The sequence below is a fragment of the Rissa tridactyla genome, chromosome 1 (assembly GCF_028500815.1).
Source record: "Rissa tridactyla isolate bRisTri1 chromosome 1, bRisTri1.patW.cur.20221130, whole genome shotgun sequence".
Lineage (NCBI taxonomy): Eukaryota > Metazoa > Chordata > Aves > Charadriiformes > Laridae > Rissa > Rissa tridactyla.
This window is the reverse complement of record NC_071466.1, coordinates 185,416,477-185,482,998: the sequence shown is the minus strand read 5'-3', so window position 1 is coordinate 185,482,998 and position 66,522 is coordinate 185,416,477. Positions and strand designations below refer to the sequence as shown.

Genomic DNA, 66,522 nt, shown 5'->3' with positions numbered 1-66,522 from the left:
TAGTGCTTGTTAGTGTAATAGTTCTAGGTGGGAGTTTGGTGCGGGCTTGCTCTCACTTAACTCTTCACGGCTCCAAGTGGTTTGTGACAAATCCCAATTTTTGAAATTTTTGGAAGGTCATTGAGGGGGAGAGCAGCTAGCGAGGGGTGTTTCATATTACACATGATACACAACATGCTACTGTTGTAGGTATTTTTGGAGCAGGTAAATACATAATTTCTATTTTGCGTATTCATTGTAAGTTACTCCAGCGACACCACTGCTCGTTACAACCCGCGGGAAACATCCTGTGCTCCCCAGTGAGCGTCAGCTCAAGGAGCACAGTCACAAAGAATTTCCGCTCGGGCTCGGGCTCCACAGCATCTTCTAGGAGTACGAACAGTACGAACTTCTCAGGGGGGAAAAAACCGTAAGAAAACACGATTATATTATACTAATTTCAGTTTAGGTACGTATTTTAAATAAGAAAATCTTGTATATACAGCTCAAGCTCTTCTTTTGAAGTGTTTCTCAGTATAGTAGGGATGCTAATGGCATCTCTTGCCAAAATAAACCTTACTCCTCAATCAGCAGCCTGACTTTAGAGGTTGTTAAGTTATCAGCACAGTAACAGAGCGCTTTTCCGTGTGGTCTGATCTCCACTGAAAACTATTGCAACAGCCTTGCCTGGAAGGAGAAAAAGCATTAACAATTGTTCACCTTTAAATTGGGCTCTTTTCCCTATTAATTTACGCTTGGCTTTGTTTGATGATACACTTCCCGGTGTTTCTTCTGTAGTGTATGATGGCAGGGCTGGAGCGCGCAGCCGTCAGTGCTAATTACTGCCTGCCTAGCTACGGTTCGGGGCGAAGCACCTCCTAGATGCAAATCTCTGTATTACTACTAAAAATAGTTTGGTTTCAGTTTTTTTTTTCCCAGCTTGGAAGGGGTGGTAGCCCGGAGGGAGAAGCACTCGGAGCATGTGGCGAGGTTTGAGTTGAGTTCACATCACTGCCGAAGGTCTCCTCCGTGGCTTGCAGCAAGTCACGGCGCGTGGAGCTCTCTCATCTGCTGTAACACGGGCATCGTGGTGCTGCCCTGCCCTGCCCTGTGGGAAGATACATCAGCAGTTTGTTGTGACACGATGACGTGCAACAGCTTGGGATACCCGTCATCATCCCGTCGCGCTCTTTCTCCCTCTGCCTTTCCTGCTGGCTGGTTGTTGGGCTGCCAGTCGTTCCTTGCACGGGTGGCTGCGGAGAGCTCTGTGGCTGGTGTCCTTTGCCTCGCTGGGTGACGCCATGCGTGCGCAGACCGCAGAGAGGTGAAGGTTGTGGAGCCGAAAAGTTGCCCCGTGTCCTTCTGCGCGGTTTGGGGGCTGCAGCTCGCCAGGGGTGGGTGGACTTGGGTAGCTGGATGCGTGGGGCGAGGGGGGTTTGAGTTCACATGGGCCGTTTTTGAGTGACGGAGAAATCAAGGCTGGTTGTTGTAAGTTATCACCAGTTTGTTTGTGGTGTTTCCGGCAAGATGGCAATAAGTTCTTAAATTACGGGGACTTCAAACCCATCCTCAGTCGGTTTTATTAGCCTGCTGGTTTTCGCATGGTTGTATCACGACTTACCGTTTCTCACAACGTCGTTGCTGTTTGTGCCGTGGTAAGTTAACTGGAGGGTAATCTGAGCCAATTAAAAAAGCTGATTGCTTTTTACCTCAGGTGAAAGGAAATGCATTGTTAGAGTGACAAAAATCTCATCAAGATGAATCACGTTAAGGTCTGTCTGCTGCTCCTGTGCTGGGTGGCTTCTGGACAGCTGTGGTAAGGTCGCCTTTCAGTACCTTTTAGGTGGATTTGCCGCAAACTGCCTTCTGAGAGGGTTTGCTGGTTTTGTTGTTTTGGGGATTTTCAAGTCCATGTGTCCACAGGTAACTTGCTCTCCTGGCCAAGAGTAAAGTTTTCCGATACCCACATGTCCGCTCGTTCCTTGTCTTTGAGCAGGGCTCTCTGTGTTCATGTTGTTTAGGGTGGAGTTACGGGGTGAATCATAAAGTATGAAACGAGTCCTCCAGGATGGGAGGTTGTACCCTCATCCCAGTTCTGCTGCTGGCCTCGGTGGCCTCCTCACTGGCCCAGGGCCTTAGGAAGGTTCACTGGAGCTCAGTCTCGTTGCCAGCCCCGGGTGAAGGGAGCAGGAAGGGCGGAAGGAGGCCAGTACTTCTTGCTTTTTCTTTTGGAATAAAATCCAAGAAACAGGGAGCCTGCACCATTACAAAAGTTAACGATGTGATTATGTCGTTCCGTAAGGTGTCATCGGGGTAATGCAGAAGTGGGGTGGGCGCTGGCCTGGCTGCGTCTCCCAGTGCTCCTCAGACGGGACGTGACCGTCACAACCCGAGAGCTCTGTCACCGCGGCGCCCCGGTGGGGCTGTCCTCCCTGCGTCACCTGGGGTCGGTGGGGTTTAGAAGGGTCACAGCTTCAAATCTCACTTCTGCCATAAGCCTCTGTGAAGTCTTGGCCAGCTGACCCGCGGCTCACCCCGTAGTAAAATCCCCAGTGCATCAAAAATTTAATCCACTTGCCACAAACGCGTGGAACACAAGGTGCCCGTGCTGCCTGGTTGTGTTTTGTATTCACCCCGGTCACAAGTATGGCTGTGCATTTATCAGAACTTTTAAAATTTAAATAGCGTTGGGATGCCCTGTAGGAACTGCCCTGGGACACCAGGCTGGAGCTGATGGCTTGGCCGGATCTCGTGTCTCCGAGATGTCGTGTTTTCAGGGGGAACATCTTAGAGTTTATCAGTCTGATGTGGTCATTTAACCACCAGCTGCCACGCGGTGGTAATTAACGAGGACTGAGGAAGCTGAGTGTGTGACAGCCTTTGCTCCTAGATGCTCTCTAGTGACAGGGTTCCTTCTGGGTGCCCTGGGGCTTCATGCCCGCAGGCAGCACCGGGGACCCCGGCCATCCGAGGAGGAGCTCCGCTCACCTCCTGGCCGGGGGCAGAGCGAGCCAGCGGTCAGCGACCTGACAAACGTCTGCACCGCAAATACCTGCACGTCAGGCGGAGAGGAAAAAAAGGCAGCAACGTTCCTGTCTCCTGGTAGAGGAGCCCCACATTTTTGTAACAGGCTCGGGAATTTATGGGTAAACTCTGACTTCCAAGAGTTGTTCTTTTCTGCCGTCCCACCTGCCGTTGCACCCGGGCGTCTGGGAAAGCCTGGCTATTTGTGATTGATGCTCCTCATCAAACATTCAGTGGTTGTAGGTTTAGCATCTGCAATGCTTCAGGATTAATTACGCGACAACCTGCTACCAAAATTCCTTGGGTTTGGCTCCTGCCATAATTTTTCTCTGTGCTGGATTCCACTCTGGGTGTGATTGTTCACCGTGTGTGATGAGCATCTCCTGCGTCGCTCCAGTCCCGGGCGTTTGCTGCACAAACAGACAGTGAACACGAAGAGCAGGTTGACAGTTACGGTTGGTGTGTGAGACTCTGGGAGGAGTCGGGAATATTGGGAACGAAACAGTCAAGTTTGAGGCAAGTTCCCCATCCCAGCCCGTGCCCTCTCACAGCTTCAGCTCCTTTTCCGTAAGTAGTTACCGGTGATTTTAGTTTTGTGGGGTTTTTTTGATCTCTAGGTTAGTGATAGTTTTTAATCTCCGTAGACGCTCCGTTATTTTGAAAGCTGCTGCATCTGTTACATACTCTTTAATTACTGATATTGGTTATCAGCTACTTTATTGTCCTTACTCTTGTCTCTACTTTTTTAATAAACTATCAATGAATACGAATATTGTAATACTTAATAATAATAATGAAAAACTTTGCCAGCATAGTTTCTAACTGATAATAACAACTAATTCAAAAGGTGCAAGTCCACCTTTGGAACCAACATATTTGTTTTACGCGCTGATGTGTTACAACGTTTGAGATGGGGCTTCTGGGGGAAAAAAACCCCAAACCCTGTTTTTGGCAGCCCAATTATCTCCACAGCAAAACTGAGTAAAGATTTCAAGGCGCTGCTTGCAGAGGTGGGATCCAGAAAGGCTGTAGCTGCATAAACCGAGCCATGCTGGCACTTGCTCAGCAAAAATTACAACTCTTGACTAATGGGCTACTTCTGCCCCTGCTGTTTGTCCCCACGGGCGGCTCCTCTTCCCGCGCTCGGGGCCGGCTCACACTCAGAGACGTTTGTGTCCTGGTGGTGCCACCACTGCTCAGATCAACACTGAGATGTCCCTCCTCCCTCCAGCGTGCTCCATGCAGTGATGGCCCTCTGAGGACACCAGCAGATGGGTCTCTGGACACGCAAGTCACTGGATTGGCAATGCATGGAACTCCTCACCTGATCACGTGCGGGTATTTGCAGGACACAGCTTTTTTTTTTTTTTTTTTTTTTTTTTTTTTTTTTTCCACAAAAAAAAATATTTTTGCAAAAAATCAACTTTTGTGTGGGGCATGTGGCAAACTGCAGGTGGAGGCCGAGGGGGACGCGTCAGACATAGCGTAAGTCAAGCTGATGTACTGAAAAGCCCTTTGCAACAACAGGTGAAGTGACTTTTTTGGTTTTTAATTTTTTCTTTTTTTTTTTTTTTTTTTTTTTTTTTCCTGTTCAGCTGCTTGAAAAAGGTGTATGACCCAAGCAGACGTATGGAAATGACTGGCTTACAACTCCGGCAGTGAGCTTTTAATTAACCGCAGTTGGTTGGTTTAAATGACTTTCCTCTTCAAGACTTTTTCCTTGGAAAGTGTGTCTTTCAGCAGGTCTGCCCTCAGCCTCCGATGCAGTCAGCTTCACTCTGTCTCCACCTGCTTGAGGTCACGTCACACTCAGCACGACTGACGAAACCCACCCTGGCTCAGTCCCACCCGCCCGGCCTCACCAGACTATTACAGCCGCAGGACGTGCCCCTGGGGGCTTCTTTGTCCTTCTGGAGGCTCGGCCTCAAGGAAGTGACGTGAACGCCCTCTCCAAGGCCCTTGAGATTGGACCTTAATTCCCCCCTTGCTCCTCGAAGTGGCGTGCTCTTTCCTAAGACCACACGCCCCCTCTATTAGGACACCTTCAGTGAACACAGAACTAAGCCACCACCTGAGCAGCACCAGGGTAAGTCTGTCCTTTCCCACCCTGGAGGTCATCACCCAGCCACGCCAACCCGGAACGAGCAAGGCTTCTTTGAATTCCACAGAGCGGCCACCAGCGCCTTTGAAGGACAGCAGGCTCTGGCACAGCTTGTGCCTGCATTACCACCGGCGGGACCTCGTGGCAGTTAATCCTAGAAAGTAAAGTGAGGCCTGGAACAGAGCTCCCAGGGAAGGTAGGCCACCACGCGCTCAATTCCCAATGGGCTATTTCCAGTGAAGCCCACTGTTCTGGTGCGTACTTCTAGTGTGTAGGACGTGGCCTAGTTGGTTTGAGTCCTGCCCTTGTTTGAGTCCTGCCCAGGCAGCAGATGATAAGCCACGTTTTGCGCACCCCAGCACCTACAGTCCTCACCGCAGCACTTGCCCTCAACGGATATTCCAACCCCGCCTGGACGCGTTCCTGTGCAGCCTGCTCTAGGTGACCCTGCTCTGGCAGGGCGTTGGACTAGATGATCTCCAGAGGTCCCTTCCCACCCCTACAATTCTGCGATTCCGCATTTTTGCAGCGGGGCAGGGTGAAGACAGACGCACCGAAAACAAACAAGATGTAAAAGGAGGGGGCAGAGCCCCGACAACACAGAACAAGATGAAATGTGCACACGTACAAAAGAAAGAGCGAGTACATTGCTTCCTGAATTAAACCACTGGAGCCAGAATCACTGAAGACCAAACACGGACTACTGCCAGCTTAGTGAAAAGAATTTATTAGAAACTGTTAAGCACTACACAAAACTAGTTTTTAGAGTATTTTTTTTCAGTAGACAGCACTCCAGCCTTATGCTACAAACACCGTATCGTGGACTTTGGACAGTCACCGTGCTCCTAAGAGCCATCGTTAGGATAAGATGTTGGAGCAGCGCGCACAGTGAGACAGCGGGAGGAGCGCAAGGAAAAGCCTTGTGATTTGCAGAAGCTCCCAGAAGGTAACACAGTTTCGTACTTGTTTTCCTCGAGGCCGCCTGGATGGAAGGAATTACCAACAGCCGCGAGGCGCGAAGGGGCTCCGCGTCCCCGTCACTTCACCTTCAGCGCTAGTGCATGGTGGGACTTTCAGTACAAGGAGTTTCAATAAATAGAAATACAGTTTTCATACTATTTTAACAAAAGCCATGACTCCGTGCCTTCTCGGGCAGTCACACCAACACAGCCCTTACTGCTTTTCAGGAAAAATAGGAGAGTCTACGTATTAAGGCAATGCATTTCTTTTTTAATTCGACATAGAAATTGTAACGAACTGCATATTTTCTGCTAAGTTCTGACGTATTTCATCGTAAAAAATAAAAAGTTACTGATCACGTGCTACTCTATCCGATATTCTTCATTACGTTTTGAAATACAGTGGAGCATCACTATAGTCACTGCCCCAACAACGTGGCAGCAAGTGACAGCTGATCTTCCAGCCAGGAGCTGCAAAACAAGGACTGAATGACCCTTTTCCCAGTTTAAATCCTCCATTGGTCCTTCCCACCCAATTTCCACCTCTCCTCTGAAACAAAAAGAACCAAACCAAACCCCCAAGAAACATTTATCTGTCTCCTGAAAGGAGCTTTATAGCAAGGCTCAACTGTATAGAGTAAAAAGATATAAAAAGTCATTAAAATCCAGGAAGTCAGAGAAGGAAAATGTAATAAAAATAAGTACGCATGGCGTGATAAACCAGGACAGACATAGCAATTTGCTACAACATTTTTTTCAAAAAGTGCTAACCCATTTTAGCTTAAAATAGTTCCAGAGTTCATACAAATTGCCACCACACTGTAAAACTGAGTATTTTGGAAAAATCTAAAACCTGGCTTGGCTGTAGAAAATGTATTATATCTGTTTCTAATATACATAGTATTTTTTCTTTAGGCACACAAAAATAAATATAGACAGTCAAATGCTTCATTAAGTCTGTAGAAAGCTATAGTTAAAACCAAGTGAGCAATTGTTGTGATAAACATCACGGTTTTTTTACACATCTCTCTCTCTAATCACGTGTGTGTACAGGGGCGTATGTCCCTTATTCCATCCTCAGGCTTCTGCAAAAGCTACTTGCGGGGTAAGACACTGTTTTCTGCCAAGAACAGTTAATTTGGGAACTACTGGCTACCAAGAGAGAATTTCTCAGAAAATCTGATTGATACTTCCTGTCAAAAATGGGTTATTTGTGCTTTTGGGCCAGGAGCCCTCAGCCGGAGCAGATGCCAGGCTGAGCCGACAGCGGAGGTTGTTCCACAGGGCAGGGCTGAGATTTTAACAGCCGAGAGTAAGGGAACAACTCTTGCTATCTCACAGTACGGCTCCCTTCTCCACGCAGCTCCGGAAGGATTCTTTCCCTAAGGAATGGGCGGTGATGAGAGTGTTTCAGCAGCTCTCCCCGCTGCTGCCTCAGTGAAAGCGGTTTTACCCCAGCACCTCCAGCGACCCCACACCTGCTGGCGGGACCTCCGGTCACCTCCCTGCATAAAGGCGCTCGGGGACGTAGAAGAGCTGTGGCACCTGACTCGGGATCACGCCCATTCCATGATACCCGTCTGGTGATCCGCGCTACAGGCCCTAGTTAACGAAGAAAAGTATTACGCAGCTACGATTGGCACAACTGGCAGTCTTTGACCAACTGGGAGCCCAGTAACAAATCCCAGCTTTCTTGATTTTACTGGAAGAAGAAACTGGTTTCTGTTTCTGAACGTCCAGTTCTCCCCTCTGAATTCCCTACCGGCTGAGGGCAGGGAGAGACACGAGCTGTGGCTGTCAGCGTGTGCTGCCGGAGGGCTTTCAGCACGTAAAAACTATTCAAGTTCATCCCACTATCTTGAAACAAACGGAAAAAGGTCACAAACAAAACCAAGCAGCATAATTTTTATTTGGTGTTACAACAGACACGCAGCGCCCGCGGGGCTGGGCACTGCATTTTACTGTTTATGATTTTTTCCTTTTTAAAAATCTAAACAGTTCTTCTGTTCAGACAACTCCATGTGCTTTTCCTTTTTTTTTTTTTTTTTTATATACACATTGTGACCCCTGCATTCAGCCTGTCCAGTTAACGCTAGAAATATTTGTCAAGGCAATACATTATTTTATCTTTGCTATAATTAGGGAGAAATCAAAAGAAAAAAATTTTACTTTAATCTGACCGATTACATGTACTGTACATACCTGTTCCAAAACCAATGTACTCAGACAGAAGTTTCTAATTTAATGCACTCTGTTATTCAAGTCAAAATGCTGTACATCTAAGTATCCACACAATCGTACATTCCTAACGATTCTTCTTTACACCTTTATTTTTTTTTTTAGACATCTGTTTTTAAAAAGGAATAAAGAAGTTGCCCTGTAGATCTATATTTCTTTAGAACAAAACATTATATACTACATTGAAAAATAATTTTATCAAAACCAGATTCAAATCACTGTCATGTACAATTTTCAGTTAACGGTTCATGTTGAAATTGCACTTTGCAGGTAGAATAAAATTAAAAACTGAAAACACGTTCTATTTCCTTTCACAGGAGACTGCCTCTTCGGGATTTTTCTTCCGTGAATGTTTGTATTTGTCTACATACGCTTTCACTAGATTCGCCACTTTTGCAGAATTAACTTCTCCGCTCTTGCTATGACAAACCTACAATAGTTTTAAAGGGAAAAAAAAAACGTTTGAAACATTTCTGTTGATTTGCCACTGGCTCACATTATTTCTTTATCTTCCCAACACCCCAGGTTTCTCTGTCTCAGGCAGAATACCTTGGAAACCTCCTAGTACTTCCCAGCCGCTCCTCAAGTATTTCCCAATTCCCATTCAAATCTTTCAAACAAAAAGCAAGTTATGTTCCAAGGAGCTGAGAAAGCTCTCGTGGATGGAGAAACACCAAAGTATTTTTGCTTTTCCTGCTCCCCCTCCCAGCAACTACCAGTTGCTCCCACAAGATTCAGAAACCCACCCCAAGCCCCAGCCCAGCTTCGGTGTTTTGCATTTCAGATAAACACATCAACTTACTTTATCTACAGCTTTCCGCACAATTTCTTTGTATTCTTCCTTAGTGATGTCTTTATTTTGGTAGAAAGGCTTAATAGCTAGTTTGACCTCTTGTGCCGCTTTTTCTTGAATTAACAATTTCTGATGGAAAAAACAAACCTGAGTTTTATTTTTCAGTGCCTGCCTACGTGTCTTTTTATCAATTGCAAATTAAAACTTCACAGATCAAAGTTACTGCAGAAGACTAGGAAAGCAGCCTCCCCCTCCCCTCGCTCACATTTCAGCTCCCGTGCGAGCTGCCTGGGATTTACTAGGAACAGAACGTTGTCCCACGGCAACTTCTTATTCATAATAGTGCTGCTTTAAAGAAAACCACATTAAAAAGCATCAGCTTGCTCATTTATGTCCTACAGCCGCCGTGAAAGTATCACATACACGACGGTATTAAATATATTACACTGAAGGGGTACTATCGTAGTTTGTTATTTTTTAGCATCTCATTTTTTTTTTATTTTATATGTAACATACATATATGTGTATCTGTATAAAACCATGTAGGTATGGACTCTGAACTTTGAACTTGCCTGGTCCTTCTTCGAGCTATCTGCGCTGGCTTCCACTGTTACGCTTGCTTTGTTTTCTCCCAATTTTACAGCTGCATTAGAGCTTTTGATGTGACTTGACGACGTTGCGTTACCCGAGCTTGGTCCCTGAACTGTTCCCACGCCTCCCAGGACTGCTGTTGGAGCAGGCAAGGCTGGAGCACTCATGTTATTACTTACATGAGCAGCATTTGGAATACCCTGTTTTAAAAAGTTATCGGTAGTTAATACATTGTCCTTCAGTACGGCAACGTGCCTTTCTAGAAGTCTCAGCAGCTCTAGAAAGAGCATCGATACTACATGCTTTGGTTCGTTAGCTGGTTTCCACACTGCCCATTATTATGGAAGGTACACGCATTATGTCAGATCAACTCAAAGGAAAAAAAAAAAATTAATATAAAGCTTGAAAAGTAAGGCATCCTCCATGTCACCCCTGTGGTTGCCAGATTCTGGCTCCGATCCCGCTGATAGAGCAAACAAAGCATCCTGCGAACAGGCAGGGAGGGTGTTCGCACAAGGGAAGGAAGCTTACGGCTCCAGAACCTCTCTACGTGCCACAGGAGAGCGTAAGCCCTGCTTTGTAAAGCAGAGTAACATTTTTTTTTTTCAAAATCAGCACCTAAACACACATATAAAATGTTACCTTAAAGCACACTTGCATTCATGCATCATAACGATGTTGCTTTGAAAACATTGATTTTCATGTTTGTTATCAGCTTGAACTTGCGTATGACTTTCAAATGTAAACACGCCTACAAGCCTACTCCAGGCTAGAGGTGAAAGGCCGGCTGAAGCACCAGGATCTGGTCCTCAAGGAAAAGCTGTTTTTTGTACATTCCCCAACATCACCAAAAGACCATGGGCACTGTTGACATTTTGGAACTGAGAAATTAAGTAGCTCTCAGACCTCAGACAGAGGTCATTCCCAGCAAAAGCCAAGACGACATCCTCCCGACATGTTCTGGCAGGCTACCCTAAATGCTGCTTTGTTGCAGGTAATCACCACTACTTTTTTTTCACATCTGCATTTATCCAGACGGAAGATAATGAAACTGGAATTTGAGCTCCTTGGAAAGGACACAGATATCGAGCTGTTATAATCAGTATGCTAACGCCCGCCAGTGCGCCCTCTTCACCTTCCTTTCAAGAGGACGGGCAGGTGGAGCCCCGCAGTATTCACTAACTTGTATTGTGCTACCGCCAAGGGCTCGGTCAATAAAAGCTCAACGCAAAAGCAGCAGCAGCTCCCGAGAGCATTCAGGTTCCCGGACACCATTCCACAAAAGCAGGTCAAAGCAACAAATACAACAGGGGCTTTACTAACAACCAACTGTATTTTAGAGCAATACACAGTCTTTATAGGAAGGTATTTATTGCTGCACTAGATACTGTATTTCGGAGAGGTTTGTCACCTACGTTCTGACTTCTTACATTTTTAGAGATTAAAGCTACTGAATTTCCAATTGCGAAAATATTTTAATTACAGACAGCAGGCATTAATCAGATCAGCAAGCAATCTACCAGCATTTTAGTTCCAAGAGTACCTTACTGTTTTATCTTGCAGAGTATGAAAGTATTTCATCTGGCCCGTAACCCCACCCAGTATTTCCCACAGTACTTAACTCCTTTTGTTAAGTTAATGAATATGAATGGATAACAGCAGCTGAAAGTGAAAGGATGCAGGTAATTTATCAGTTCGCCTCAAATCTTTAGAGATGATGCATGAAAACAGAGGGTTAGAAATCATTGTTCTAGGACATCACTTTTCCAACCTGGAATGCAGGGGAAAGAGTTTTAGGTCAGAGCAGGCAGCCTGCAACAGGAGACAAGCCCAAACCTCAGTCAACCTCCCCAAGGGCCCTTTACGCCTCACAGGTGCAGCGATACATCTCCCCGCAGGGCCGTGCATTCTCCCGGAAGTTGTTCATATTCCGTTCCCTGATATAAAAGCTCTTAATATAAACAGCTGGCTACAGGAGGAGCTCACACACACAAAGGCTGTTTTAAGATACCTTGAGAGGCACACAAAGATGGTGTGATATGCCCCAAGCATGGCAGAGTCTTTTTCAAACTGGAGAAATGAAGTGGGAGTTAGGTCTCAAAAGGGCACGCAAAAACAGGAGAATCAGGCAAGAAAAGAAAGCTTGGAAATTATTAACAAAAAAGCTCAAAAGATTAAGCAGAATAGAAAATGTGTATGTGTGGGGAAGCCACTGAGATACTGACAGCTGGAGAATGGAAGTGTGGAAGCAATGGGTGCCATGCAGTACTTGGTATCTTTCTTCTGCTGATACACCCCATGGGATTAAACTGCAACAGAGAGGTTGGGGCCACTTCCTACATGCTGCTGAAAGGGGACTCAAGCATTCCCTAAAGCTTAAAAATCAGGTTTTGAAGGGGAAAACTTAGTTTTGGAAACGGGGCACTTCTAAGAAGAAAAAGGTAACAGACAACATTCATGGAATTTTTCAGCGTTCCATTACCTGGTGGAACACTTTGTTACCACAAACCCCCAGTTATGGTGTTGTGTATTATGATTTAAAAGGTCTAGCCCCAAAATAATTCATATCCTCATGGATACTTCCAGTTTAAATTTGGTGGGGGGTGGAAGAAGCCAGGCAAGAGAGAAAGAAACTGCGAGCACAAATTTATCAAGACTATGGTATTCCATAGAAGAAACCCTTAAACTGGTATTCCTTTGATACTGCTCTTGCCATGGCTTCTGGTAAAGCGTACCTGCAGTTGTTTTCCATCCTGCTGGGGAGCAATGTAGCTGACTTGTTGAGATGGTGGGGGTGGAGGTGGAGGCGGAGGTAATCCCTGAGACAAATTAGTGTGAGCAGCTACCTGTATGAGAGGCACTCCGGTAGGGAGATGCATGGGCATTGGAGGGTGGATGTTGAATGGATTTCGTTGCATATTCATCATGGGAGGAGGGACACCCACTGGATACGGAAAGATATTCATAGGTTGGTGCTGCGCGTTCACTTGTGGCATTACATTCATCTGTTGCTGCATCATATTCATTGGTAACTGCGAACCGTCACTTTGCTGGCTGCCTTGGTCTTTGAGGTTTGGATCTATCAAAAGAAAAACCAGACAGTACATGAAGTAGAAAATTCATACTTTATAAAGTAGAAGTGGAGCCAGGTGTCTAAACTCTTCATGAAGTATGGAGTATCAAAAAGCTGTCTATCATCTGCATGTTTTAAAGATATTGCACAGCGTTATTACACTCATCACCAGACACATCACAGAGCCAAACGCTAGTTTCTGAGCTTAGAAAGTTCAGGTTACTATGGAAGCCTGCATTTTGAATTTCTATTTTCTCTACTTGTTCCCACAGCACAGCTAATAAATTACGGCATCACAATGAAAGAGTAATTCTCCCCCACAGAGCAGGAAGACAACGTAACCTACCCAGCTTCTGCCATTGCAGGTGGTTAGTCACACGTTAGCACACGTGCAGTGCTCTGCTCTCCTTCGCCTGAGTCACACACGCTCACTGTAGCCGTTTCTGCTAACTATAGAAATACTCTGCTGATTGTTTTGTTTTTTTTTTTCTCCTGAATAATAAATCATCCTCAACCGATTTCAAAGATGTTCATATTTTGGAAAGAGTTGTCCAAAAACCCTGTAACAGTACAACAGGTAAAGCCTAGAAGTAAAAATGACCTCTTGGGGTGGCGATTCTTTAAAAAAATTGCTCTCTCACCTTATCTTCAACAGAAGGCAAAAAGCTGAAGTCTAGATACAAGCAGCAGACCTTCCAAAAGTCAAGGAATTAGTTCTGAGAAACAGCTGATGGGTTATAATTAAAATATCCTTCCCTTAGAATCCCTTCCTTGAGGAACCCGGTCACCTAATTCACACAGATTGGGATTTAAACCCTTGTGCCTCACCCCAAATCACCTTTCTTAAAGATCAAGGGATAACAGAATCACTGGAAGGGACCTATCGAGACCATCTAGTCCAACCCCTCCCCCCGCTCAAGCAGAGTCAGCAAAAGCAGGTTGCCCAAGACCACGTCATGATGCCAACCTAGCCCGATTTATCCAGTTTTGGGAGATCACTGTACTATTCTCAGCTGAATTCACGTTCCAAAAGTGAACATAACAGTGTGACTGGTCCAGAACTACGTGAAATAAAGTCTGCAAATCACAAAATACTTTCAATTAAAGGTTTGATAAATTTTGCCAGCAGCAGACTGAAGATTGACAAAGTTGCCTCAAAACTAAGAAGCCATCGATGCAGTTGTCTCTGAAGAGAGGGAGAAAACCGCTGCATATAGGATGAAAATGGATAAAAATGAAAGACAAAACAATGAGCCAACGAGAAAGTGCAAGCGTGGTTGCCTTCAGAACTGGATTTTACAGTTTTTCAATACAATTCACATCCGTCTTTTACTTCAGAGCACTAATAATCTGTGGATGACTTCTGATTCAGAATCACTCTCATTCACAGTCAACTCACTTTCTACCAAAAAGTTTATTTCCATCAGGGCAGTTAGTTTTTAGATATAAAAGACTCAAAAGTATCAGACTTCTGTTGAGGCTTTAGAGGAATTTTAATGCTGAAGTACAGTAAAAGTACCATTTTTTTTCATTTCTAAATCTCTCTAGATTTTTTTAAGCTTATTTAGAAGCAAGATAAGTGTCAACATAATGATTTGTCATCTCTAGAACCTACTGTGAAGGTCTGCATGGGCAAATGCAGACCTCCTTGAAAAAAAACTACCCCTTTTTAAAAGGTGTGCAGATGCTAAAAGTAACCATGAAAAGGACAAGCCTTCTCTTCAACCACATTGATTTAAGTAGCACACTCTTCAGATGTATAGCCCTTAAATTATGTCCAACTTTAACTTTAAGCAAAACCAAAAAGCCATCAAAAGGCCATCAAAACACAAGCAATCCCCAAATTCCACACCTACAAACCTCAGTATTGCAAAAAGACTATGGATTCACCTCAAATCATTTTGAAGAGCTAATCAAGTCGAGATAAGTCAACGTGACTAGGATTTTACTGGGCTACTGCAGCCGTGACTAAGCTTTTATGTTTCAAAACTATGAATACCTTGTTCAGGTGTCTCCTCTTCTTGTCTCACTCCCCATCCAGACTGTGGGCTTGATGAATTGCGTCCTCTTCTTGAATAGTAATTCTGCACATCAGCAGGTAAAGTCTTTCTTACAGCCCAGCTGGATGCAGATGTCCACCCAGATCTGTCAGCAGGTGTATCGAAAGAATAATCTTGTTCATTCTTACGCTTATAGGGCTGATGTTCTGGGAACCTTGAAGTTTCATTCCCAGAACCGTTTGAGTTCCCTGAGAGAGGTTTTCTATTTTGCCAGTGATTTTCGCTCTGGTCTCCATACATGAAAGCACCTCTTCCACGCCCACCTCGGCCACGCTGACCTCTCCCTCGATTTGGAATCCAACCTGAACCAAAGTTTTTATTCCAAGAGTGTCCTGAATTATCATGCCTGCCGTCTTCCCAATGTGGTTTCTCTCTCTCTCTGTTCCTGACTTCAGGAACAGAGTTTATTCTTTCCATTACCCAGTCTGGACAATCATTCCTCCGCTTGTCGGAAGAACACTGATCCTCACTGTTTTTTTCTGTATTGTCTTTCTCTTTTTTAAGACTTTCATTCTGTTTCTCTTGATCACTTCTTCTGTATCGATCATTTCCTCTGGGACTCCTCCAGCTGTCATTTGCCCATCTCTCTTTCCAGCGAGGTGAATGACCATCCCTCTCATTTCTAGAGAAGGAAGAACCTTTACTTCTCGTCCTAGATCGTGATCTTGACCTAGACCGTGACCGTGACCTAGACCACCTCCTATTTCTTCTTTCTCTGTCACGATCTCTTCTTTGACTATCTCTATCGCTGCTTCGAGATCTAGATTTTTGCCTCGGAGATGAATCCTTAGTTCTTGACCGAGAAGATGATCTCCTGCTTTCCCTGACTGTTTCCCTTTTGGGAGATCGAGATGGTGTTTTTCTCTCATCTTTGAGTGTGTCTCTCTTCGGAGAATGAGATAAGGATCTTCTTCCCTCCCTCCCAGTTTCCTTCTTGGGTGATCGTGAGCTTCTGTCTTTGGTCACCTCCCTTTTAGGGGATGGCGATTGAGATCTCCTGCCCTCTCTCATAGAAGGAGACCAAGTTGTTGATGGAGAGTGAAACCTAGACCTTCTAGTTCGAGTCTTTTTATCTTTTTTGAGTTCTGACTGGCACTCTCTTTCTTGAGGAATACTTTCATCTTTTTCATCAGAAAGTCCTGAAACTGATGTACAGTTTCCCGCATCACACTGCGAGGAGTTCACTTCTCCTTGCTCTGTACTTTCAGCTGGTGGTAACTGCTCAATCTGAGGTTCATTCTGGTCACTGCAAAAGGAGTCACAATCCATTGGTATCATTTCATTGTTATCTTCCCCAAAATGTTTGTGTTCAGCATTTACCTGGGGTGACTCTGAAGTTCTACCCTCTTCACTTTCTGGCATGGCGTTCTCTTTTAAGGATTGTTCTGATGTACTGTCTACAGAAATATTGTGTATTAATGTGTTTGGTTCTTCATCTTGAACAGTTTTTAAGTTTTGAATATTTGTACTTGCACAGTCTACTACTGTTTTTTCTTCACCCTGAGAATCATCTATTTCTGTGGCTTCTGGATGCTCAGGCAATTCGCTTCTGGGGCTCTCTAATGGTAGATCTTTTCCCAAAGGTTCTGTATATTCCAACAACTCATTTTCTGGACTAGCTACGGGTTGATCAATTTTTGTCGGAGTTTCTACATTCTCCATCAATTCACTTTGAGGACTACACAACGTCTGATCTACTTTTTCAAACGTTGCATGGTCACATACTTCATCTCTGGGACTAGCTACTGTTTCCATTTGCTCAGGAGTATTTTCACAGATGTCCTGATTCTTATGATCTACGTTTTTTTCAGTAACACCTTTTACTTCAAATTCCTGACTTTCGCCCCCTGAAGTTAGTAGTGGAGGTTCTTGGACAGAAAAACTTACATCCGCGTTGCCTGAAGCATCTTCATCTTTGTCACATTCTCCTGTAGTTTCCTCAATTTCTGCATGTTCACTACAGCTTTCTAATCCATTCGCAGATTCTGTTTCCGCGTTATTTTTCTGTGGAAGGCTTGTGTTATTGCTCTCATCATCTGACTGCTGGTCTTTGTCTAATGTTAGAACTGCTTCAGACTCAGCAACGTCATCATCTTCCACCGAATCACTGGATGATTTTTCAGAACGTGCAGAACTTCTCAGTTTCTTTTTAACCACAGGTGTTTGTTGTTTTACTATTCTTTTAGACTTTCGTTTTGGAGGAGCCTTCTCTGATTCTGAAGGAGATTTATTCAGAGATGGGCTACTGCCATCAGAGGCACCACACGCAGAACTGCTTGACCGAGGTGAGCTCCGGGATTGACCCAGTGTCTCATTTTTGCTGTTTCGTGCAGATCTTCTTCTAGGGGTAGTGTTAACCAATTTCCTTCTAGTTCCCCTAGTGCCAGATGAACCAGAAGCTTGCTTTTTCTCTTCTCCTTCTTGGGTACATGCAACAGCATATCCTTTGCCTAAAGATTCTAAGAAAACCAGAATACGTTAAAGTTTGATAATAATATCCAAACACAGCTCAGAATATAAAATGACTAGTTTAACAGATATCCTCAAATAAAACAATTTAAGATTTAGTGTGAAATGCTGCCACAGCATTTTTTTTTTCAGTGCAGACTTACTCTTTTAAGAGCAGAACCCAACTAACAAAGTGACATGTTAGACATCTAAACACACATTTTAGAAGCAGTATCGGCATGGCTACATGGACAGTAATGGCATTCACAATGAAACCACTATTGAAATTGCTGTACAAAGATAGTCAGCATTTAAGCTGTTAGAAAGTACGGAATTAAACCACACAACATTGTTAGCACCTAGCAGTTTGTGACACTTTAACATGCAGGCCTGTCGGCAGCGAAGCCTCAATACTACAGAAGCGAAGCTCAATACTACAGAAAGTGACATTTTTAAATGGCCGTCAGTGGATGATCACATGGGAAGCGGTTGATCAGAAGCAGCAATGACAGGATACCTCTCTCCAAAATCTAATTTCAGACAAACTCATTCACCAGTTATAAGACAGACCCTGCACGCTCCATCGCAAACTGGACAAACTCTGCTACGAAGTCCCCAGGGCTCCTGCAGCACCTAACAGACTGAATAAGGACTGCAAGTTTTGGCACATCAGAAAACCCTAAAACTTTAAGAAGAATGACCTTCAGCTGCACACAGAAGCCTGGCAGCTCTTGTGCGGATACTGTAGTAATTTATTTCCTGCTATCCACAATTTGACAGAAGCCTCTGTAGGGAAGCCAAGGGTTATATTCACTGCAAAGGGAACAGACTGTACTCCTGATACCTACAAAAGCTTATGAGGGGCAGCTCAGGGATTAACGATTGGTGATAATTAAGTAAATATACTTGAATTTAATAGTCACTTCAGAACTAAATTAATTTCTTGAGATGTCTGTTAATTTGTTTCTTACTTTGTGTAGACTTTAGAAAGCATCAGGAATTTGGTGTTTAAATTAGTTCTTTTTACAGCTTCATTTTCATAAACAAATAGTAGAACCTTGCTAAGAAAGATTAACTTCTATGGATTTTGCAACGGTTTTATCACATCACACTTAAACTCTTAATTTTAACTCTCTATATAAACGTTATCTCCCATGCTTTTACTGCACTAAAATATTTGTTAAATGTATTCTTAAACAGATTGTAGAGAAATCAGATAGGAGTAAGGGTATAACAGCACAAAATCCTCTTTTTACCACTTACTACTATGTTAGCAGAATCAAAAACGTATCACGGAACCACAGAATGGCAAGGGGTTGGAAGGGACCTTTGGAGAGCATCTAGTCCAACCCCCCTGCCAAAGGAGGTTCACCTGGAGCAGGCTGGACAGGAATGCATCCAGGCGGGTTTCGAGTATCTCCACAGAAGGAGACTCCACACCTCTATCACTGCCTATTAAATGTAAACTTCTCATTCAATAACCTTAGAGCAGTAACTCCACAAGCACTCACTAGCTTTTAAAAGGCTAGAGCAGAGCACAGGACTACAACCACCTCCTCTGACTTGCCTTGTGAACACAGTAACTTGACTGAACATGGGAAAAAAAAAAAAAAAAAGTACCTGGTTTTGGTTTTTCAATGTTCACTGATCAAATTTCCACATAAGACAATAAAAACCACTGGAATCGATTGTATAGAAGGTACCACGTATTTAAAAGAAAACAACGTGCGTGGTAAAGAACTTCCACAGGAGTTTTAGGTGACTAGCACTATTTGAGGTATCTATTGTAATATTCTCCCCAATGATTTTGTTAGAAAGCGGTTAACCAGCAGTTATTCAGCCACATGTGGCTGTCTCAGATTAACTACATCTTCAAACTTATTACAATAGCCAGGAAAACAAGTCAGATATCAAAAATTTGTAATGACATAACATCTGTGATGATTTGCTTCAATGGGCAAGAAATCACCCTGCCATAATAAAAACTCAGAGTACAAATGAAATGTGGGAATCCTGACAGAATTAAAAGGCAAGTAATTTTTGTAGCACTTTCAAAGTCTACTTGTAAAACACAAACCTCTTTTTAGCATTCCTTACTACTTGTAAAATTTTAACAGACAAGCTTCACAAGCTTTGGACTTGGACCAAATACAAGGCGTTTCAGTTCACTGAATCTTTATTTTAAAATACTTTAATCACACAAAGGCACTGCGTAATGCCAGCCTAAATCCTAGCAATATTTGTATATTCACTGACACTTTTTCAGGTCAAATTAGTAAACCAACTATTCAATGGTAAGAGAATCTAAAACACTGCAGCACCTACAGGGAAGACTCAGGCAGTACAGTTACATGACCATCATTGATATTTGTATGCCTCCTCGCACAACCCTGGAAGCAACTGTCAACTACTACTCTGATGCAAAATCGTACACTTTTGGTGTGACCAAGAGATGTATGTAAAGAGGGTGTGTAAAAATAAAATGCTTATGCAACCATCCTTCAGGCACAATTTAGTAAGAATCACAAGATCCAGTTTGGTTTCTTTCTATGTGTGTATTTTCAGTATTTTCTTCATTTTTCTCCTATTCTCCAGCTTTGCAGAAAGTCCCAGTGTCCCCTCTCTTTCCTCCATCTCTCATACTTCCTGTAAACTCTTCTCCTTTATATATATATATAAAAAAAATATATATAAATAACAGTATTCAGGTGAGGTTTCTCCTTGCCTTTGTCCTTACCATTTTTTGTGCATGTCTGTCTTTTCCTCAGCTTCTATATAAAAACCAAATGGGGAACGAACACTCACACAACAGAACGTGACCAAAATCCTCAAGGGACATCTTCACATCCATCATATCCTAGTTTCATGAGGAAATTTGAAGACTCTCTGTCTTACTTCCTGCATGCTTCTTACCAGTAGGAAGTCTTTAAGTCAAACTTGAAAATGACTTAAAGCTTTAGTGTCGACATACTACAATGTTTTAAGAGTCAATCTTGATGACTCTCTTCCACTTTGTCCACAACATAAGTAATACATTACATTAAACATCTGAACTTTAGTTCCGGTGTGGCCAGAACATATGGAAACATACAAAAATAACTTCAGAGTTTATTTGCTGTGTCTTGTTAGCTCGATAATTTCACATTTCAAAATCATACCTTTAAGAGAGGAAGTAGAATGCTTATACAATCAAGACAACAAATGATAAAATTTTGTCCTAAATATAAATTTAAAAACAAAAGTATCTGAAAAAAAAAATATTTCCTTTTCTTTTGCTGTCAAGACTCAAACTCAAAATCTCCTGCCTCTCCCAAAAGACAGCATAAGGGATTTAGTTCCATGTTCTGTTGAAAAATAAATTTGGAGCTTTTTTAAATATTCTTTGTCTTTCTGATGACAGAAAAAAGCCATTTTGTTTAAAAAATGCTTCTGGTGCATATTAACAAAGAAACCTGACTGTGTAAGTAGGAAAGTAAAGAGAAGTCAAGAGCTATGAGCTAGCATGTATACTCATTACCACTAGAAGCAGAAAGGGTTAAGCATCAGTTAAATTGCACTGCCAAACATCAGAGGCCTGAGGAAGCAACCTATCATTTTTTCACTGGGGAATGCAGAGGTGAAATAAGTACCTTTAACAAGAATGCAGAAAATGAATGAATAAAACATCTTTCTCATGATCCTTCTACTACTTAACTCTTTCCAGCAATTCACTTACTTCCTCACAATTTTTGTAAGCCAAGAGACCCAAATCTCTCCCATCTCTTTGCCTACTAGTCAAGTAAAAGTAGTATAATTCCCAATTCAAAGAAGGTATTATCTCTAGCCTTAAAAAACAGCACTCCTTTGTTTTTACTTCTTTGAACTCGTGCAGCATGTTGGAAGATAAACTACATTCTTGCTGAGTATGGAGAGAAAGGCTGTTAAAGCAACTGGAGGAAGGTAATCCTTCCACGTCTTTGTCTTCTGCTACGTTCCTGCCAGACCCTGAGCTTGAGCACCTTTACAAGCTTTTGCCCTGTAGGGCTTGTAGACATACTGAAAGAGATCTATACACTGTACCATTTCCTGACGACTCCTCTTCTCTGTCAGAAAACAATTTGTTCCTCACACTGCACAATATACCATTGAAATATGTCAAGCAATTCCTAATGTATCAAAACGTTCCTTGAACAATAGGGAAAGAAGTTGTAACACGAAAGAACGTGTTGAATTTAGAACTGGAATTAATCTTCAAATGAAGAACAGTTATGCCAGTTTGGGGGTGGCTGTAATTTCCAAAATAAACCAGCTGGTTTTGAAAAAGTACCAAACTGCATCAAAACAGGTTTTTTTCCTGTTAGCTGTAACTATATACTCTGCTTCGATTTCTGAGAATCATATTTTAACAGTTTACTCCACATGAGCTATAAATAAAACTTACAAAAAAAAAGTTTACCAAAGTTTTCCAAAGGCCTGATATTTGTTGGAAGAATTGTCCCTGCCACTGTAGTAGAAGTGAGAAGAAAGGTCTCAGCTTCAGCTCCGTAAGACATTAAAGGAATTCTGGAAAAGTAAAGGTATCAACATCAGTTATTTTATCTGTCTGTAGCAAGTTTTGGAATCAATGCACAAACTCAAAACATTAGGCAATCATGACACTTCCAACCTCATCACAGTTGGAGAGAAAGGCAAAGCTGACAGAGAACAAAACTTTCCTTCTCTCATTTAATTTCAGGCTTATATCAAGGCCAAGACATGTTATGTTAAAGCAATATACATATGGCTTTCTTCAAAGCCAAACATAGAACTAACAAAAAGTCCACCCCAAATTAGTAGGCTATACTACTGGAAATAGAATTCTGAACACTGACTTAGTACTTCAGCAGAAGAATAGCCTTTTCTACAGAAAAATGAGAAATAGTCTACACAACAATTTAGGAAAAGCTTCTGGTTTTTGGGTTTGGTCCCCCCCCCCCACCCCCCAAACATACAAAATAAATATTTATTTATGCAGACTGCCTCAGCAAACCTTAGGCAAAACCAGAATTTAGTTATAGATCAATCTGAATTAATCACATTCTAATCTTGAAGTATTATATTAAGATCCTTCGCACCATGAATACAAAACCCATACCTTTCAACTCTAGCAAGCACAGATGAACAGGACAATTCTAGTTCTTGTCTCTTCTGTCTTATTGATGCATTGACTTCTGTGAATTCTATACTGAAATACAAATTTCATACAAAAAGTTACTTTGCACTATGACAGTTTTGTATTTCAATGATTGCTTCTATCAACGACTTCTTAAAAATTTCACTGTATTAGAACTCTCAACAGTCATGATGGAACTATGCATGGTTATTGTTTAGAGCGAAAATACAGTCATAGTAAACCTAACAGAAGTCCTAAATGAATGAGGCAGCCAGAATGGAAAACAGGAGACAAAATGTGTCTTCTGGGGAGTTGAAAAATACGAGCAACTTTGCATCCTTGACAAATTAATACTGTTGCAGGCATGGCAACATTTTTTTTGTTTATAGCAGACTGCTAAAAACATACAGACACAATAAATTTTTTATTAGACCATATTATTGAAATAACATTCTTCTAGACTGTTTTTTTTCTTCCATCTTCTCAACCAAACAATTTTTTTTTTTTATTTAAACACACATTCTGAAGTATTAGGCTCATTAAGCTAAATTACTTCATGTATGTTTAAAGTATTCCTCTTGGGGTCACAGAACAAGAAAAAGATTGTTTCTGATGCAAAACAGGGTATTTACTGTTAACTGTCCTGGTTTCAGCTGGGATGGAGTTAACTATTTCGCTAGCATCTTGGATTTGGGATGAGAAATACTTTTGATAGCGCACTGGTGTTTTTAGTTGCTGCTAAGCATCGAGGCCTTTTCTGCTCCTCACACCGCCCCATCAGCGAGGGCTAGGGGGGCACAAGAAGTTGGGAGGGGACGCAGCCGGGACAGCCGACCCCAACTGACCAAAGGGATATCCCATACCGTATGACGTCATGCTCAGTATGTAAAGCTGGGGGAAGAAGAAGGAAGGGGGACATGTTTGGAGTGCTGGCATTTGTCTTCCCGAGTAGCCATTATGTGTGATGGAGCCCTGGTTTCCTGGAGGTGGTCAAACACCTGCTCAATGGTGGGAAGCAGTGAATGAATTCCTTGTTTTGCTTTGCTTGCACGCGCGGCTTTTGCTCTACCTATTAAACTGTCTTATCTCAACCCACAAGTTTTATCACTTTTACTTTTCCAATTCTCTCCCCAGTCCCAACCGGGGGCAGTGAGTGAGCAGCTGCCTGGTTCTATTTGCCGACTGGGGTTAAAACCACGACACTGTTTTGCTAACTGCTGTTGTAATAACAGGACTAACCCTTTCCTATCTGAGGCTTCAAATTAGCAAGGAGTTTAAATCTAAGCTAAAAATAAAACCTAACTCCTACTAAATCAATGAGATTAAAAGCACACACATTAGTATTTTAATGCTGAACACACGACAAATTGGGTTGTACCCTTAACAATACTCATTTTAAAATGATTGTGTTTATCCTGTTTATCTTCATCAAAACATTTTAAGGCAGTATATACAGAAAGCAGAAGGAACTACAGCATCTACAATAGAGTAACCCAGCAGTTTATATTAAGTACTAGTATATACTAACCAGTCATTTCTACAGCTAAAAAAGGATTCTTCATTGCTACCACCAGCTGGAAGCGTGCTGGAGAAATTAGTTCTGAAGCACTCATTCCAGCAGGTCTGTCTTCTGGGCTACAAAAAAAAATTCATGAATTAAAGACATCCAAAATAAAATAATTAACGTGTAATACATGAAGATGCACTGAAATTAAATCATGTCAGCAAGACTTTAGCTCACAAAAAGCAGGCACCATAGCAGCTCTAGAGTTATATGCAGAGATTTGCAGTTATAGCAAACAAATTTTCTCTATTCAGTCTAAATTTTTAACACCTGGTCTTTGCAGATAAACTTTCTATTTTATACAGGCTTTCCATGGCAAGATCTTTAACGCTCCATACAGAAATTGTGAATAAACTAGCATGATCTTTGCTATTTCACAATTCCCATTTCTGCTACCTACAAGTAGCTACCTTACAGAGTAAGTACAGCGCTAGCACCTGCAGACAGCCCCCTTCACAGCACTTCACTCAGTGTTTGGTTTCAAAGCAACAAGAAAAACCAATGTAAGTAGCCCTGATTCTCCTTTGCCTTCAGGTAGGATTTACAAAATTGAAGGCTGACTGATGTGTCTGTTTACTGGGCCCTCACCCAAAGGCACAATACTCAGAATCCACTTCATATTTCAACAAATATCACCTTCTATTTGAGTTGTTAACAACACCTAGCCACCTACTGTATGCTAGTGTATCACCTTTTGCGTTGTGTGCAGCAAATTCTGCTGCTGTCTACAGGGCTGGCTACAGGGGGAAAAAAAAGATGAACTATGATCCTCCAGACCATTCTCCCTGACTGACACACTTACCTACACTGACCCATTTTTGCCTTTTACCTCTTTTCACCTAAAGGGTTAATGCCACTTCAAATCTGACTAAACCATTTCTGTTCGTTCCCCATGACCGATATTTTAAAACGGGAACTTACAGAGTCTTCCCGTCATTCTCTTTCAGAATATATTTACTCTGATGAAAAATAAGCTTCACAATGGAGCATATATAAATATATGTCTCAAGTATGCAGTCCGTATGCTCCTATATGGAGTCCTATATGCTCCTATATGCATCAAACTTTGGCACAGAGAGCTGGTGTTGATGGGAACACACTGTATTTCATCAATGTGCAAATTTTAAGTTTCTCCTAAAAAGCTGTTGTTAAGTTCTATTTTAAAAATACTATCATTTTGAACATTAGCATTTCTCCCTCCATCTAAAAAAGAGCTATGCAGATGTTCCACAAATATCCTTATGAAGTAGTTGTTAGTAAATCAGTGCTTTGTTTTAAATTCTTTTAAATTTTGAATGTTTATTGGATAATTGAGCCCTGTACCTCCTCCTGGAGTTTTTAATGGCTCTACTTCTGTTTACTCACTTTTTTTGCAACAGGTACCATTTGAGACATTAATGCTATTAAATAGTGCACAGTAAAACAGTGAAACTAGATATGAAAGCATTCACTGACCTTGAAGTCAAATTAGAGGCTGATCTACCATTAAGCCCTATCCTTTCAGTTCCGCACCTCTTCAATTCAATGAAAGGTACCTTTAACTTAACATGGTAACAGACCTGTTACCTGACTTAGAAGGGGAAGACCGGAGCTAAAGATATCCCTGAGAACTATGGTGTACAAGCACCAAAGAAAAGTGACAACTCAGGCCACCAGCTACTGAAGAGACACATGATGTAGTATGTGCCCATATACAGTCAACAGGCAAAATAGGGACTTTGTTTTTCGTCCAAATTTTTAAACTTTGGGTAAGACAGAATGATGGAGAACACTGACATTTACATTTCAGAATTAAATTTATGGCCTAACTTTACTTCATGCAGATACATTTACAGGTATAACTATGAGTAAGAAAGCACTGACCACTGTCCCAGAGACACAAGTTATTTTTGAAAGGATGGAAGGCAGAATCAAACAACAGAGCCTTTACAGCTCCTTATAAATTCTGCATATTACAAGCCTGTGTTATAGACGAAAATTTAGGAACTAAACAAGAAACCCGGAAACACAAACATTCTTGGGAGTAATCTCCCATTAAAAAAACCAACTTGATACAAACTATATCATCCATGGCCTATAAATACAACGAAATATTTGGTTGATTACAACTATGTATTTTCATGAAATAATGAAAACCTTCATATCCTTCACATCACGGTACTTGGCTAATAGCTTGTAGTTCATACCACTTTCTTTTGGTGAAGAAGGACAAAAACAGGGTAGTTACAGTATCTTATAATGTAACATCCTAATCTAAAAGAAAACATTTACCACCAGAAAACTACAAAAATAAACTCAATCTGAGAAAGCAGCTCATATAACCTAGCAGTATATTCTAATTACTTCCTTCAAAAAAACAAGAGACAAAATAACAAAGTTTGGATCATACTAAAATTAACAAATAGAAGAAGTTAACCTTAAAAATAAGCAGAAAGGTAGTTTTAAAAATGCTTTCACGAAAAAAATATTTACAAACGTTTCATTATCAGAACCAACCTTGCTTACCTTCAAAGACAAAGCTTTCTTGTTTCGTTTATCATACAATATATTACCTGTGTGGAATAAGGAACAAAACTTTTATTTTAACTTTAGCATATTAGTTTTTAATTGTTTGTCAAAATCATTAATGCAATGAGAGGTTAATGAAAATGTATCTCAACTATATTTATAATGTGTTTACCTACAAACTGAGTAAAATTCAAATGCATACACCTTCACAATAGCTTTTTATATATCAAGCAGTTTTCACCTCTTCAGATATTTGCTTAGTTTCATAAGTTATGAACACACCTATGGAAAAGTATCTATTAAACAAGCCTCTCAAAATAGTAGCCCCAAAATACAGCTAAGTGCTTCTTGTGTCTGAATTCTCATCAAAAACCTTCTTGTGAATAAAGGTAGCCATTAGCTGTGCACCGACTGTCTGATGCAGAAAATGACTTTAGGCTGAAACCAAATCCATTTCACTTGAGACTGAAATTGAAGAGGCAGTCTTTCCAGTAAAATAAGAACAGTAAGTACTGCAATTTTGTTCTCTTAGGTTCCACACTTCTATTCCTCCGTATTTGCTTTTCATATGCAAATGTAAGTAATTAAAAAAAAATGTATTAAATTGTCTCATCAAGAAAAGCTAGCATTCGCTAATAAAACGCAGCAATTCTAGCAAACGGAGAACAAATACCAACTTACTGTATTTTTTCTTCACAACTTTGCTTAATTTTGCAGTTAATGGCCCTCTGTCTGGACACACAGCTCTTCTGCAAGATTAACAAAAGATATTACAAAAGTTATTTCTGGGCATATTTAAGCTAACTGTATATACATCCAAACAAAATCAGCTCCTATTTCAAGGAATTTTTATTTCGTGCACATAAGCAAGTTCTGACTGCTATTAAAACCTAAACTTGCATCATGTATATCATCTTCCAAATATTAAAAGCCAGTGCTTCAAAAACCTTACAGGTGGAAAAAAAGAAAAGTCATTTACACAACAGAAGTTAATACCCTGTATTAAATCGGAATGCTTAATTTTGCTTGATTTCATGGCAACATGTGAAAGATGCTATAATCTGCTTGCATAAATACTTTGAAGAATATCAAAGCCCATGGTGATTCAGAACGGTGAGGTGCAAAGATCAATCTTTTCTAATAAGAGCCAGAAAAGGTAGTTTACTTCCACTTACTTCCACCACTTTGTAGTGAGGTCTGCTTCAAATTCAATCTCAAGAACTCTCTATATATCATACATTCCATTAAACACTGACTTTACATTATCACTATTTAGTGAAACTCGTCTGTGTAATCCTGAGCTTCCCCTTATGCCATGCAGCAAATGTGACAAGATAAAGCTTCTCAAAACAGGAATGGTATTTCCGCAGGTCCCTCTCAAACTCATTAGTAAAAGAGGACCACCACCACGGATTACGATAACATGCAAGAAAGGGGATGTCTGTTTAGATAACCAAAGAAAAAGATTTATATTATTCAAATATGGTCTAGCCATAAAATCTTAATTCAAATTTATAAGAAATTTGTCAGAATTGCTTGAAAAATGCAACTTTCACAGAGCTTAATGCAAGAAATGCATTGCTCCTTACTTCCTGCTTGCTATTGTACGTACTCAAGTGGAAATTACATCACAATAAAAGCGAAGTTAAACTACCACTGATGAAAAAAATAGTTTATTTTAAAAAAACCATAATTTTTTAAAAAATTCCAGGGTGTACATTTTAAAGTAATTGAATACATATTTTGAATGTTCCAATTAGAATGCTTAAAATTAAGTGGACAACCAACCTCATAAAAATTCTCATCTTTGCATGGCTATATTTTCCTTTATTGCAGGCACAGTTTTCCTCTTCTTCCTTCCTCCTTAGTTTTTTAACCTGAACCTGTATTGAAAAATAAAGTCAATCCAATCTAGAATCCCAATACACGTGGGCTTTAAATACATTCAAAGACTCTTAAAGGTCTACAGAGCTCAAAAAGAAGGACTCAAAACAATTTCAAATCATTACTTCTTTAATCTCACAGTTTGCAGATTTGATTTTTTTTTTAATTTGTTTTTCATGAAATGGAAAAAAACCCCACCTTGATATGTATCTTGGCTATGCCTGAGGTGCATACTAATTCCGCAAGACCAAATATCCCTGAACATTCAGACTGCCACGGGAAGTATCTCAAAGCTATGCGCTATCTTCCATTGAGAATTTGGAAGCTAAGTTTTTTCAACTAAGCTGGTTGATCTGAATATACAAGGTTCAGCTTAGCAAAAAGCTGAACTACCACTCAATTTCAAATGCTTCCTCATAATTAAAAAACACCCGATTTTCCTCTACAGCAAAATAGCTTCATATAATTTTGTTTAATCATATAATATTGTTTAGTTAATTATAATATCATATAATTTCTTATAATATCTTTTTCCCCCACATCTTCAAAATTCTAAGAAAGCAATACAATTTTTATTCCATACTATGAAGTTACTTCAACAGCAATATTGCAATTGTTTGCATTAGATATTCTGGATTTCTTCATTCTAGAATGTTGGTTTTATACTCAACTCCTTAAACTATCGGCATTCTAATGATGAACATTACACAGGGAAAACTGCCAATGTCTTAATAGCATCCCTGCCAACACTGACCACGGTGTCAGCATTTCTTAGTACACATTCCATCTCTCCCTACTGCTCCAGTGGCCCTTGTTCAGATCAGGACCCTTGTTCTCTGCCCACCTATTTATACTGCAATTCTACGAACAAAGAACCTTTCAAACTATGTTTCAATACAGCCCTTACACTCTTCCAAATGAAAACTTCAGTTTATCTTGTTTCAGCTGCTTCCTTGATTCTTTGGAAATAAAGAAGATAAAATATGCTAGCATAATTTTCTATGAGAAGGAATTATCTGTGGTTGTCAGTCTGGTTCCTCTGCAGTTGACTGCCTGGGCCTCTAAAAGCACAAGAAATGGGTAGTGGGAGCTTGTTTTCTAAACGTAGCAAAATGCAAAACCAGCAGCTTAAGAATTATAACCATAACTTCACCACAGAATTTCAAAACTGTCCACAGAATTATCAGCATCTTTCTACGTACATTTTCCAGATATCTATCATAATCAAGTTTTATTTTCCTACTTGATAAGCTATTCTCCCCAGCAGTATTATTTAGAAGAGTTGAAAGCTGAAAAAATTCAGAAATTTAGGTTGAACGAGGCTTAGCATTAGTTAAATCCCTCTTGCCTTCATGTGTTTTTGTCTGTGAATTGGAGGCTGTGAACATACAAGATTCACCTCAGCTAAAAAAAAAAAAAAGGAAAGATTGCATGCTAATTGATATAACACTTGTTCACAAAACCTGGTTAAAAAACACTTTGAGACCAATTACTATACTTCTATTCTTGGATATATCATGAACGCTCAAAGATACTATAAAGCAGCAATAGCAGCTTTGTGATTATTATTAATGTAAACACTTGCTTTGAAAAAATAATTAAGAATTCCTATCTTCAAATATCTAAGAGAGACATTAAAGTAATGATCATTTCATTAGGAAAGCTTATTTAATGCAGATGCATGAATAAAAAGCTGTAGCATAACTTGGGTGTACCTACAACTAATGTCATTTAGTAAAATAAATCCGGAACTTACCTTTATCTGCTTTTCTAATGCATCAAGCCTGCATACTGCTCGAAATGGTCTGCGATCGATAGGACATGAAGCCTCCGTCTGAAAAATTAGAAGTCTCATTTTTCTATACTTTTATTCACTATTATAGTAGCTTACAGAAACACAAAAAAATTATGACTTGTTCACAATAAGAATGTACACATTATCCATACACTCAGTATTTTGTTTCATATAGGCAGATTTCTCCTTAGGGGAAAATCTAAAGGAAACAAGAATGTAACTCAGAACTTGTGTTCAAAGAAGGGAAAGCATTTTACATCACTAGGTACATTTTTTTATTTTTTAATCCCTGTTAGCTAACTGATTTTATACGGATACGCAGATGTCCTTTTCATTTCTTATTGTTGTAATGTTCTATTTCTTAACGTTCTTTTCAACAGAAAGTGTGTTGGATCATGCCCCCCTACCTCAAACATAAATCCGGGAGGACCAACAGCGGACAGAGTAACACCTTCCCTCATCTTGCATATCGATTTGACTATACTACATCTCCTTTTTTGCAGTCAGCAGAGAGAGAACAGATTCCCACATGTAAGACAACTTAAGTTTTACAAATCCCTTTGCAAGAGAATGGAACTGAAGGTTATTTTACCCTACAGTTTGATGGAAGTACAGATTTATTGTTTTTTTCTCCAGTCACCTAAACACCCTCTTATTGAGGCTGCACTACATCAGATAACACACACACACAGAGAAAACAATAAAGTGTTACTAACCATAGAGTAGGGAAGCTTCAACTGAAGCTCCACCCAACTGGATCAGGTAATGAATCAACTTTCAGAGAAATCCATATTAGATATTAGTATTTGCCGCTAGAGAACTGTTTATCCATTTTAATTCCATATATGTTTCGGTGGGGGGGTTGGTGAGTTTTCTTTGTTTGTTTGTTTTGGGTTTTTGTCACCTTCCCCCCCGCCCCCAGCTTAATTCCATTGGCCTTCACAGGCTCAGTTCAGAACTCTTCCAAAACAAAGAAGAAAAAAAAAAAAAACAAACAAAAAAACCACCCACACCCAGGCACCAGCCCCAATTCATCCACTGAACAAGAACCAGTATATGACTTGTATGCCCTTAAGAGGCATGCAATTTCTGCCCTTAAGGGAATTACCAGGGTATTATACTTTTTATTTATGCAAGCAAGACGCAGTATTAGAATTGCTTAAGCAGCTATGAGAAATTTGCACATGAACTCTGCCCTGAAATTCAGTGAACTTCATTCTTGTCTTTTCACTGAGGCTTTTCATTTTCCAGATCATTCTGTTCTTTTCTCAATTTCAAAGAATGCTCAACTTCTTTTTTTTCACCTACCTATCCCCCAAACCTCGAGCATTCAGGCAGCTTCTGATTTCAATTGAAGTAGACAGAACAAAGTTAGACCGAATAAAAAAAAAACAAACTAACAAACCAAAACCCAAACAAAAACCAAAAAGCCCCAGAGGTAGTTTCATGAACAAGTTGTTGAACAAGAATGTAAGTTAAAGCCATTACCTTTCCTTTTGATGCTCTGGTATTTTATCCTAACTAAAAACTTCCCCCTATTGGGGGGATGTCGTTCCCTGCAGTGTCACGGCCTTGGTTAAGAAAAACATATTGGGTAATTAAGCCAGTTCCCTAAGGACTTGGATCATGAAGACAGTTTTTGTCCTGTAGTCAACCTAAAGCTAACCCACAGTAACATAGCAGTGTATTGTTCACTTGGGATATCTGATAGTACACAGTGCACTGTAACTGCTGAATCAGCTGCAAACTTTAAGGCATTATTTTGATTCTTAGATATACCAGACTGTCAAAGATAGGGAAGAGGAAGTTAATTTTCTAAGCCATTTTCAGTCTCATTTCAGGATTTAACTTGTCTGAAAAGTAAGTTTTTCCAAGAATACATTAAATTTAAACACAAATATTAAGTTATGATCCCAAGTTTAAGTCACAGTAAGTTAAGTTTATGCTTGCAATGAAGTATCATAGATTACTGAGTATTACAAGCGCTTTTGCTCCCCTAGAAAAAGTGTTCACTGTTATACGTTCAGTTCTTCTGGGCAAGTGTTTAACAATTTCATACAGTTATACATAGTAGTAGAAAAAGAGGAAAACATTCTGGAAGAATCAAAAGCTACTGTTAGGTTCAGTTATGTTCAGAAACAGCAGATGCTCTTTCCACTCCCACTCAATCGCTTTTCATAGCCCTAGCATTATCTGATAATTTGCAACAAATCTCAAGAGAAATTCTAGTAAAGACAGGACAGTCCCACGTGTACCCCCATGTCTGCCCCTGCCCCCCAGCACAGTACAATTGTTGGGTAGCCCTGAGAAAACTGGTTTCTTCAACTACATAACACTTTTGTCTAAAAATGCATCAGTTTTCATCTGTCTGCTAACATATAAGAACAAGCCTTTTAAGTGGAAACAGAAGAAAAAAAAAAGTTTCCCCTGTCCTTTTTTTCCCCAACAGCAAGACTCAATATGTGCTGCTATAGAAAGGAATGAGGGGGGAAAAAAAAAGTTGACTGTTTTTACAAGAAGCAATCATGAGGAGTGGTGGCCTTTTACTCATCTCTCTAATTTTTTTATTTTTTTTTTTTTTTTTTAGTACAGTTCAGTGACCAAAGAAGGTGTTGAGTCTTCTTTCATTTAAGGCCAGTTAGCAATTCCTCTCTTCTGAGGCTTCTGTTCAGGTAGCATCATAAATAATAGTGAATGTACACTGTCCTTTTGGGGGAAAAAAAATATTTAACACAAGAAAAAAGCCATTGAGATAGAAGGAGTCCAAGCAGCAGCTACTTTTATTGTGCACAAGGGAGGAGGGGCGTGGGATGTGTCACAACCCCTGAAAAACCACAGCTTCATACAACATCTTCCATTAACACAGGTGTTTAAAAATTAGAACATGTAGTATTTAATGTAATCATCAAAATCATTAGAACCTCACAGCTGGTATTTTTGAGTTGCTTTGCTTTTCTTCCCAATAGTGCGTTTCTTGGAAAAAACACCGAATAGTAGCTCAGCACACTTCAAAAGGTCTTTGATTGTTTTACTCTCCACACAAAACTACTCATAGTTTTCATGTTAAAACTGGTAACTCCGCAGTGATTCATTCTTACACCTATCCTGTGATATTCTGAGGACCATCTTCGTAAATATGTAAGCATTCATGAAGTCTGCAACCTCTGAAAGCTATCCATGACCATGTGCATGTGTGTTCTTATGTTTTCCAAAAACTCGTTTTATAGTATTTTATTTGTTTTTGATGACACTCTAGAAAAATCTTGCTTTAGCTCCACAGGTATAACTTAATGTTCAATATTCCTATAGCTGCTACAGCATCACAAAACTGTGATCTCTAAACTCAAGGAGTAAATGTCCCTTATTTTAACCGCATCACTTCACAAAGCATTTGAACAAAGTGAGGTAGAAAAAAAGGCTGAAAGCAGTTACTATATTCCAGCTGGGAATTTGCAGAAAGTTACACAAATAGGTGCGAGCTAACCTCAGAACATATGTGGCTGACAAAGTAACTTTGGCAGATATCCCCCATCTCATCAAGTTCCATGTTACAAGGTTTCATAACAAGTAGTAACAAGATGCGAGTACAGAATTAAAGGTGCTGCAGTAAATCCCTTCCCCTATAATTTTTTTTTTTGTTGTTTCCTTCAAGTGGCCCTTAATAAAGTCTGCTCTTCAACTACTGTATGGAAAAGCTGATCCAAAAAGAAACACGGTCCTGCACTCTTTACTGCTTCTTTATTAGAGAACCTGTTAAGCAACACAAGTAACACCAGACTCTCCTAAGTAAATTCAGGCTTAAAGGTGAGGTTAAGATTGTAAAAGCAATGTCTGTGTATTTCACTCCAACTAGTAATAATAGTGCAGTAAAAAGCCCACAACAATTCTGCCTCCAACTGAAAAGGGAGACTGTAAGGACACACACAGTGAGAAACACCTGTCCACATTATGATGAAAGAAAAGGAGGAGCACAACAGGAAATGCGCTATTTTCCAGAAGCATGTGAAAACTCAGGATGACTTTTTTTTCAGTCTACTTAAAAAAAGCAACTACATTTAAAATTTTTGTAGTTATGCTTTAGGAAAGCAGTATTTCTGACGAGATGTTAGGGGCTTTTTATCATTCATGGTATAGTGAAGATACAGAGTGTGCAAGAACAGAGATTCTAGTCTCAACAGCTGATCAACAGACCTAGTTACAATTCTATACGGCTGTTTTCTCTCTACCTAAACCACGCAGTTGGCTAGTCCTTAACTTCCAATCCAAAATTACAATAAATTTCTGCCAAGTTCTACTGGAATGGTGTCTGTCTTTAGGAAAGGATGAAATGATTAGTTATTTCTAAGGATCTGTGAATTCTATGATAAGAAAGATACTGTATGTGCCATTGTACTTCCTTTGACACTATATTATTGGAAGAATTTAAGCTGAACTCAAAACCACAGACTTCTGCACTGCTATTAAGCAACACTAATTTTCATAAATTGCTGCATGAATGTACTTAATAACAGGATCACAAAATGGTTAAAGTTGGAAGGGACCTCTGGAGGGACATCTTGTCCAACTGCCCTGCATGAGCGGGGAAATATGCCAAGAACAACTGTATACCACAAAAACAAATATGTAATTTGTAATATGTAAATCTAGATTTTCTGAAATAATTTGATTAATACAGTTTTTCTGTGCAGCAGTTCTCTGATGCATTGTCTACGTATGCATTACCATGGACGCACTTGAACAAGAAGGTTTTTACCATTTTGATTTTTAGGTTTATTGTTTCTTTGAACACACTGCATATTTGGTTCGTGAACGTAATCTTAATCCTGCCCACAGTGCTCTGTACTGCAGATCACTGTGGAGCTTGTTGCCACATAAGCTCATTCCTTCCTATATCCTTTAGGACAGAAGAAATCCAGATCAGAAAGAATACACATTAAGAATTCCAGTTACCGTACAGGTAACTCTCTTTACCCTCTGAAGAATATACATGTGCAGTACACTCTATATAATCAATGATCCAAACCTTATACAAGCACAAAAGTAACAACTATGCTAAGAAGAGAACATATGCTAGGAACGTAATGCAAGACAGCTCTTTGTGCCAGCTGTTTAGTTTTATTTAGTCAGCCACTGATACTGCACAGGGCCTACCTGAATGTGCCCCAATGCTTTGGGGCCTCCATTTTCAAATCCTCCAGATGAGGAAAAATGAATGAGGGAAACCAGGTGCAGAGACTGAGAGAGATACACTATGAGAAGGTCACTGAAATCAGTGTCTCTTGCACAATCATTGTGATAATGCATACAACACACTGAATCTTTTCTTTAGCACTCTTCTCTCATAAGGTGAGAGAGATGGTTCATAAAAGGAATTAATAGAAGAGCAAGAACAGAAATCTCCAGTATATTTATTAGCACTCTGAAGAACAGAAGGGAAGTTAAAAAGCCTACAGTGAAGCAGAGTAAATATTTATCTCCTCTAATTTGAGATTGTTTTCTTTGAATAGAATATAAAAAAGTTGAGAATTTTCCTCTAATGCATGCAGGCAAGATACTATTGCTGCTAAAGCAGCTGTCTTAGCTGAGGTGGTTTTGGCTACTTTATGTATCTGCTTACCATAGATACCTAGTTAACCACCCTTCACATTAGCTTTACTTAAGTGCTTTCAGAACTGATTATGATAAACTAGAACACATGTGCTTATCAACTCAAATACAAAATACAAGCACACGAGAAAAACAATGTTAAACATTTGTAATTTGGAGCCAACTAATCTACCAGTGTTATTACAAACAAGAGAAACACGTAATTACTTCACTTGCTGTATTTACTTAATCTTCGCATGCCTACTGAAAACAGTCCCCAACAGTCTGCCTGCCCGGTGCTGCCCAGCAATTCTTGGGAGAGTGCTGGTTAGCACGGCCAAAGACACACAAGATGACAGTCTAATAGTACAGGAGAGTTTAATAGGATAAGCAACTGAATTTAGTGGACAGTGATGCTCTCAGATGCCACAATTAACTACGGTAAACATAGCCAAAGAGAGTAGAATTTAAGGGACATTTTAAAAAAAAGTTAATCCGAAGACCTGTTTCTTAATGGGGATTCTGATCTTCCCTCATTTTTCTTTTAAGAGGTGGATACCTTTCCTCAAAGCAGAAGAAAATACAGCACTGACTCAACTGTAACACTACTCAGTTCTGAAACTTAAGTGCTCAGACTTAGCCATCAGGATCTAATATATTAGATGTTCTGTGGCAAATTCCCTATCTCTTTTTAGCCCTTCATGGAAGGAACCCAGAAGATACATAAAAATTGCTCTTAAGTAAGTATTGCTTTTAAGTGCACATATGTATCTATCTATATTATCTCTCTCTTTTCCTAAAAAGTGAGATCTTCAAAGTGTTATGGCTGCTGCTTGCAGACAGAAAACCTGCTGGTACAGGACACTTAACTGCAGCTGCAATGCTGAAAACCTCCCATAGATAGAAGAGGGAGCAGAATGGTAAACAAACTCTTACCGTCTGCCTAAACTACTCTGGTTTTAATTAGAATCTACATAGTTATATATAAAAGCTATAAACGCTCAGAAGAACAATGATTATGTACAATTTGTAAACAACAGTTTAAAGAAGTAGTTGTTCCTGTTACATTTTGAAATCCAGAAAGAGGAAATATCCAACTTGAACACAAACTGCTGACAAAGCCTTTAAGTGTATAAAGCTTAACTGTTAATACAAAAAAGAGCACTTAAAGTAATCTGAACGTCAGGCCTTCTTAAATTTATTTTTTTAAATTTTTTTTTTATTTCACTGAATCTTATTCTCAATTTTGTTATTCTCCGGCACTTAAACAGGAAAACAGTGGTTTTTAAACCAAATTTATTTATACCCAATAAAAATACTTAAATCTTTAAACAGAATCTGGTAGCATATTTTTAAAGACCAGATCATTTTTATATCTTCATTATTCAGAGTGACTTAAAATAACTACTTACCAATTATTTATTTCTCCTTAGTTATGATCAACCAAAAACTATCACAGAAAGCTAAACCTTATGCAAGACTTCTCAAAAAGAACAAAACCAGTCACTGATTAAATACTAACAGTGGACACAAAAACCACATGGCATCAGCATGCTTCAGACGGCCACATGCTTATAACGGGTTTCTGTCATTCCAAGCTATAAAACCTCATCTGCTTCCCACAGCTGAAGCATCTGAACATCTATCAGCCAGTTTTCAACACTTTCCCCCCCCCCCACCTTACTTTTAATTAAAACTACTAGATTAGGCAGTGGAGTTTAATGGACTCAACAGGTCCAACTATCAAGTATCCTCAGAAAAGGAAGGCTGGCTGGTTTTACCCATCAGATGTCACTAACGGAAAGAAGCAGAAGCCTTATGTAGCTTTAAAAACAACCCCCCACCATTTTTATGACATTACATCTACTTCACCTGTGAACTCTTAAGAGCAGAAGATGATTTTATTCTATTTGGGGCCAAAAAAAATAAAATTGACATGACAAGAAAAACGTCTTACTCTTTAAAACTTCCTTATTAGGCTGAAAAGCATCTGTTAAATAACGTCAACAAACTCAAATCCAGGAGCAAGCCCTGCATCTACTATACTGCTTCCCTGTGCATGTCACTATTTATTGCCTTTCAGCTGCCATTATACCAGCTAAGGAAGTCAGGATAAAATTGTGGATGAGAATTTCCTGATCTTTTATAAATAAAAGCACTGCAATTAATCATTTGCAGAAAAAAAATCCTGGCAACAGGAGACTTGGTTTATTATCTGGTTTGTGAATCTAAAGAAAGTTTCACCTAATAATCTTTGTTTAATATTCTGAAGTTCATACAAAATCTTCAGAAAGAAGTTATTTATGTTACTGTCTGCTTTCAGTAATAAGTAACACAAAAGTTAAGGTTAAAAATATAGTAAGTGAAAATAATACATAAATAAGTAGATTGTATATATACATACATATAAGTGATAACAGCCTTCTAAAGAATACACTGAAACCAAAATCATCATTTACTTCAAAAGAAAGTTACTGCAAAGACACCAAGTAGGGGTCTCTACTACAAAGAGCAACAATTCAAGCTCACAAAAGCAGGACAAAAAGCAGCAGCTCATTTGAGCACACCCCTCCCCCCCAAATACAGTAGAAAGCAATTCTAATTTGTAGTTTTATATTGACAATTGAAAAAGTTACAGGAAAGGTAAAGACACCAAAGACTTACAGCAATCATTACAGGACACATGTGAGGAAAAAGGGATAAATAGAACAAGATCATCAAGAATTTGTTCAAGTCATTTTTCTTTAAGGTTCCAGAACTATCTACAAAGTTATTAACACAGATGAAATAATAGCAAAAATTATCATTAAAATGAAAGTTTCTAATTCAGAATAGCACTAAACCTTTTAGCTGAGTTTTCTTTAGAGTTCAAAAGCTAAGGTTTTATCAGACTCATACTGTAGACTACAATAAGAACACATTGGTCCCAGCCCTAAGAGCTGACATTATTACGGACAGCAATAAGGGATAACAAAATAAGATTAAGCTAATGACACTGCAATATTACAACATGTACACAATACTGTCTGATCTTCCAAAGAGCCAACACCATTTTTTTTTGATCCCTAATCTTTAGTAACCATTAGTTAGTCAGGATGTCTAGCAAAAGAAAACACAAAGTACTTTATTGCATTAAGGAGAAAGTTTCCTATGATCTATCTATAAACCGGTCATTGAAACACTTCTGTGCAAAGTCAGAATGCATAACTTACTTTATTTAAAAAAAAGTAGTTATTAGATGCAGTAGATTTTACTGAAAAATAAAAACACATCTTGGTTCTCAGTCTTACCTCAGCCCATTTAAGAATACAAGTCATGCAGAAGGTATGACTACAGTTCTCGGGAAAACCAATCTCTTGTTCTAGAAGGCAGTTCAGACAGATGGGGCATGTGTCACCATCATATAATAAAGTAGAACAGGAACAGGCTTCTTCATTTTCTTCACCTGGTATCATTAACATTGACACTCAGAATTTTTGCCAGTTTTTGGAACAAAGCCCTTTTAGATTTGAATAATAAGGCAATAAGATACAATTTTGTGTAGTTAAAAGCAAATTAATCAAGTTTTCAGGTCTAATGCCATCAAGACACTGGCCAGAGTAGTTAAAAGAATGTATTTCAGGTGAAAAATACTAAGCAACATATTTCAGACTACTGTACCAATATTAAAACAAAGGGAAGTTAGCTCTAGTGCTATTTAAATAAGGAAAGCATTACACGGTGTTTCCTATTGGCCATGTAGCCATTTAGAAATTGTTCTCCTGAGTTCTTTCTCCGCAGTTGTTTGCACTCTCTCCCCATGAAATAAATTAGACTACCATATTCTAATTCATTATCTTATATACACATGGCCTACCTTTATTTTAGTTTTCCAGTCTTCCAGCTATTTTAATCTGAACATCCTCAAATATTTACCTTATCACGTACATTAAATAAAAAATGCTCGCCATTTTGTTAAAGGTAGAAATTGTTTTCAGAATATAAAAATGCAAGAACTTTTCTTCACGGAATTTTACTCTAAATTAATTATTTCTCTGAATAACAATTGCTATCTCCATTTTTTAGAAGTCAACAAGTAAAAAACAGAAGAGACAGGAAAGGATCTGGGGACCCCACACACCAAAGAAAAATATTATGCTGAGATAGTGGTTATGTTTACGCAACTTTCAAAACAAGCAGCATACTAATTGAGACAGCAAATGTAAAATCTGACCTTCACAGCTTGAACCTGAACAACATACTTGAATATTTTCACACACACAGACTTTACCTTCCATGCCTTCATGCTTCTGACCCTCAGTATCTTGAATACATTGCTTTCTGTGCTTCATCTTACAAAACGTAGCCTGGAAAACATAGAAAGTTTACACAGTTCATTTAGACTGCAACTTGAAAATAAAAATGACTACTACGGATTTAATGAGCGTACTCCAGTGCTCTCCATTTCATTACACCTTTGTAGAGTAGAAAGATGTGACATTAAGAGTGAGATACAGATCATTCACAATCTGTTTGCAATTTATGAGCATCATTAATGCTGTCTCACAACTGATACTGCCAACTTGAAAACTGTTTTTGTTCAAACGCAAAGTTTTTGCAGTGTTTTAAGACCACCGATGGTGCTTTTATTTTTAAAAATTAAATGTATTGCTAAGTTTCTATGCAAACCACACCACCTAACACTGCAGTAACTAACACATGCAAATTGCCCTTCACAAATGGTTGAAGCAAAAATATTAAACACACAAACACCGTAAGAGTCAGTTGCTTTCCACAACTAGCATGACCATAGTAGTGGCAAGTGAGAAAGATGAAAACAGCTAACATTTGCTTGCTTCCTGCTTTTGTCATACAATCAGAATTATTTGCCCTCAGAAAAAAAAAAAATGCAGGGAAAGTTGTATCATCAAATCAAACAAGGGACAGGTCACAAGCACAGAAGCAGTGGAGCATCACGAATGGAGAGGATGCACTTTTAACTGTTCTCCAAAGGGGCACTATAAGTAAGAATAACATGGATAGAGAATATCCCTGTGATCCACATCATATAGACTGAACAAATTTGATTTTGCATGAGAAACAGCAAGCGTATGTTCTTTGGAGGCCTACTGCACGCAGAACAAAACACATTAAAAAAAGTATCTACACCAAGGACTGAATCTCCTGCATTTCAAACTCCTGTAGTTACAGCAGAGACAGTATAAGCACATAAAGTTCCAACCCAACAGCCCTAGAGAGACCAGCAGTTTTCTTCAGAACTATATAAGGCTTTAAAAATTATTAATATTGAAAATTATTGTTATTAATAAAATTATTAAATTATTATTTAAAAGGACAAATTAAGACTTCACAAGAGATTGAAGAAATCAGAAATTACCAAGATCTGCTACGTAAGCATTCCAATTTGAAGCAAACCCCTTACTCTTTAACATCTTTGCTAGAAAAAGTAGCAGGACAGAGCTGAGAACGCCACAATCACACTCCTCAACTAAACTTCCTCCTGTTTCTCTTAGGAACTACATTGGTTTCCCTTTATTACCTGGATATCCAGGAGCGAGAGGCGCAGAATTTGCCTCCCAAAACTTTTCTTCTGATCAAGTCTTTATTGCTTGATCTTGGCAGCAAGAAGCATTTTAATGATGATTTCTTTTTACTGAGAAAATAAATGCTCCCATAGATACCCACCACATAACACACTTCTTGCTTTCTTAGGCAATCCAGGCAAGCAGGACTCTGATCTGCGAGTCTCAAACACAGACAGTTCATTAAAGAAATGGTCAAAACTGTGAAACTAATTACCAGTCTGTAATTAGACTTCTAAATGGCTACAATGTTCCCATTAGAAACTACTTTTCAATCCCCCCAAAGGAACACGTGAATCAAGTTAACTGAAGGTGGGGGGAAAGGGAAGCGAGAAAGAAACAAAAACCTAGCTATAAGGGGATTTATTTCCCCCTACATTGCTATCCTATTTTGATACAAAACAAGACTTAAAAAGATACCACTAGGATAAATGCCATCAACTGTAGAGCAGTTACTAGCACTAATATTAATACAGACTGTGTTGCAGTGACTGCCATAGGTTGTATGCAAGTTCTGTTAGCAGAACAGCCACTGACCAGACCATCGCCTATCATCCTTTGCAGGCTAGATAAGATGAAACCGAAAAGCCAAACTGCTACTTTAAAACTTAATGCCTTAAATAACAAAATCTGCATCTAATTAGGGCAGGTAAGACCACCAAAACCACATTTGACCTTAAAATATGAGATCGAGGTCTGTTGTTTTCACTCTGAAAGAGGACTTTTAAGTGGCTTTGGTCCCAAAAAGTTTAAATCATGTGGTGGTATGTGGTATACATGCTTTTATATATAAAACATAAGAACATAAGCTGTGCTCATACCTCTCTCAGCCTTAAAAGTCCCAGGACATGTCACAGCCAAGACCATTTAAAGACAAGATCATGAATTCTGCACTCTGCATCCACCCACAGAAAAGGTTTTAAATAGACAAAATCCAGATAACAAATTGTAACTTTAGCAGTAGTTGTAGAGTTCATGCTTATTGTAACAGAGGTCTTGAGTTCACTACGACAAATTGCAGAAATACGACCATAGAAGCTCTTTAGATTTGTTTTTCCCCAGGAAAAAAGCCACTTTTTCTCCATTGTACTCTTTCTAAACACAAAGACATCCCAGAAATTCTTGCATAGTTACAATAATTAGAAGAACAGAGATCCTAAAACTTTGACAGAATATCAGTAAATCCAAGGTGTGCAGCAACTGAAAACATTTATGCGGTGTTACATCGTTCTTCTCACAAACCTATTATTTAAACAGATACTGAGTACCGCTAATGCATTTCACAGATCACTTTGCAGAGCACACCTTTTTGCCAGTTTGACACCATGCATTTCACACAACACAGCAGGAGAATTTAACACTACTGAAATATAAATATTTATAAGTAAAAGACATCATCAAAATTTACATAATATTTAACAAATTAACTTTGCAAAGACTATTTTCTCCACTACTTTAAAAGGGGCATCACAAGCATTGTAATAGCGGAAGAGGAGTTACCACTAAAGACTGCCATTAAATTTATAAAATTAAGAACAGAGTTAGGAAAACAGAACACAGTGGTTTAGGAGAAGCAGATGGCACAGAAAACAGAACTCCTATTTGTCTCCAAGTGTGATATATTCCTTCAGGTTTTTTTAAACTTCAAGGAGATTTTGAAGTATTTCTCAGACTTTTTCATTCCAGCTGTGTGCCATGCAAGAAATCTGTAGTCTTGGCTGGGGAGGGGGGGAGACAGTCAAAGAAGTGAGAATTTTTTTTGTCATTCTCCCAGTTACCAAATTGTATGAGTTCACATGAAGATCATATTATGTCCATATCCATGGCTAATCATGTCCGATGAGGCTAATATGTATTTGAAGAATGCTAATATCCAAAGATTACTTCTACCAGATTCCAATGACTCATGACCAACACGTTTTAGTTACAATCATTCAGTTGTTGATGTGAAATATTAGATAATACCCCAAGACCCACACATGCAAGGCACTTGACAAGACAGCAACAAGCACTATACTATGTTGGTGCGGACAAAACCCAAAATCAACCCCCCCGCACACCCCCCCAACTCTACAGATAAAATATTTTCTAAGAATGCCTAAAGACAGGATAGCATTACAGCCAAGATGGTACTTTTCTGGTGCTTGTAAATTTTCAATGTAATTACTTTGTAAGAGAAAGACCTTATTTTATTTCATGTTTGAGATAAAGGCAAGAATACTCTAGTATACTAAACCGAAAGCAGTGAACAAGGATATTACCACAGGTACACACCACCACCCCATCCTCCCCTTATTTTTAAAGGGGTTAAACATCTAAGTTTCTAGGCTATTCTTCAAAGGAAACTCATGTTCTTGTCTTCATGGAAGGCAGATGCCAAAGACACCTGCCAACAAAAGTGCTTAAAGAGAGTTAACTGTAGAACATGAGATTAGATTTGTCACTGTCCATCTGAGTAACGTAGCTTCATGATGTACTTAAACAACTCCATAAAGCAGACCGATGTAAGTGCCATTTACACACTAAACAGTTTCCTGTATAAAAAAAATATAAGTGTTATTTATATTAACACAAACTATTTCATACAATTCGTAACCTAAAAATAAAGATGTATTTCAACACTAATTCACTGTGCGTGCAGAAACAAAAGACTTGGTCTGTTCAAAGTCACGCAACTGATTTTCTTACTGAACTAAAATCTATTACATTAAACAGGCATCGAAAAATCATTGGATGAAAATTTATAGTAGCCTAATTACAAGTGACACATGAAATTAGCATGTGCCTCCTTTTTGACTAACTACAAGACAAAGCCTTTACAAGCATTCCCTGTAAATAAAAATGCAACAGCTAAATACGCTTTTCCTCCAACACAGGAATGGTCCAGAGACCTATCTACAAAGATGTAGACTTGTTCAATTGGAAAGGGGGACAAAATTAAGAACACATGCAACAAGATCTCCCAGAAGCAAGGCCAAAATGCTGTCCAAGACTGGCTTATTCTTGTTCCCTTAGCAGATTTAACGTAGGAAACATTTGTAACCTTTCAATTTCTTAGATACATGTTGCATCAATACTTAATAGCAGTGACTTATTTTGACTCTTCTGTTTCTTTAAAAAATATTTTCTTTTCTTTCAATAAGGATTTGTGGCACTCTTAGTTATGTTTTGATTTCTTTACTACTTTACTCAAGAAACATTTAGTTTCAAATACGAAACAACAGTCAGCCATACATTCAGTGTACAGAGTTTATTTGCTTAATACAACACCACAACTCTTTATTCCCATCAAAATCTTGGGCAGCATTAAGTAGGACTCTATTTTGCCCTACGCATTTTGATATTTTTAAGAAACCTCGGAAGAAGGTTTAAGCTCTCCCTCAGCAAGCATGTTTTTAAGGAAAACAGATCTTAATAATTAGCCACATTTACAAAACTAGAGATTTTTTTAAGTAATTAGTGACAGAATACAGTGTGTCCTCTGGAGTTCCCCATATGGGCTCACCATAACCTCAGGACCATTACTGGGCAAATGCCTAGCTGCTGCTGAAAATTTTAAAAACTTTTGCCAGAAGTCTTATGCCCTCTTGGAGATGGGCTGAGGAAACACCTAGTATTTCCAATGGCAGCTAACACTTGAAAAGCTTTTACCTACTTATACCATTAAGTGTAACACAACACATGTGAATAAAAGAAAAAAAAAACCACCACACCACCAAAAGACACTATTGGGTATTTGTCTGAAGAGCCTGGAAGGTAGACTTGTTTCAAGTGACAATTCAGTAATGTTGTTTGCCCTCCAATAAATGAGGGCTAAACTGGGGATCTGGAAGCACTTATCCTGGATTTGCTCCTTTTTGTAGTAAAATCTCATGGCCCAGAACATTAGTGAGAATAGAACCAACAGGCACACTCAAAAGAGAGCTTTTAAAGAGGATCTTTACTCTTTGTGTGCTCAAATTGCACCTTGTCTGCATTCCCAGATGGAATGCCATAGAACCAACAAAGGTGAAGAGAAAGAAAGAGACTAGTGCTTTGCTTTCGAGAAAAGAAAGGGAAACTTTTTTGTATTGGTGGTTTAAACCTATTCATGTAGATCCAGTGTCTTGGAAAGAATCTGGGCTATTCAGGAGAGGAGACACTGCTGATTTAAAGGCTCTTTCCAGACCCTCTAAGGATGCAATTACCCAAGAAAGCTAATCTAATCTAACAGCTTGCTGCCACCAAAAGAAGCAGATCTGTTTCTCACCACTAGTGATGGTGAGCAGACTCAGCTAAGAGCCACACATGTGCCAAAGAAATTGCAAGTGACAGAATGGGGGAGGGAAGACATAAAATGGGACTGCCCCTTTTGGCAGTAACAAGGTGCTAAAACAGCCAAGACTTTGTTGTCAAACTGCCTTCCTTCAAGGACATAGCAGTACCCAGATTACCTGCCAAGTCCATGAAAACACAAGGTAAAGTCACAGGAGAAAACCCTCAACACCAAATGGCTAGAATTATACCATCCTAAACAGCACATTGCCTTCTGCTGACTTTCCCCTTCTCTACACAAAAGAAGAAAAAAACCAAAACCAACCCAAGGCACCACAGTGAATGTCCTCCTCAGGATTTCTTTTTCCACAGTCTAGCAGCAAGACACTGACAAGCACCCGTACATTGCAGGCACTGTGGCTACAGCTACATCCCTGCTAGATTCAATGCTGTCATTTTTGTGGGCACCTCAACAATAACGAACTGAATAGCAGCTGTGGACACTCAATGCTCACGTCCAGTCAGCATTCACAGAAGTATGCAGGACAATATCATAAAACTGTCTCCTAAGCAAGGAAGGCACGCAGAACTCAATGGAAATGCGCAAGTACAGCTTGAGGAACTGCCACAGTGGCTCAGATGCAGTGACTATCTAGTAACCTGTTTGACCATCTGCAGAACCATGAGTTTCAAGGAAGATTTAGAACCTTACAGTGGACACACACGAGGCGTGTCCTTCCTGTATAAAGCTTATAATCATAAACTGGCTCAAAACCTGCCATACAGACCTTTTCATGTTAAGTCAAGGGAGTAGGCAGTGTTCCTCACTTAAGTTTAACAAAAAAAGCACCTGTAAGACATAGGCAAAACATATCAGGGCTATAAGAAAGGTGTCATTTTAGAAGACCTCACATATTCCAAAAACTACGGGGGCACACCATGTCTTTTACAGAATGTTACATACAAACGAGACTGAACTCTACTGTCTAGCATTTAAAGCACTTCAATTTACTAGACAGTATTAAGAAGGTAGCCAAAAAATGTCAGCAGTACCGCCTTATGTATCCAATGCCTTGACAAATCTTGCTGATCCACAAGTTCCTTTACTATTACACAATTACTAACAGTAACCAAAGAATACTTTATTCATCATCTTATATTATTCATATTCGTAAGGGTGAATGACTGTGTTCTAGTTCTACTTAGAGTAAGTCACTCTCCAAAAAGCTTCAGTATAAGACAGAACAAAACCAGACAGGCTACCAACTTGAAAAAAAGGGCAACATATTTATATCACAAAACTTGTATTTTGCTGTTAATACCTCTAAGAACAGCACCATGTCAATTTAATGCTCTTAAATAAGAGTTACTATCAAAACCAAAAGAAACTCAAAACCCAACAGATTCAGCTATATGAAAGACTGAAAATAGTAACAAAGTTAGTATCACCAGCAGGTATCTATTAAGTAACATCCCACCTCTCTCTGTGCTGGTAAACTCATGTATGGGATAAACATCCCAGCCATACAGATGGCTCCTTGATCGACCAGCCTTCATGTTTCTTTCCTTCCCAAAATAACCAGTTCTCATTGGTTTTTACCTAGTAATAAAGAAAAATAAGGATGTAGGTTACAGAAGGCCTACCACCACCAGAAAACAAGCTGTAACAAAATGACAAACTCAAAAATCTTGTGCTAAAATTCAACTGATAATAAAGGTAGCACAGTCTTCAGAGACATTCCAAACCCTATCCCCAAGAAACCATCCAAAAGAGTGAGCCGTTTTATCAGTCTTAAGTAGTAGATAACTTAAGACAACAAGGTACCAAGGTTTGTGAAACACTGTGATATCACCCCACCTCCCCCCAAAAGACAACACACATGCAAGGGCTGATTTGCTCATCAGAATCATGATCATCCATTTAACCACCAGGAAAACCCACATAAAGACTGATACTTCCGCCAGCCAGAAAAGGTATGATGTTTGACCAAAACACTTAAAGTATCAAAAAGGTATTAGTTCTCTTTGCCAAAAACACACTGAAGAAAGTTTCCCTGTATACATCAGTTCTCACCATGCTATCACAAAAGGCTGAGCCCCATTTTTTGAGGAAGCTAATGAAGAGGTGAAGGAAAGCTGATTACAAGCTTGCACAGCAGTTAGCAGCTTTTAGACATGTCAGGTTTGAGTTTGGTACTGAACTACTGTTACCTCATGGCACTGATGGGTAATTTACCTAGAGAAGGCAAATTTAATTTCTCACCTTTCTGCGCTGTCAACCGTAAAACACTTTGTTCCACTAGAATAGGTGGCAGAAGTTTAGGATTTCTCCTGAACTCGTATTAAAGGCTCATACCCAGTCAGCAGCAATGAGAAGCTATACTTCAGCAGATTCCCTACACAAGTCAATCTAAATCAATTCTCCCTCTGGCATTTCCAGTATCCGCCAGCAGCTTGAGATTAACTCATCAGACCACATGACATTACATGCCAAAGTATAGCAAAATAACAGCTCTATACTATCAGTACATGCAGGGTGACCACTGACAACCAAGATGGCCCAGTGCTCAGGCAAATTCAGTTCGCAGACTGAGAACTAGATGAAGCTAAACTCGCCAGTCAGCATGGAAAAAAAGAAAAAGAAAAAAAACACCCACAAACCAAGCAACCAATCCAAGCACTTTGGGGAGTTAGTTGTCACTGTTCAGACTCATTAGATTCAAAGTATATATTCACAGCTGATCAATCTAACCTGTAATTTAAAGCTGTGCTTGTGCCCCTACTGGCTCTTTAGCAACATTTCTCAAATTTATGAGAAAACTCCTTTCTGCTCTGCCAGAGGACAAACTAGGTTACTCAAGCCTCTGTCAGCTCTTCACAATGCAAATGCAGCAAGGACAAAGCTGCATAGTTTCCCTACGCACTAAAAACGGCAATTTTGCAGGGTAGCTTCTCAGTAAGGCTGCTGCTCATAACACTGCTTTCCAAAGATGGTCTGAATTATACAAGATGATCCTAGGCCAAATCTTTACAGAAGCGCATGGCTGCGTCCACAACAGCCATAGGAAGAAACGCTTGTTGGAGCCATGGTTAACTCCCCCAGGAAAAAACTGCTTCCTTTAGACAGAAGACAGGATGAATAGAACCTTCTAAGGACTGATACAGGATGAGGAAATGTATATTCACAGAAATTAAAAGACCACCCTATTTTGCTATTCAGAACAGTATTTTCAATAGAAGGCAATATGCGCTGTGCTGCTGTTTCATGTGTGCATGTACGATAAGACTCCCAACAGACGCACCACACACCAACCACCCCTGTTGGGAGACCATGCATGTATGCCAGGGGCTAAGTCATGTTGTTTCATATACTGCTGATAAAACACTGAAGTATCATAGCAATTAATATAATAAAAAGAAATACGAAAGGAAAAACAGTGTACATAACATTCTCTCACAAAACGTACAGTTCAACACTTAGGTGTTTCTTCTAAGTAGTCTGTGACTAAACTGGATGAAATTGAGATTTACAAATAACAGGAACTAATTAGGGATTAGGTACCATTGTCATGGTGCACATGGTTCAAGCAACTAAATCAAATCAGCATAAACTCATGACCTTGCCTTCCGCTGCTGAGGGTCCTTAGTCACATGCATACTCTTGCAGCTGGAAGGGATAGCGTTACATACCAAAGTCAGCAAAAATGGCTCAGCCATTTCCAAGAACAGTTAAAAAAAAAAAAAGTACTTTTTTCTAGCCACTTGGAAGCACTGATGTTTTCATGCTTTCCACTGAAAAGCATATATTTGGCAGTGGATTGCTGAGATCAAGAACACGCTTTCCACACAAGCAACCCTTCCAAATCTAGCCATAGATCTGGGGGAAAAAAAAAAAAAAGCTCGCATTTACTCAAGAAATCCTTGCTAGTCATTGCATTTAATTTTTTCCCATAAACTGGATCTGTGTTTAGCATACACTAATAATTTGAAGTTCCTATCCCATTGCTATACTGCACATGTGACATTCCCACAAGATGAATGAGCATACTTCAGCCAGTGCTATGGCAACACAGCAGGACTTGTTGCAATCATTTCTCTGATGCTAAAGAAGCTAGGAAGGCCATCTTTATTTTTCTTACTACCATCCTAAACATGCCCAAATAGCTGGCCTTAAACACCAGAGATGCAGGAGCTGAACCAAAAGACAGAAGTGGAAAAGCTAAGACCTTTTAACAGTGGAAGGAAAAATGATGGGCAAAACTGACAGAGTAAGATTGAACTCAAATGAAAGGCTCAGGGACAGTAGCAATGGCAAGAAGCACACTTAAGATGCAAAAAATTAAAGAGGCAACAAACACAGAGTGGTAGGTGATTAGAAAAGTATATTGAGCCAAAGGGGAAAGGGCTGAATACAGCAAAGGAAGAAACAGCATGCAATTGTCCAATTACAGACTACCATTTTTTTTTTTTTCCTTTCACCTGCATCATGGTAGTCTTATTTCTCAGCTTCTGAATGTTGAACCCCTGCAATCTGAAAGGCATCCCTCTAACAAAATTTATGTAATGTAGATGCTCCCATATAATTTTATGGATTTATGTAAATGGGGGGAAAAAAAAAGCACTACAGAAGATTGCACAGAACCACATACACACACTTGACAAAAATATACTGAGTTTGAGTCCACTATTAAAAGCATGCTGTTCTTTCATTTTAAGCATCAAATCAAGAGTTTAGTAATATGACATGTTCTTTTGGTAGTAAAAAAATTATGTGTTTCCATAAAAAGTAATTTCAGCTTACATGTGAAATATACAGACATGGATTCAAAAACAAACAAAAGAAAGGAAATAACATTGCCGTTTAAAAGTACATTTTGTCTCTCTGAGGCATACTGTTTTTAAAAAAGCACTAGATGAAAGCTATCATGTTAAAAACATGGTCCTCAAGCCCCTTTTGACTTTGAATAACAGTATTTTATAAGCTTAGGTCAAGGACCTACACTAACCTCTTAAAATCTCAGAAAAAAAAAAAGCTGTATAAAAACAAAGAGTTTGTAAAGGATTTATGACAGTTGAAATAATTTTAAGTGTAATTGTATTTTGCACAAGATCTTCTATAATATTTGTAGACTAACAATGCACTAGATGTCATTTCAGAAACAACAGATATATGGGGACTAAACAGTTTCAATCACTGTTGATCTTGCTTTCACAGCCCTTGCTCAGAGATAACTTTCAAGATAGCTAAAATAAAGCTAGAAAAACATGACCAGGAATGAAGACAGGTATGTAAGAGAAGATTTCCTTAATGCCAATAGCAACACACAAAAGATAACAGAAACTATTAAGCACACAAGAGAGAAAAGCCAGATCTAGCACTGAAAATACAACCTGAACTCCATCACCTTTCGTTTCAACTTGTGAATAAAGTCTACTAACAGAAAAACACGCTAATCACCATTTTGGGTTACTTTCACAATATAGATAGCATCAAGAAATCACCTATAATTCACAGTAAAGTACTGTTTTGTTATCAACCAAGTTTTTGTTACAATTGATTATTCTATCTCATTGCAAAGCTTCAAAAAGAACCTAAGCGTCCCAAACCAATACTAGAAGCTCCTTACAATGATGAACCCCATTCTCATTCAAAGTTTCTTGCCTGAATAGTAACCACAAAATAACTGCCAGTACCAACTGACTTATTCAAGAGTTGTACAAGGTACCTTTCTTGCTCAGGCTGATGAAACTACATCTTAGAAGTCACAATTGCATAGGTTTTGAGAGAAGAATACACTTTACCTTCGTTGTTATAGGTACCTTTATTTGGTAACATCCCTAAAAAAAACTCCAATGAGCTCACGGTAGTTCTAAAAGATTGCTTTTCTCCAACTGTTTAGAAGGACTTCCAATTACTTTTTGTTACACCTATCTATCCACAGGGGTCACTACCTTTTGCATCACATGTAAAAACTAAGGACGTTTAAAAAAAGCAAAACTGTACAAGAAGTGCTTATTCAGTGTCTGTACTGAAAGCAGAGAAGAATTTCATTGTCCCTCCTGCGTCCACAATTGCGGCAGTAATTTGGTCTGGAAAGTGAGCAGTCCAAAAGACTGCTCATCTGCCTTCAGCTTCTACCTTAAAACTCAAGTTTTGAATAACAGTACAGTGCCGTTTCATGTAAGGGTCTCCATCTCCCCTGGGGCACACCAAGAAAGGTAGAAGTCTTCACTGCTGCAGTTTTGGCCTGTGTTGCTATCTAAAGGTATGGACATATATGAAGACTTGTATCAGACACCAATCCCATGGATTTTCACATTCCTTATTACTGCTGGCAGCCTAATGAAAGCCAGGTAGTAAGTAGAGAGACAACAAGTGTTAACTCACTTGATGTTTCCAAGCAATTTTAAACTAGCTTGGAAAATTTCCAAACATCATTAAACGCATCACTCAGGTTTACTCACAGACCGTACCTTTGAAGGCAGATCACAGTTAAGCAGTACTTACAGACTTAATAACAGAGGAACAAAAATTGCATTTTAATGGGAGTTCACCAATCCTTAAATAAAATCTGCGTTAAGACAGATATTATTATTAGTGTCTATTAGAAAAAGTGATCAGATAATGCAATTTACCACAGTATTAGGTGTTAGAAAAGAGCTTCTGGAAGACATATTTCTTCTTCCCAATTCTGTCTACATATTTATTTGAAAATTTTTTTAAACATTTATATACACACATGCACGTGAAATAATCTCAGGAAGTTAAGAAGAAATACCACTGGCCAGAGGACTATCAAATTAAAATGTTACTTTTTCATGTTTGCTGTGATGGAGTTTTTTTGAGTTAAAATTCATATTTTATGTTCTCATGGAGATAAAGCGTAACATTACTGTTTCATCGAGAGAATTTGTGAGACAGCATTATTTGATAATGAAAAATGAATGGGCAAAAATATTTATTTTAGCACAACATACCCAAATGTGTGTATATATATAAATAAGTTACTTGACTAAATGCATCTTATATAAAGTTTATTTTAATCTTGCCTACGCATACACAAGTAAAGGCAGTATTTTGATCATTTTTTGTCAAGTCAGTTAACAATTTCCCCAGCCTAGAAGCGACAACTTCCACATTTGGTTAAATTTCATCAGCTTTCCTTAAGACTTTTAGTTGGAGAAAAAAAATCTGACATGCCTTAAAAATAAGCTGTAGGAAAGCAGAATGTTTCTAAAAGCAAGAGGCAACTTCCTTAGCTTTTTTTTTTTTTTTTTCTTCTTTCAAATTCCTGACAGAGAAAAACTACTTCTTGAATCTGGTGTGTCCCACTGAAGTACAAAATATGCATATTCAATCTTTGAGATCCCTTCCAAGGCAGTCACCCTGCCTTTGGTGCTCCACCAGACCCAGATGTAGAGAGGTGATGGACAACTGTTCAGGACAGCAGAGCTGCAGCTTTAGGGAACAGAAAGGCAGACACGCATTCACCTTCCCTCTTCCAGCAGCTGCAGTCCTCCCTTTGTTATTTCACGACTGCAGCCAACTTCCTATGCAAGAGTATCATCCTACTCAAGTGGTTTAGGGTACCAAAATCAAGCACCTTTCAAACCCAGAAAAGAGATGTTCACACCTTTCTGCTTGCAAACTATGCCCGTATCCTCAACTGTTGGCTAAAGAGATGAAACAAGCAGGGAAGAGAAGACACAATGTCACAGCACTTGTATCCTCTCAGATCAAGGTCACTGCCCTTCAGGACAAGGTGGACTAGCACACAGAGATGAAACAAAACGTGCCCACACTGCTGAAAAGCCATGAACTAGCCCTTTTTTTGGAAGCGCTCTACAGAATACGCACATTAGAGGCCTCTGGTATTGATGACTACAGAAGAAGTGTTAGGGTATAAATCTGCTTAACACTATATCTCCAACTTGCAAAAAACCTCAAGGAAACCTGAGCAATGTTAAGATTTATAAAATCTATGCTAATCTTAAATGGTTCAGCAGATTAGCTGCAACCATTTCAGAATTCATTCAGATAAATTGATAACAATGAGTTGATAGCACTGAATAATCAGTTTAGCTATGAGCAGAAACTGGACCACATGTTTTTGTTACTATTAACTGGAAGGATGTTTTTTCTTGCTCACCTTAGACCGCTGGCAAAGAAAATCCCAACACTGAACACTGGACTGACAGAAAGCCAGGCTTCAAGGATTCCGGTGTCAGTATGGCAAGGCAGTCAATAAAACTTTTTCCAGCCATGTTTCCCCTCCCATTAACATCATGTATGTTTAAATATATCATTAATTCAAATAAAATAACCACTAAATTAATTACTAAATAAAGTCAACTTTAAAAAAAAAATCAAGTTTTCGCACAGGTTTTTTAATATTCAGGACAGCGGAAAACTGAAAAGATTCTGCAAAGAATCCCTGTAATAGGAAAAAGACCCAGATGTTTGTAACCGGAGCAGAACCATCACATATCATAAGCAGAACCATCTACAGAACCATCTAACCAGAGGATAGAAGTCATGCATCAATTGTGTCAAACTACAGTCAGTTGAGAGCACAAAGAAACTCTTTATCACCTGGATGTTTCAAAAGCAATAGCTGAATAACTGGAGAATAAGGTAAACATAAATCTCCTTTTTGAGTCAAACTCAACAACCTCTACATACTGTGTTTGAGCACGATAAATTCATGTTCAAAAAACTCACCAAACTTCTGGAGAAGTATTCCCAATCTTAAAGATAATCTGAATAAACTAGTGAACCCAGTTTTACTGGTATTAAAGGTCTAAAAACATTCTCTTTCAAGACCATTTGGAAGAGAGAGATTCTCTCTCCCTAAGGCCACAAAACTGTTGTCCATTCTGCTTATTCACAAGCAGGCTTTAAGGCGAGTGGAACGTGAAAGAAAATTGATGCATTTATTATTTGGGCCATTTATCACTCCGGAAGTTGACATATCAGAAAACGTACACTACTGAAAGGAAAGCCGCAAAAGATTAAACCTGTTGAATAAAAGTTTAAATAGCTCCCCCCCTCCAACTATGTCTTGGCTCATGCAAGCAAAACTGAACAACAAACATTATATTCCTAGAAATTCTAAAGGAAACATTTGAAAAATGCTGGGATCATTTCCAAGTCTTTTCCATGTCAATAAAGGGGATGCTATCCTTTTTTTTTGAACCTTGTGAATCTCTAAATATAGCCTTCCAGTCAAAAAAAGAAGAGACATAGATTATCACGTATAATCAACCAAATAAAGAGAATTTTTATCACCCTGATAAGATGGAAAGAAACCATGACAAAATGACTAAAGACTTTCCCCACTCCTCTTCTGTGTGTAAGACAGTCTGAATATCCACACAGTAAAACCCTAAGTTAGATTACACTCCACTAAAAACTATGATTCACTGAAAGAGAATTAAAGGCCCCCAATAAATTAGTGATATACAAACATAACACCAGACACTAAGTTAGCTAAATCTCCCTTTAAGGTTACAAAAGCCCTAAAAAGCTATAAAATTACAATCTTAAAATAGCTGTTCAATAATCAGGGCCATTCCAATCCATTATATAATTATTACTTAGATATGAGCAGCCTTAACCGTCTCTTGACATTTTAAATAAGTGATTCTTTGCCAACAGTACCTAGTTACTGATACTAAACAAACAGTTACTACCTGACCTTTCTCTCTGTTATCTCGTTCTTCATAAAAATTTTAAATTAATTAGTAGTCTAAAATAAAAACATCGTGAGAGGAAAGGGACCAATTTTAGCCCCACCAAAACTCTTCTGTTTTGAGGTTATAAACGTGGAGATACATTGTCAAAGACGAGTTGCATCTGGGGCTCAGGCTAATGATATTCTTTAATACTCACCGAAGGGAAAAAAAAATAATTAGGACACAATGTACTCTAAAACACCAGAAGAACTGGAGAGTTTAGCACTGGCTCGATAACTGTATCGCTTCCCGGCTCCAGCGTTACTCTGTGCAACTTTACTGATGTTTAAAAGTCAGTCGCGATTCCACCGCAGCACAAAAGCGGCTTCACGTCGAGCCTCTCAACTTCCTCCACAACCGCAAACTCTTGCCGTAACTCCAGCTACTCCAAGACGCTCTTCCACCACACCGCCGGTATTTACCACTCTGGGCTCCCGGGGAGGCGAGGGACGGCGGTGCCGAGCCCCCCCCCCGGGATCTTTGTTCGGGCCGGCGCCGCGGCGGTGTGCCCGTGTCCCCCCCCGCCGACCCCGCTCACGGATCACCGGGCAGGGCTGCTGCCGCCGCTCCTCCCGTTGCGCCTTCACAAAAGCTTTCGGCGCGGAGAGGGCCGGCGCTCTCCTGGGAACGGCGGATCGCCCCGGCCACCCCGCTTTGTTTCCCCTCTCGCCCCGGGAGGCGAGGCGGGCGGACGAGAGCCGCCCTCCCTCCCCCTCTGCCCCCGCCGGCTCGGCGGCCTGTCACCGGGCCGGGCCGGCGCCACGACTCGGGGGCGGCGAGAATAGGAGCGGGGGGGAAACCCCGAGGCCGGGGCCGGCAGCAAACCCCGCCCTCCGCCCGGCGGAGCAGAGGGAACACCCGAGCCCGAAGGCCCCGGCCAGAGCGGGACGGCAGCACCCCCCGCGCCTCCCCTCCTGCCGCCGGCCCGCCTCGGGGAACGGCCCCCAGCACTTTCCTCACGGAAACTCCTGAGGGAGGCGCCCGCCATACCTCCCCGCTCCCTCACCCCCCCGGCCCCGACCGCCGGTGTTTACCTGGCGCCGCGCCGTCCCCTCGCGCGGTCACCCGCATCAAGCGCAGGCTCCGGTTCCCCGGCTCCGGTTCCCCGCCGCGGCCGAGGAGCGTCCGCCCGGGCTGGGCTCGGCGGGGCCCCGCTCAGCGGCCGCCGGGCCACATGTCCGCGCGCGCGCGGCCGAGAGTGCGCGGCGCCGGCGGGGGCCGCTGGGGGGCGCTGTTCTGCCGCCTTCCGCCTCCCGCGGGGGGGGTGGGGGCGGTCCGGGGGCCGGACGCTGTGTCGTGGCGGCCCAACCCGCCAACGAGACGCCCCCAAACCGTCCCGCGGCGGCGGGGGCATTGTGGGATAGGTCCTCCGGACTGCCTTGAGGCGGGGGGGGGGGGGGGGGGGGGGGCGGCACGTGACCCGACGGCGGATGTCGGCGGGGAGCCAATGGGAGGAGGGAGGGCGGGCGCGCGGGGCCGGGGCGGGGCGGGGCCGCGGGCCGCGGGCGGGGGGCGCCCTCTGGCGGCGGCGCGGCGGGCCGGGCGCGGTGGAGGAGGTGTGCGGGCGGTGGCGTCATCTGACGGCGACGCGAAGTAGCCCGAGTGCCAGCCCCCCCCCTCCCCCCCCCCTTTTTTTTAATTATTATTTTAATAAAATTATCCCAAAGGCGCTTTGGACGGAGCCCTGTGGCCGCAGGAGCGCCAACCTGTGCGCGACACGGCGGCTGGGGAGACGGCCTAGGCCCATCCTGGGCCTGCTGTCCCTGCCTGTGGCGATGGCGGCGGTGGGGCCAGAGGCCCGGGCAGGCTGGGAGCCGCCGCCGGCCTCAGCGCTCGCAGAGGGGCGCGGGGCTTTCAGCTGTGTGCGCCCAGAGCGGTGCTTCGTCCCGTCCCTGTGGGGAGCCACCAGCACGGCCTGGGCAGTGTGTGGGGCCTGGGAGCAGCGGGGGGTCCTGCCCTGAGGGGGAAGAGGTAGAACTGCTGCTGCAAGAGCTGCAAGAGTCCTGCCAAGTGGTGTCAGTCGTGATTTCGTGCCGGCTCATGCTTGTGGGCCTCACAGAAGTAGCGAGATTGAATCCTTATATATTCGTATAACCATTTTTTTTCAAAGCAGTTTGGCATATTGTCATGCGTCCTGATTATAGCAAACAGGAAAGTTGTTCAATGAAGCAGCTTGTGCTGCATACTGGTCCTTTTTATACGTCTCCATCATAGCACCACCGTAAAATCATAGAGTCGTTTTGATTAGAAGAGATCTTGTAAGATCATCGAGTCCAACCATTACCTAGCACTGCCAAGTTCTCCACTAAACCATATCCCTCAGCACCACATCTACAGGTCTTTTAAATACTTCCATTTGTTACTTGAGAGAAGAGACTGACCCTCACCTCTCTACAACCTCCTTTCATTCTTAAACAATCCCAGTTCCCTCAGCCACTCCTCAGACTCAACGAGTCTGCCCTCACAGGCCCAAAGGCAATGGGGAGCTGGGGGACACCAAACCCTCAGCTGAACCCCCAGGGCATCGCACCTGCCATAGCAACAAACAACAGGGAAGGGGAAGCAGCTACCCCAAATACGCAGGCTTGGTTGAGTGTCTCCTCACGTCAAGAATGATGTTGTTACAGCCTGAGTGGAGTAAGGTATGTGTCAGTCTGTCAAGAATGATGATACCTTATTAGTTGCCATGATTACTGGTGGAATATTAATTTAGGATTAACTCAGAAGAACTTGAATTAAGTAAGAGCAGCCTGTGGGGACAGCATGTAAGAGGAGTCATGGGAAGAAAGGAAAAGAATTCGTTAGCAGGCTGCAGGGAAATGTAATAAGGGGCATGACTATAGCCATAGGTAGGAAAGCACAGACTTAGGAACGGAGATGAAATATTTAAGGTAAATCTGACTTTAAAGTTATTAAGGTTAATGAACTCCCCAAATCTTCAATGGGATCATCTGTAGAAAGGAAGAAGCTGTTTTGAAGGTTGGGATTAAAGAAAGCCCTGTTATAAAGTAAGAAAGATGACTTTCAGTGCCATGTTTTGAATAGACTGAAATCTTGAATGACCCTAGAACAAGACACTGAAGCAATTAAGAAGGGAGAACAATAGCAGAAAAACAGCTGTGGGTTTGACTTACCGACCACAGAGTTAAGGTTTTTTTGCAAGGAGGGCATATTATACAGAACTGCTGTACATTATTATTTGTTACTGCTGAGTCTTTTAATTAAATTGACTACTAAGTCACGTGGGACCCACAGATGCAGAGAAAGCCTTGCTATTCACTATCACAAGCCTTGAAGACATTTCTGTCATCTACTCATGCTGCACAGATCATGTTGCGCAGAAGAGCCAGGCAAGCTGAAGAGAGGTGTCTGTGAGAGAGAGGAATGCAAAGAGAAACACTCATCACTTCTGAGGTGCTGTCTGTACTTTTGTTTGATCTTCTGACTGTGTATCTTACATCCATTCCAGCAGTGGCCTTTATAGCTACTCACACAACTTCAAGATATGCAGTTGCAGAAGAATGGTTTTGGCCCTTTCTCATCCACTTTTTGAGATGGGCACCTAGCGTACACTGTTTACGATGGAGAGAAAAATCTGGGATTTCATTACTGTCAGCTCTGGCAAATATGTCTTGAGTTTTCCTATGGGTACGTGAAGTTCCATCCCACAGAGGTTTCTGGTCCAACTGGGGCTGAAGGACAGTGCTGTCCAGTTGGATGTCTGCTCCCAGAACCAGCCTGTCAAGGATGAGAGGTTGGTTAGTTCAGCCAAGGGAGGAGGGCAGCGCGAGATGTGTCTCCTTCTGTTTGCTCTGTGCCTGGTGAAAGGAGGAGCGAGGAGTTTCAGGTTTTGTACAGGGATATAGAATTAGGGGGTCATGAACTCCAATCTTCTACTAACCTCTGCAAACCCTGTGATATAGGCATGTTCATAAATTTATCAGGCTCTGCTCATTCACGTACCTGTTAGTGTTTTTCTCAAAAATCAAGAATGGAGGGCGGTTTGGCCTGCAGGGATAGGTGGACTATCATTGGGAATTGAGGTGAAAGTGGCAGGGAAAGAGGTATTAGACCGGGACAAAATTTATATGAATGGTTACAGAAATATTTGTTAAAATTTCTGGATTAGTAGACAATTTGGGAGGACCAGCTAGTTTTGCTGAAAGGAGAATCTTACTTTCAAAATCTTATGATTTGTGAGCCAAGCTTGCCATTTTTGACATTTGATTTATTTTTTCATGTTTTGGTATGGTAAAAACGTAATTTCTTTAGTCTGTTCTTACGTGTTCTAAAATCTTTAACTTCTTCAAGTGTTCTTCAAGTGCAGAGGTTGTCCTTAGTCAAGGGGGGCACCACAACCCATAAATCCTTTGTAGACGAAGGACAGGACTAACAAGGACAGTTACTATTGCCTGTTGTCTTTTCTAGCTAGGTCTAAGTAGGACTGTTTCTTCATTTTCCAGCTAGCTCCAGAATGTTCCACTCAAAGGCCATGAGTAAACCCCACACTGTAGGAGGCACATGATTTTTAGCAGTACCTCAGAGTCCCTTGGTGTGTGCCCCGTGTTTTGTTTGGGGGATGTACTCTGACCACATCTTCAGAGTTTCCCTACAGCCACTGGAGCCGGAAACTTCCCTGAAACTGAGCCTCTTGCTGACTTGTGTGTCTCTCAGGAGGACACTGTTGTGTGGAAGCAGAAGCAGAGCCGTACTTGTGGTGCAGCTGTGAGCACAAGTTGAGGACAGGTGTGCCAGAAGGAAACTGGAAGACATGCATGGCAGAACCGTGTGAGTGAGGGCATGGTCGTTTGGAGAGGGGAGCAACAGGGAGTGTGATACTAGAAATAAGAGTGGTATTAGGGGGAGGGAGGGAAACGATGGCAGGACAGACCATGAGATTGTGATCGTAATGTGGTAGACAGAGTGTAGAAGGGGAGGTGGTGGGTGAAGAGATCAGAAATGAGGCAGGATGTGGTGAAGAGTGGGACTCCTGGAGGACAAAATAGTAGTTATCCATGAGCGCAGAAATTAGGATTGGCATAGGGCGCAGAGGGAGAGCTGGAGATACTTGTGTTCTTGTGCTGTGAATTTGAATTCTAAGTTTGAAGTATCCTGCACCATTGAAATGATCCTATGATCCTACCACAGGCAAGTGACTTTTATTATTATTACTTTCTCAATGAGGCTTGAATGAGCCTGAAGTGGTATTTTTGGAGTCTTGAAGCTGCCAGTACTACATTCTGTCTCTGGAAGAGACAAGCTGAAAAATTTTTAGCATGGTGGGTTGTTCTTCCTATTGTGACACTGTTGGGAGTGATCACTTAAAGCCACCAAAATATCCTACGTCCAAGGAACAAAAAGAGCCATTGATGATACAATATTTTTGCTGTCTGGTTTCAGATGCTCGTTTGAGCAATGAACAATTCATCTATTTGGCTCTTGGATTCTGAGCTTTTCAAGAATGTAGATATATTCAAACAGTATAAAAAAAGTCTAAAGTGGACTCTGAGAGTTTATTCAGAGCATACCCACCCACTCTGCCCCCATGTCATGCCTATGTTTCTCATTCATTCAGTCTGTTCTTCAAGATCTCTGGTGGTGGACTCTCTCTTCCAAAACCTCCTCAAGCAGGCTATTTCTCTAGCTTAAAATTTCTACTTTTGTAAAGCTGTTCCTGATCACTAATCAAGATCCTTCCTGCTGCATCAGAAGCCCATACATTTAGTCCTATCCACCATGGGCACAAGGAACAGATTGTCCCTTTTCTCTTTGCAACAGATTTTAATCTGGTTTTAACTTTTTAAATTCCTTCTCAGTCTTGTTCTTAGGGTAAACAGCATTGAGAGCCCTACTAAAATAAAATATATGACAAGTGCTTGGTATATCCTATCCAAGGGGCCTGTCACTTTACTATAAAAGGAAATGAGATTGGTTTGACGTGAGTTGTTCTTGAAAAATCGGTGTTAGTTCTTTTCTTATTATTATCTTTGAAGTACTTACAAATAGGTTGCTTGATTACTTTCTCCAGAAATTTTCTGGAGATCTCTTTCTCCCCCTTTCCAGAAATGAATTTTGATTATTGCTTTAATTTAAAATTCAGCTTTGGCTTGTGTTCATATATTATGCAAAAGAAAAAAAACAACCTGTGAATAAATTAGGTGGCTTAGTTCATTTTTCTCATAATGTAGTGTTCTGAAGTCTCTGTCGTTGGTACTTACATTCTCATTGCTTCTTAGGGAATTTTTAATTTTGAAGTTCTCCCATATCCATCTATCCAAGCACGTAGGTTGTGTGTTTTGTCTGTCAAGATGCCTCCAGTACTTGACTGCACTGAGAACATTATTTCAGTGTTAAAGCTTTTCATTCTTCCCTTGTTTTAAAAATTTGTTTGATTGAGATATTATGTTTTTTATTTACATGCAGTATGTCTTTGCTTGCAAGCTTCATTGTTTGGAAATACAGCGTGATAGTCTATAAATAAAATTAAGTGGGATGAGGTAACACACTGAGTAATTCAAGACTTCTGCTTTTTAGCCAAGGGGAATATAAAAGGTTGGTCTAACACCTAAGAAGATAATCTTTTTTGAGAGTATAGTCAGTCCAAGTGCAGATAATGGTTGTCTGTTCCTTTACCTGTTCCTTTACCTGTTCCTTCTCCTTCTCCTTCTCCTTTTCCTTTTTTTTTTTTCCTTTTTTTTCTTCCCCCCCCCCCCGTATTTGTTTTAATAAATGCTAAGGGCATTGTTGGAGCTAACTTTTTGGAAACAAAGTTATCAAACCTCTGCTTTGGATTTTTGTTAGTTTGGTTGGTTGGGGTTTTTTTTGGCCTGCTAACCCATTAAAAGAAATTAATCAATTACTATTGGTTCTACTATTGGTGTTCGAACCAGCCATATTTACCATTTAGTTAACTAAATAAAAAAAAACCCATTGGCTTAATATTTGGCAAAACTCAGCTTCAAAAGAATCCTATGGGTGGGATCAGATCAGATAAAATTTGGCAGCACACATTTCAGATTCACAGTATTTCCATATCCAGGAACCGTGCGTCAGTTCCTGAGAGTTTCCTGTTCAATTAAAGTATGTTCTGGCTCTGAAGCTGAAGATCTTGAACAAAACCCTAGGAAATCAGACTTTCTCAGTTTTTTGTGGATAGCAGCAGCTCTTTTATATAGGATCAGAGGAATTTTGTAGTGGTCTTGGCCAGAATTTTCCTGTCGCCTTGCCAGGTCATGGTCACACTTTGACTGTGCTCTGTGGAGAAGGACTGGAATCCTCTGGAATACGTCCCACTGTAGAAATGAAAGATGTTATTAACAGCAAGATTGAATATCATGAAGAAGAAAAGGCTTCCTGTGTTTAGGGCTATGAGGAAACAGGATGTGAGATAATTAGCCATAATTTATAATATATAACCATATTGTTTCCTCAGCAAGAAATAGGATGGGTGTTATCCTGTCACAGAGACACCATTCTTTAATTATTCCAAGAGTTCCCATGAGCATCTTGCAAATATTCTAGCAGCGAGCTGTGACCAACCACATTTATTCACAGTCTTAAGACAAAAAATGCTTGGAGCTTTTAACACCAGCATATAGTATGTGCATATCTTGCAATTTCTAACGAAAACCCAACAGCGCGCTCCCTAGCAAAAATAGCCTGCATTCTTTTCTTGTTCCAAGTTTTCTGATTTTTGGGTTGGTGACCTGTCTAACTAATTTAGGGCATTGGGCTTAAGCTGAACCACGTTATGCAATGGCCCTCTTCGCCACCCTGAACAGGCTTACTGGTTTCACTCAAACTTGCCGTAACAGGTTGTGATAAATATTATTGAAAGTGCTGGGTGTGACTGCCACCCTTCATCGTAAAAGAGCTATAGGAGATAGCTAACTGAAAGCCAAGTTAAGCCCAAATCAAAGGCACACACAGGCTTGAACTCTTTGGGCAGAAGGGTTTTGGGAGTGTGTGTGTGACAGAGCGAGAGGCAGATGAGAGGGAGCAGAGTTAACCAGTAACGCCAAGAAAAAAATAAGGATACAGCTGAAATATTTAGGGAAACAGAGTCTTTGAAATTTGTGCAAATAACCAGAATAAGCAAAAATATGAGGAAAGTTTCCTTACTTCTCTACCAACCTCTTCTCACACCGAGCTGTAGGATCTCACCCTGCTAGCTGCCTGCTTCCATCACGTGGCGTAGTGGTGTATAACATACATGAGTTGACCACACACATGCGCTTCACAAATGCTTGGGACAAACTCAGCATGAAACACACACACAAGCCGTAGGTTGTGAGGCTACAGCATGTACAAGGAGCTGGTGGCACTTAATGAGCTACAGCTGTGAATTGCATCTTTCAGCCTGTAACTGGTTATGGTTACTTTCAGATACCGCCCAAGGATGTGCTACATGATTGCAGCTGCATAGGTCACTCCTTCAAAAACCTTGTAGTCTCAAAAGACTGAGGAATGGCAAAAAAACCAATATCCATTTCTGCTTTTTCATACTTTTATTTCTAAAAGCACTAGTTTATGTTTTGTATTTCTCATTTCTTGATTTTTTTTTTTGCCTTTTTCTCTGCATATTATTTACTTTAATAGTGGCTAATTAGTGTTTTTAAGATAGATCAGTGCTAATTGGTAGTTAATTGATAAATCAGTGCTTTATGATTTACTGTTTTCTAAATATGCAGCTTGGCAAGACTCAGCTTTTGATACCTCCTTCTCAGCCAACACTGAAAGTGTTCCTGGTTCTCAGTCTCAGCCTGTGCCTGCTGTAGGTTCAGCCATCTACTTGAGAAACTCTTTGCTATAATTCTCTTGATATAGAAAGTATATAAATGAAAAGAATTTATACTTTTCCCATGTAGCACCAGGAAAAAGAACATTTAAAATTATACACTGAATGTTTAAAAGACTGATTCTTAAAGAACTCCGTGTGAGGTCTCATTTTTTCTTGCCTTGTGACATAGGAATAAACCCATTAATGTTCTTGATTTATGAGGGGATGGGTAAACTGCACCTTTCTGGTGTATTTTACAATATTTCAACTAAAGCATTTGTTAGCTGCTAATTCATCAGTTTGACTTCTTTATCTCATGTCTTTATTACAAACAGGTAATAAATTAGGCATACTTGGATGTTATTGAGGAACTGAAGGAATCCTATGAAATTAAACCTTTCTGAGGCCTGTCACATAGTCGCATTGATTGGTACTTTGTTATTTGCATGTTGACTCCTGATTTTTACCATACAGCTGGACTCCATAGCTGAAGGTATTGCTCCTCTTGCATACCAGCACTCTCTTAACATCAATAAACGTATAAATGAGCATTCCTTCCCTATCTTTTTTTCTTCTTTTTGTTTACCCTAAGGGATGAAAACATCTCATCTATCAAGAGCGTATGCAGTCTGAGCCATACTGGAGAATGCCATAACACTACAATTTAATAGCTTTGTTTAACTTGAATCAATATTTTTGTACTCATATGAATATCTAAAAGATTTTGTTTTTTATACAGATGCAAAAGGTCCGTTAGTTGATTTTTTACATGACAAATAATGGCAGATGGATTTGTCTGACCTTCTTCCTTATTTAACCTCAAGATGTTAGGTACACTCTTTGGCCTTTGCTGCTTCTACTATAAAAGTGCCCCATGTATTTCATGAATCTTTAGCACAGACTTACTTTCTCTAAAGTATTGATTAACTATTGCAGTTCAAAGGTGCTCAGAAAAAAAATAATAAAAATCTGGCTTGAAATCTTTTTCTTTTTCTTCCTCAATTGTCCAACTTTTTGAGTCTTGCAGTGTCATTTGCCCTTCCTTGAAGTTTTGAATGCACCAGACTTCTCCAAATTTCCTGCAGTTGCCAGTCCTCCTGTTGAGGAATTCTGTATCTGTAACTCACTGGCAGTAACTGATGGAAGAACAGGAGTCTCTGAAATCCAACCTACCATGCCGTCTAGACGTGATCCAAGAGCAGTTAAAGAACCTGCTGCAGAACAGTGTCTCCAGAAAATGTCTGTCTGTTCATGCCGAGACATTACCTTCCCCTCTTGTCTAAGCTGCCCTCTCCTGAAGGTTTCCCTTTCAGGAAAAAAAAAGCCACCCCGCAACAAATCAATAGATAAATCCCAAACTGATGGTTCTTTACATTAATAGGCTGTGCGGTTTGAAACGTTGATTCTGCTGCCTGTTATGAAGTGGTAACCATCAGCAAAAGGGAAAAGCAGATAAACAGAGATGGTAATAGCCTCTTTGATTGCTCCACATGAGTCAGACAAGCTTGTTGGAAAATACCTGGAGGGTGCAGGATGCAATCCACATTCGCTTTTGGTAGTCGATAGCGTTGGTGAGATGGTGACAAGGAAAGACGATTCTACTTCATTGTTTCTCCTTTGAGATGGCTCATTGCATCTTTTCGGTAAGTCTGAGTCTGCCTAGTCAGTTTGTTGATGCCATGTTGTTGGTTGCATGGATCTTCCACGCGGAAGGCAGAAAACAGAACTGTAGTTCAGTGTCACACAGCTGGAAAGAGGAGTTGCTCTGAGGCAGTGGCTCTCAGGGGCCGGGCACCTTCTCAGCAGACTTTCAGACTGTTTCTTCTATTAACTTCTATTAACTAGTTTTAGAGTTGCATATATTTCTCCAAATGCATTCTTTAAATGCATTCAGCAAATATCAGGTCCTAAGCACAACAAGGAATAATCCAAACGGCTAAAATAAGAACAAAGCTTGGCCATAACTTAAAAAAAAATATCATTCCAGACTTCAGATTATTTGCTGTATAGCTCACATGAATTGCATCGATGCCAACATCACCGTCATCAGCTTTTCCAAACAGTCATTTAGCTTTGTATTATTGTCACATACTTCATGTTGGTAACATAATTTGGACATTAGTGATTTACTGCACCCAAACTGAGCGACGTTATTACAGTCCCTAGGCAATAATCCCCAGCTGATCACCCAGGAACAGCAGTGGAGTCACCCACGAGGTTGCTAGCTAATGGTCCAATACAAACTGAAGTGCTGTTAGCTATCTGATAAACACATTTTTCATAGCAGACTCGCTAATAAGGGCACCACTAAAAAGAACATCCCTTAATCATATATAATACTGCTGGTGTATTTTTAGAGCATAATAAACAATCTTTTTACCCAAAACAAGAATTAAGCATCCACTCTACTAAAAGTACACCCCACTTGATACACTCTA

General features: G+C 40.3%; 1 protein-coding gene across 6 annotated transcripts; it reads right to left on the bottom strand.

The window, feature by feature from the left end:
• Positions 1-5,808: 5,808 nt before the first annotated feature.
• Positions 5,809-56,523, bottom strand: SCAF11 (SR-related CTD associated factor 11). Of its 6 annotated transcripts, XM_054193985.1 has the most exons (17): positions 55,463-55,962; positions 47,049-47,170; positions 46,359-46,420; positions 40,005-40,080; positions 39,025-39,179; positions 30,110-30,187; positions 28,258-28,352; positions 27,151-27,218; positions 26,458-26,513; positions 23,926-24,032; positions 22,380-22,469; positions 21,702-21,808; positions 14,758-17,277; positions 12,421-12,764; positions 9,667-9,885; positions 9,104-9,223; positions 5,809-8,731 (listed from the first exon to the last, which is right to left on the bottom strand). In XM_054193985.1, exons 4-17 carry the CDS (start codon positions 40,063-40,065, stop codon positions 8,603-8,605), a joined length of 4,149 nt encoding a protein of 1,382 aa, XP_054049960.1. In that variant the 5' UTR covers positions 40,066-40,080; positions 46,359-46,420; positions 47,049-47,170; positions 55,463-55,962; the 3' UTR covers positions 5,809-8,602. The 6 variants fall into 6 exon arrangements, with proteins under 6 accessions (XP_054049960.1, XP_054049932.1, XP_054049924.1 ...); XM_054193957.1 differs by lacking the exons at positions 46,359-46,420; positions 55,463-55,962 and adding an exon at positions 56,340-56,523; XM_054193949.1 differs by lacking the exon at positions 46,359-46,420.
• Between the last annotated feature and the right edge of the window lie 9,999 nt (positions 56,524-66,522).

Excerpts from the sequence above, each read along its gene's own strand:
- SCAF11 (XM_054193957.1), bottom strand. The coding sequence starts at position 47,096 with ATGGCTGGGATGTTTATCCCATACATGAGTTTACCAGCACAGAGAGAG. Across the intron at positions 22,470-23,925 it reads TTTAGCTGTAGAAATGACTG|TATAGAATTCACAGAAGTCA; the intron begins GTTAGTATATAC and ends TTTGTATTTCAG. Across the intron at positions 9,886-12,420 it reads AGGATGGAAAACAACTGCAG|GGTATTCCAAATGCTGCTCA; the intron begins GTACGCTTTACC and ends TTTTTAAAACAG.